General features: G+C 39.5%; 1 protein-coding gene across 1 annotated transcript; it reads left to right on the top strand.

Annotated features, from left to right (window-relative positions):
• The first annotated feature begins 26,676 nt into the window (after window positions 1–26,676).
• LOC134650608 (protein vestigial) lies at window positions 26,677–57,901 on the top strand. Its single transcript, XM_063505560.1, has 6 exons — window positions 26,677–26,834; window positions 29,580–29,742; window positions 30,361–30,522; window positions 41,438–41,552; window positions 47,287–47,522; window positions 57,813–57,901. Exons 1-6 carry the CDS (start codon window positions 26,730–26,732, stop codon window positions 57,860–57,862), a joined length of 831 nt encoding a protein of 276 aa, XP_063361630.1. The 5' UTR covers window positions 26,677–26,729; the 3' UTR covers window positions 57,863–57,901.
• The last annotated feature ends 14,188 nt before the right edge of the window (window positions 57,902–72,089 follow it).

Below are 72,089 nucleotides of genomic sequence, written 5' to 3'. Positions count from 1 at the left end.
TTTTCTAGTTGGTCAAGTTTGGTATCATTTTCGTGTAACTTAAGGATACATAATTCATTTCTGATATTTACTTTATACGAGGGGCGTTCAAAATATTCTCGGTATTGATATCTTACGACCTCTTCTAAAATTTCTTTCGTTACTGGCCGCTAAAGTTTATTCATTGACATTAAAAAAAAGTATAATTCGAACCGAGATGGTCTTTTGTTTTTCTGCAATTGCTGAACAAACATGAACATCATGTGCGAATTGACAATGTTAACTAAATTAGAACATCGATGCGTGATAAAATTCTTGACAAAACAGGGTAAAAATCAAAAAACCATAAAAGAGGAAATGGATTGTGTTTACCGTGAGTCTGCTCCTTCTTTATCTACCATTCAAAAGTGGTCAAGCGAGTTTAAACGCGGAAGGGAGAGTATTGAAGATGACCCTAGACCTGGCCGGCCTGTAGTAGCTACTTCACAAGAAAATATTGATAAAGTGGAAAAACTTATATTGGAAGATGGTCGAGTGAAGGTAAAATCTATAGCACAAGTAACCAATCTCTCTATTGGTACCGTACATGATATTATACATGACCATCTTAATATGTCAAAAGTAAGTGCAAGATGGGTTCCGCGAATGCTGACTCGGCTTCAAAAAGACATGCGTGTAGCTTGTTGTTCCGATTTTATTGACCTGTGCGGTGAAAATCCTGATGAGGTGCTGCAAATAATAGTTACTGGAGATGAAACCTGGGTTCATCATTATGACCCAGAGAGTAAACAAGAGTCCATGCAGTGGCACATTAAGGGTTCAGCTCATCCCAAGAAGTTCAAGGTCATTCCCTTCAGCTGGCAAGGTCATGGCCACGATATTTTGGGATTGTGAAGGAGTATTACTAATCGATTATAAAGAAAAAGGTGTAAATATCACAGGACAGTACTACGCTAACATTCTACGTCAATTAAAGGATGTAATTAAAGAAAAGAGGCGAGGAAAGTTAACCAAAGGTATTCTGCTTCTGCATGACAACGCCCCCGTCCATACTGCTCATATTGCCAAGGCAGCTATTGTTGAATGTGGGTTTAAAACTGTTACTCACCCACCGTATAGTCCGGACTTAGCCCTCAGCGACTTCTTTTTGCTCCCCAATCTTAAAAAGGATCTGCGTGGAAATAAATTTTCTGACGATGAAGCATTGAAGGCGGCAGTGGAGGAGCATTTTTACACGAAAGATAAAAAATATTTTTACGAGGGATTAAAAAAAATAATTGATCGATCTTTTAAGTGTATGAACATGAAAACAAACAAGTACGAAAAGTTTGATATTTTTATTTTTCAATATACTCCCCGTATATTGAAAAATAAAAATATCAAACTTTTCGTACTTGTTTGTTTTCATTCTCATACCGAGAATATTTTGAATACCCCTCGTACCTATGGTTTCATATAAAAATGAAAAATATATGTTAAATTTACAAAATAATTATACTTATTTCAAAGTAAGTGCTTGGTCGTAGAAAAAGTATTGTACTTATGCAACGTTGTTTAACTGAGTCAAAAAATACTCGTGGCGTCTTTATTAACAATTTTCGGCTTCGCCTCAAATTGTTACTCACGCCACTCGCCTTTTTAAGGTTCCGTAGCCAAATGGCAAAAAACGGAACCCTTATAGATTCGTCATATCTGTCCGTCTGTCTATCCGTGTATGTCACAGCCACTTTTTTCCGAAACTATAAGAACTATACTGTTGAAACTTGGTAAGTAGATGTATTCTGTGAACCGCATTAAGATTTTCATACAAAAATAGAAAAAAAAAGAATAAATTTTGGGTGTTCCCCATACTTAGAACTGAAACTCAAAATTTTTTTTTTCCTCAAACCCATACATGTGGCATATCTATGGATAGGTCTTCAAAAATGATATTGAGGTTTCTAATATCATTTTTTTCTAAACTGAATTGTTTGCGCGAGAGACACTTCCAAAGTGGTAAAATGTGTCCCCCCCCCCTGTAACTTCTAAAATAAGAGAATGATAAAACGAATAAAAATATTTGATGTACATTACCATGCAAACTTCCACCGAAAATTGGTTTTCATGAACGAGATCTAGTAGGTAGTTTTTTTAATAGGGTAATTCCGGGGTAGATGGCCATAAGGGGGAGATGACGCTAGTTCTTGTTTAGTACGCTTCACGTCATGCTTGGGAGCAAAGATATGGCCAACATTTTGGTTGTTGTGTTGTTCTAACCTAAATAAAAATGAAGCTCGAGTCTCAACTTGTTTTGATTTTAGGCGTGGTCTTCTCTCCCGGACGAAAAGGAGAGATGGCCAGTTCGAGTTGGGGTATTATGGCCATATGGCCGTGAAGGAAGGTATTCCAAAGGTTATCAGATATCAATGACAACGTCTCCCTATGCATGATAATGATTAAAAAAGGAAAATGGAGTTCATTTAGAAAGATAAAACTATTGCAGGTGTGGGAAAAAATATCACGTGCCCCTTCTCCTCCATAATTGCGTTGAGTGCGCTGTTTGCTGGTATTAGATGGCCTAAACGGGGTCTTGAGAAGAAAAGGTACTTGGGGAATAAAAATGAAAAATAAATTATACTCAAATGAAGAGTTATGTTATGGCCATCTCTCCTGTAATGGTATGATCATCACTCCCGGATACCTCCGGAGAAATGGCGAATTGTAATTTTTTTTTGAAACATTTTTTCAAGCTGTTCGCAATAGAAATATTTATTGTTTCTTTCATTTTCGAAAGTCAATTAATCAAAGTTTATGAAGAAGTAAATATTTCTTTAATCGAACGAGCGAGCGAAGCGAAGTGAAGTTCTTACATTCGACTTGGAACACACGGCTGGATAGGGGCACGTCCCGGCATTTCGATGTTTTTAAGCTAAACTATCAGAGGATAGTTTGATACACAATAACTTAAGTAAATTTGTTCTAATTTAAATGAAATTGGGTGAACGTAAAGTTGAGGGCATTATATTTTAGTCATTAAATTTTGAGCAGGCTCGATCAAGAGGTTATTGAGCTAGAAGAGCTTAAAATGCTAAAAAGCTTTTTGTGAGGAGTCTTGCTATTCTGGTCATTTTAATTGCAAGAAAGTTTGGTATCAAATGAAAGTGCTCGGTTTACACATTTATAATATTGTTTTTTAATTTAAGATTTTAAAATAATTAGCAAGATAAAAACGAAATAAAATAAATATTAGTATTTGACATTTGACAAGAAAGATTACGACTTACCACAGACAGATATAGTTTATTTTAATTTCTATGGTGACTTAAATTTATCAATTAAGGTCTCCACAGATCTTGCACGCGGTTTTCGATCTTTTGACGACTGCATTCAATTGATCTTTTTGGCGAACCGCGAGTTCTCAGTTCGGGGCGAACTACTAGTTACATGTAAACTTATTTTTTTATCTAGTCCTAAGAAAACTATGGCCAACTACCCCGGAATTACCCTTCGTCATAAATCCCCTAATACGGAACCCTTCATGGGCGAGTCCGACTCGCACTCGGCCGCTTTTTTGACCTCTCTTAAACAACGGTTGCATAAAACACTATAAGAAAATAGCAAAATAATGACGTTTCCCTTTCTTTATCTCCGAAACGAATGGGTCTTCTTTTATTAGGTAGGTCGGAGCCCAGTCAACTTTGTGGGAACCACTGCTGGGTTAGAAGCTTAAGTGTGGCTCTAGGTACATGTGAGATCTAATAAATACCTAAAATAATTGACAGTGCGACTCAAGTGCGAGCCATAGGTAGGTATGGTCTCGTCTTAGTCGTCTGAAAATGTTTTCGCTGGCATAAATCTTTCTTCTTGTAGGTAGAGGTTATAAAGATACCTACCTATAATGCGTACTTAGGTAGGGTTACCAGACATCAGGAATTTTCCTGACATGTCAGGAATTTTGACCATTTGTCAGGAATGCGGCCGGAATACGAAAATGTCAGGAATTTTAGTGAATTGACAGACTTTTTTATTATGTATCTAAAAAGGTAATACATTATACAAATTTATTTACATAAATCCAAAACAAATCAAATTTAAACGTATGCGCCCCCCTTCCCCACCCCGTCGCCGATATGAGCGGCAGGAAAAATATTCGCAAATCAGGAATTTTGTCAGGAAATTCCAAATTTGGATCTGGTAACCCTATACTTAGGTAGTAAAAAATATAATAGGTAAATTAAAGATGGGCCGAATATTCGGGTATACACCCACTTGCCAGAATTTCATTTGCCATAATTTCATCTGCCATAATAGTCAACAGCCATTATATATTGTTTACTATATTAGTCACGTGCCAGAAACTTTGTTTCCCATAAACCAATTTCAATAATATCATTTGTCATCATCATTGTAAGCCATAATTATCACTAGCCATAATAAAATTTGCCATTCAAATTGCTTCCCAGAAAGTAGGTTAGGTTAGGTTAGAACTGCGACCTCCTACAAAATAAAACGGCTACCAGAAAGTAGGTTAGATTAGGTTAGAACTGCGAACAAGCGAGCGAGCAAGACTTTCCGGGGCACTCCGACTCGGATAGGTTAGGTTCGCTTCGCTCCCGCCGTAGACTTCGATGTTAGGTCTTTTTTTTGCGCGCCTTGCTCCGGCTTGCTTGCTTAAAAAAAAAAAAAGCGCTGGTGGCCTAGCGGTAAGAGCGTGCGACTTGCAATCCGGAGGTCGCGGGTTCGAACCCCGGCTCGTACCAATGAGTTTTTCTGAACTTATGTACGAAGTATCATTTTGATATTTACCAGTCGCTTTTCGGTGAAGGAAAACATCGTGAGGAAACCGGACTAATCCCAATACGGGCCTTGTTTACCCTCTGGGTTGGAAGGTCAGATGGCAGTCGCTTTCGTAAAAACTAGTGCCCACGCCAATTACTGGGATTAGTTGCCAAGCGGACCCCAGGCTCCCATGAGCCGTGGCAAAATGCCGGGACAACGCGAGGAAGAAGAAGAGCCTTGCTCCGCGGCTCTTAGGACGAACTGCGTAATCGTAATCGTATGCCAGAATTATAGTGACTAGATAGATTCGGGGAAAAAACATTATTTAGTATGGCGTTTAAATATTCTATTAAATAGTATTATTACAGTTAATAATATGGACAACAACACGTATGGCACTCGTACGTTCTGGAATCTAATAATCGGGTAAACAAAGAGTATGTCACATCATTTTTATGGTAAGCAAACAAAACAAACATATGAGTATTATTTTATACAATTTTCGGACAAACAATAGACAACCGAATATTCGGTATTCAGCATTAATAGGTATTCGGCATATTTTTTAATAGGGAGTATTACTGCAATGTTTGGCCGCCAGAGTGCAGCACTAGTGACTTAAGTATACCATAGAGTAATTTATACATACTGTACCTTAAACTGTTTTTTGACAAGTTTTCACAGACAATCAAATATGACCAATGTCATTTCCATGTATCAATTGTCATGTATCAATATACATCAAGGCGGTTTGCTTACAAAGGGCCTACCGGGACACGCGAAATCGAAACTCAGCTATCTGCCTCTTTATCGCTCGAATATGCAAGAGTGATAGAGAGGTTAGATAACAAAATGTCGACTCTCTCGTTTGCGGTAGACCCTTAGATTGTTTACTTGTTGTTGATGTGGCGCCCCCTACGCAGACTTTCGCGTAATATTCCCTATTTTGTCATTTTACCCCCCAAAAGTGGCCTCCATATTTAAAATTCATTTGTTTACGTTACAATCGTTACATGTACGTCTTTGGGTCACAAACTTACATATGGCCCTTAATTGGTCCAGTCGTTTCGGAGAAAATAGCCTGTGACAGACGGACGGACAGACAGACAGACGCACGAGTGATCCTATTAGGGTTCCGTTTTTTCCATCTGAGGTACGGAACACTACAAATGCGCGTTTTTCCAGAGATAAGACCTAATCGCAAGATCGATTTTTCTGCCCCGAAAACCGCCATACCTAGGGTAATTCCGGGGTAGATGGCCATAAGGGCGAGATTGCCCACCGAGATATTTCATGGTTCTGATAGATAGATGTCGCTAGTTCTTGTTTAGTACGCTTCACGTCATGCTTGGGAGCAAGGATGTGGCCAAAATTTTGGAGTAAAGAATTGTAAAAGTACATAAAATCCTTGTTGATTGTTTTGACTAGTGCAAATATTTTTTTTTCTACTCGTCGACTGCAATGCTTGAATTAAGACTTCGTATACCAAAGTGAAATCGCATACTTTTTTCACTATGGGACCCCAACTCAGCAAGCTTCGTTGCCTAAACACGGTACTCGACTGAAAAGCTCTCCATTATATCACGATTGTATAAAATACTATAGAGGGTTCTTTGTAGAGTGTCTTTTTCTAATGGTGTTATTTGCTTTTGGTGCAAAGTATACGGTTGTAGTTTTGTTCTAACCTAAATAAGAATGAAGCTTTAGTCTCAGCTTGTTTTGATTTTAGGCGTGGTCTTCTCTCCCGGAAAAAAGGAGAGATGGCCAGTTCAAGTTATAAGCGCTGGTGGCCTAGCGGTAACTGCGACTTGCAATCCGGAGGTCGCGGGTTCACACCCCGGCTCGGGCGGCTCGTACCAATGAGTTTTTAGGAACTTATGTACGAAATATCATTTGATATTTAATACCAGCCGCTTTCCGGTAAAGGAAAACGGACTAATCCCAATACGGGCCTAGTTTACCCTCTGGGTTGGAAGGTCAGATGGCAGTCGCTTTCGTAAAAACTAGTGCCTACGCCAATTCCTGGGATTAGTTGCCAAGCGGACCCCAGGCTCCCATCAGCCGTGGCCAAAAATGACGGGACAACGCGAGGAAGAAGGGGGGCCAGTTCAAGTTAGGATATAACATATAGCCGTATGGCCGTGAAGGCACACAGTGATGGATAAGATGTATCTAAGATCACGAATTAGGTATTCCAAAGGTTATCATATATCAGTGACGATGTCCCCTTATGCATTATAACGAATAAAAAAGGAAAATGGAGTTCATTTAGAAAGATATAACAATTGCAGGTGTGGGAATAAATATCACGAGCCTCTTCTCCTCCATGATTGCATTGAGTGTACTGTTTGCTGGTATTCGGTGGCCTAAACGGGGTCTTGAGAAGAAAAGGGACTTGGGAGATAAAGTATAAACAATACTAATATTAAGAGTTATGTTATGGCCATCTCTCCTGTAATGTATGGTCATCACTATATACCTACCGGACACCTCGGGAGAGATGGCCAATTGTACATTTTTTTTAAACAATTTTTCAAGATTTCTTTAATTACATGTTAACTTATTTTTTTATCGCGTTCTAAAAAAACTATGGCCAACTACCCTGGAATTACCTATCCTACAGCAAATTTCATCAAAATCGTTAGAGGCGTTTCCGAGATCCCCAAAATATATATATAAATAAATAAACAAACAAGAATTGCTCGTTTAAAGGTATTAGATAGAGATATACATTACTCAGCTAACTATAGCTCTATATCTATACTCATAAAGTGATCGAAAAGGTATGTTTACTACCTGCAGCAACCTATTACAAAGTAACATTTTTCACAAGCAAAGCAACTAAAAAAGCGGCCAAGTGCGAGTCGGACTCGCCCATGAAGGGTTCCGTATTTAGGCGATTTATGACGTATAAAAAAAAACTAGTTACTAGATCTCGTTCAAACCAATTTGGGGTGGAAGTTTACATGGTAATGTACATCATATATTTTTTTTAGTTTTATCATTCTCTTATTTTAGAAGTTACAGGGGGGGACACACACATTTTACCACTTTGGAAGTGTCTCTCGCGCAAACTATTCAGTTTAGAAAAAAATGATATTAGAAACCTCAATATCATTTTTGAAGACCTATCCATAGATACCCCACACGTATGGGTTTGATGAAAAAAAAATTTTGAGTTTCAGTTCGAAGTATGGGGAACCCCAAAAATTTATTGTTTTTTTCTATTTTTGTGTAAAAATCTTAATACGGTTCACAGAATACATCTACTTACCAAGTTTCAACAGTATAGTTCTTATAGTTTCGGAGAAAAGTGGCTGTGACATACGGACGGACAGACAGACGGACGGACAGACAGACATGACGAATCTATAAGGGTTCCGTTTTTTGCCATTTGGCTACGGAACCCTAAAAAGCGAGTCGTTCCTTCGTGAACTGAAACTCACTATTGCCAGGTGTCCTGCCATATCTACGCAATATAAATACTGTTGCTGCAATATAATCTGGTAGGGTGACCAATCCGGCGAGGCTCCGCCCTTCGGGCCCCGCGCCACGTGTTCCCCTGGGGTGCTAGGGGCGGGGCGGCTGCGGCGCGGGGGGGTGTGCGCGCGCAGCCAATGGCGCGAGGGGGCGGGGCGAGCTGCGCGCGCGCGGCGCAGTGTTGCGCGCCGCGCCGCAGCGGCCGACGTGTGGACGTATGTGACGTCTCCGTCTCCGCGAGTGTTGTGTGTGACTTGTGTCTCCGATCGCGCTCAGTGTGGATTAAGTGTTGGAATACAGTGTTATTTTGAACGTAGTGTTTTCTGAATTGTTGGTGCCCAAGTTTATTTGAAAGGATAATAGTGCATTTGGAATAAATAATATAGGTATGTTATGTGACTATAGAATTACGTAGGGAAAACTAGTGTAGAGTGTACGCCGTAGACGCAAGAATTCACGTTTAAATGAGCGGTCACTGTCAGAGCTACGTGTCGACAGCTTGTTGGGTTGTAAGCATGTTGTAAGTAGGCTGCCGGCAAATACGTAGGTTCTGTTACGATACAACCACAGTGGTTCGGTTGCCAGGTGCCTAATTCTGCTTTACCTAGAAATTAACTTGATACCTAGCTCATTATCCACCGCGTTTGGTCCGAGAACACACATCCCGTTTCGAGTCACGGTCACAGGTCACAGGGTTTACGTGCCTAATAGATACTAGGTATGTAGGTACCTAGTACTTAATTAATCCACTCCATACTAATATTAGTATAAATGCGAAAGTGTAATATAGACAAAATTTGAAATGAAATGAAATGAAATAAAAATGCTTTATTGCCACAAAAAAAGTACAAAATATAAACTAACTAACTTAAACTAACTATTCTAATAATATTAAGTATAAGTTATAATTTATATCTAAACTAGCTGTGCCCGCGGCTCCGCCCGCGTGGAATTCGGTCTGTGTCAGTAAGCTAATTCATCCCTAATTTCTCTTTCTCTCCCCTGGAGGCGGAACTTGAAGTAAAGTTGACAGATGGATACGATTAGCGGACTGAAGTCCAGATAAAATATTTTACAATTAGGTAGGTACTTACCACTAAACAAAACTACACTCCAAAACCAATAGTTTTTTTCGCCCTTATTCCAATATTAGACGTGATTTAAACGACACAGAGTTATAGTAGGTGTATAACGGACCCCTGCGTGGGCAGGCGCGATGTGTAGCCAACGCGCCCAATGAGGTGAAGGGGTGATTTCCCCAAGAGTCGGGTCCGAGTCCGGACGGCCGCTGGCGAGGTTGCGGAAGAGTACTTCGGCGTTCCTGGGACCTCGCCTTATAGCAGCGAGGCGGCAACAGAGGGGTTTTAGTGGGTAAACCTGGGGTCTCATTAGCTCACAACAGGGAGTCCCACATAACCATCCCGGCCCGTCCCCGCGCCGGGTGGTATGCTTAAAGCATTTCCCCTCTTAAAAAAAAAAAAGGTGTATAACGGACAATACAGTACTACTTTTGTATTTTTACGTTCTTGAGTGTACCTATCCAAAACATGTCCATAGCAAATATCATCCAATTCTGTCCTCCAGTCAAATCATTCTGAGCATGAAAAATTAAGATTTATACACATAGAAATCCATACTTCCTAACAAACTTTCGAATTTAGGTCTAATATTATATTAGTTAGAAGTAAGATTACAGGAAAGGAGAATATTATAAATATCAAAAACTTGAGGCCGAGTATTTACACTTTATTTACAGTTATGTTTATGTATGCACAACTAAATATCTACATATATGTATGTACCGGGGATTACTTTTAACAGTGTAAAAAAATGTTTAATTATAAATTGGCCTAAGTCGTAGTCGCTTGGTAGGGTGCCCAGAATGCCATCTTTATTAAAGTAGGGCTTAACCCTTAAAATCGTATTAAAAACGCGAGCGCAGCGAGCGCGAATTTTTTTTGATAGAAAAAAAATTGAGAGATGGGAGTAATGTTGTCAGGGACACAGCCGCAATGGTTTACGTGAAACGTTGGTGTGGATATCTAATGCGAAAGCCGAAGGCCGAGCTCCATGTAGGGCCGAAGGCCCGAAGCGTCCAGGCTGTCAGTACTTAAGCACAGAACAATAGTATCAGTGTCTAAATGCGAAGGCCGAAGGCCGAGCTCCGCGTAGGGCCAAAGGCCCGAAGCGTCCAGGATGTAAGTGTTTAAGTCGTAGTAGTAGTCGCTCGATAGGGTGCCCAGAATGCCACCTTTATCAAATTAGGCTTAACCTTTAAAATCGTATTAAAAACGCGAGCGTAGCGAGCGCGAATTTTTTTTGATAGAAAAAAAATTAGAGAGGCTATGTCAGGGACATAGCCGCAGTGGTTTACGTGAAATTTTGGTGTGGATATCTAATGCGAAAGCCGAAGGCCGAGCCATGTAGGGCCGAAGGCCCGAAGCGTCCAGGATGCCAGTGCTTAATCACAGAACAATGGTATCAGTGTCTAAATGCGAAAGCCGAAGGCCGAGCTCCGCTTAGAGCCGAAGGCCCGAAGTGTCAGTCGTAGTAGTAGTCGCTCGGTAGAATGCCCAGAATGCCACCTTTATCAAAGTAGGCTTAATCTTAAAATTTAAAAACGCGAGCGTAGCGAGCGCGAATTTTTTTGATAGAAAACATTGAGAGAGGCTATGTCAGGGACACCGCCGCAATGGTTGAATTTTGGTGTGGATATCTAATGCGAAAGCCGAAGGCCGAGCTCCGCGTAGGGCCGAAGGCCCGAAGCGTCCTGGATGTCAGTGCTTAATCACAGAACAATAGTATAACTGTCTAAGTGCGAAGGCCCAAGGCCGAGCTCCGCGTAGGGAGGAAGGCCCGAAGCGTCCAGGCTGTCAGTGCTTAAACACAGAACAATAGTATTAATGTAGGTTAATGTGTGTGCTGGGCTCTCCAGTACCCGCTGATGCACCGCAGTACTTAACCGTCGAGCGCGTCTGTCGTGCGAATCCGCTGAGCGGTCAACCGTTCTTCGCACTGCGTGAACGTCTCCGATTCTTCCTCAGATTCCTGAGACCGTGCTACCTTGTAACCTCAATACGTTGCGAGAATTTCGCGAAAAATTAGTTTTTTTCGGATAGGTATGGTAACGCGTTTAAAATGCAAGTCCCAAATTGTTTGACATTTACAATTACTTAATACCTATTTAAAAACTTTCGCGTTTCGAACACATATTAACTCACATTTATAGACCTATCTCGAAATTTATTTTATTACCTTTATTTACCGACGTTTCGACACAGGTTTCACTGGTCATGGTCGCGGCTAACTGATGTCCCAACAAAATGTCAAAACAGAGATTTGTGCAACTACCCGACGAAAAGTGTATGAAAAAGTTTGGGGTAGACATCATATTTTCAAACCACCCACTTCACATAATGTTAATTATTGTCAATAAACCCGCGATAGACCCGTCTATAAATGTGATTTAATATGTATTTGCAAAGACGTTTGACATTGACTAAGAAAAATGTTGTTTTTTTTACAAAGTACATTCACAAAAAAAAAGTGTGCACCACTTTCTTAAGTTAGCGCCATAAGATTCAGGTGCAAACATAACTTAATTGAGTGTAGTGGCCACCCCCCCTTTTAGGGGTTGAATTTTTCTAGCCTAAAATAGGGCCTGGGAGTTTCTTGACAGATTAGTAAAGTTTGCATCAAAATCCGTTCAGCCGTTTTCACGTGATGCGCGGTCAAATAAACAGACAAACAGATAAACAGATAAACAGATAAACAGACAAACAGACAAAAATTCTAAAAACTGTTGGAACGTGTTCTGTTATCGATTCTAAGTATCCCCAACCAACTTTTTTTCGAATATCTTCCATGTACAGACTTTCGACCCTCTTCAGCTTTATTATATGTATAGATGATGTGGCAAACGGTTTTGGCGTCAGCATGATGCTGAAAATGCCCGCCCACATGGGTGACACTTCAGCGCTGTTTTTCAGCCAGAACCAGATTCCTTTCGCACCTCCACAAATCAATTATACGTAAACCGCGTTTTAACATCAACATAATGTCTTAAATTAAATTAAAGTGAACGAAAGAGTGGAAAATATAGTACTTTAACCGGGTGATTTAGTCAGATACTTATTTTATTTATCTTAGGTTCGCCGCTTCAGCCTGTTTGTTAAATAGTAATATTTTGCATTGTTTTTTAAAGGTGAGCAAGCAGCTAGCCTAATTGGAGGTGGTAGATTATTCCATATTTTTTAAACATTTGGTATGGAGCTAGGTAGTGTAGGTCCCGAGAATGGCCATAAGGTAGTTTTTATCAATCATCGTCATCATCCCTTGCAGACGAAGTCCCGGGCGGAAGCTTGTTATTTGATACCTACTCGGGGACGCATCTCTATCATTATTGATCTACTTATAGGTATACCTATCGTAATGAAGCGTGCAAAATCAATACCTACCTACCTTATTACTTACTGCCAGAATCGTAAGTACCTATTTGTTACACACAACACCAAATTATAAATAAGAGTGTGTCATGTATTTTGGCGTGTTTACTCGTGCAATAGCCTACGTATTATTTATTTATTTCAGGTGACTTAATAGGTATAATATCTATCGTATACGTTATAGTTTATACAAGGCTATCATACGATTTACCTAATCACTCAGACATTATAGGTACCTACCTATACATATATACGTAATTTGTGAAATGGAAATTATAAAAACATCTTTTTGAGATTTTGAGATTTTTATTTTTCATTACACACATTTACAAGACTTATCTTATCAACTATGATGGTTAGTAACATTGAACGTCACTTGTCTGCATTACCTACCTTTATTTGGATGATAAAATATTTTGATTGAGTCTTCTATGACTTCTCTATCCCCCACGGTGAGAATCTATTACATTTTTAAGAGGTCAACAAAAATACGATTTAGGTAGAATGCGAATTATATAAAAACAAGTACCGTTAAATAATAGGTTAAGGACCATAGTTAGCATACCTACTTATAGGACTCATTGCTATAAAATGATGATTGAGTTATAAAGCTATAAAAAAAGTGGGCCATCTATCCTGGAATTACCCTCGGTGCTGCCCACCTTGCTTCCATTTACCGGCCGATAGCTGGGAATAGAAAACGGCTTATCTAAGTATAAATACCTATTACCTATAACCATAAATATTCCAAATTCTAAACGTTAACTTATGAAATATTCGTGTACTTTATATATGCTAAGTAAAGTCGTAAATCGCACTGTCTGCTTATCACGGCTACATATCTTCTGCTTTAAGATACGGAATTATTTTCTGGGGGAACGCTAGCCAAGCCAATGATGTTTTCAAAGCACAAAAACGGTGCGTAAGATCGATCTGTAATAGTCTAAGATCCGGCATATATGGTCGACCTTCACCGATATGTCTGACGGATGAAACTTACATACCTATTATGAAAGAAAATATGTTCCTGAACATAAATAAAGGGTTGCCTAAAGAAATATGGACAAGGCTATTTTTAATTCATTTAAAAAAAAAAATTTTTTTCTTCAAATATCACCGATCTGTCTGACAAACAAATAAGTTCCAATGGAAAGTATACAACTTGTACAACATAAATCAACTAGGTTGCCTATCTTTTTCCGGTCACTATTATGTGGTTGCCGTATTTAAACAGGTGAGTTTTTATCGATAATTGCACTCATCTGTCTGACGCTTGAATTATACATCAAAATGATGGTAATTTGATTGCGAATACAGTGGTATAGGGTTGCTTGCGAAAATCCGGTCACAAATAAGGGTTGCCAGGCTTTTAAATAAAATAAGAAGGGAAGACTTTTAGCGATAACTCATAAGCTTAATTTATCAAGTTTGTTTTAATTTTGTTTGAATGAGTTTTTTAAGCATTATTTTTATGATTTTTTTTCATATTTTTTTAGATCGATTTTTCAAAAGTTAGAAGGCATAACCGTTTTTTGTTCTTTCTAAATTATTATTTCCGAAATGATTCACTTTATCAAAAAATGTTGTTTGCAGACCCGTATTTATTTTTAAAGACCTATCCAACGACACCCTACACATTTTTTGATAAAGTGAACATTTTCTAAAATAATTGCTTATAACGAAACAAAATGTACTTATGCGAGTTATTTTTTTTTTCGTTTCAATCATATTATGATGTGGGATATCGTTGGATAGGTCTTTTAAAATTAATAGGGGTTTTAGAAAAACATTGAGATAAATTGCGCATTTGCTATCTATTTTACTAGATTTTGTTATAAAATTCAACATGTGGCATCATCCCTAATGAGGGGGGATTTAAATCTTCTCGAGGCAGAGGCATAGAGAAATAAGTAAGACAAGAGTGCTCACTCCATACATCAGTTCAGACTATTAATTTCAGTGTCTACATCTAGTATCGAGTAGCGGAACTATCAGTACTGCTACTTGACAATAGATGTAGCACCGACCGGAAAGTCTTATCTCAACAGCATAAGACTTTCCGGTCGGTGCTACATCTATTGTCAAGTAGCAGTACTGATAGTTCCGCTACTCGATACTAGATGCTAATAGTCTTTTTGGTACTAAAACTGATGTATGGAGTGAGCACTCTATGTATTTTTTTCTCTATGGCAGAGGTGTAGGGTTGGAGCCGGTGTAGCTTTATTTTGACATTTTTGACGTTCATAAGCGTATTGTAATTTTTCATAAGTAGTAGGTAGATAGTAGGTAGATCTGACGGGTTTAAAGCATGCAAAGCTCTTTATGCAAGGAGTAGACTCCGGCTGAAGCAAAAAGCTTTGGAAACTTAGCAAAAGACAACTCCAAATCATAACGGGGGTGTTTATTGGCCATTACGGGGTCAGAGGAATTCTGGCCAAGATGGGACACTCTGACAACACCGATTGTCGTATGTGTGGCGAAGAGGAAGAGACAGTGAAACACTTAATGTGTGAACGTCACGCCCTCGCCAGACAAAGAATGAAGGACTTTGGAGCAGGATATCTGGAACCAAAGGACTGGAAGAGATCCCTTACAGGGATAAGTTCGCCTTTGTACCTTTATTTCTGTAAATTTATGTAAACCTGTGTTGTGTACAATAAAGTGATTACTACTACTACTACTACTACCAAAGGACTTTAAAACGCTACCCATGAGCTCCATCATCCGACACATGGATATGGTGGGAAAAGCTCTAGGGGGTAATTGCACAAAAGATCCCTATGGGTCGAAGTGTATCCGCAAGGGCCCCCGAAAACAATAAGATAAGATAAGATAAGTAGTAGGTAGATAATGGAGCGACATCCCTGCGGCGTGCTGTCATATCTTTTGTTCCCTTCTAAATCTTCTTGCTGGTTCCGCCGGGCTTTACCTACTCCCCCCTGTCAATCAATAGGTAAGTCGTAATTCTGAAGAAAACTTAACTGTACAATTTTCACCAGAAAACCCTCAGATGCGATGTGTGCGTATATAGGTAAGTACTACTTTTATTAAGTACGGCTATGAGCATTGAGGACTTCGACAAAATTTTCAATAATTACCAATGCGATGTGATGATACTGATGATCTTGCTAGATTGATTGATTCTTGGAGAAATTAATGACTTTTCTCGTAAATCATGACGCCATAAATCAATGGATTAATTAATTTCAAGTTTATTCCGTTCCAATGTGTCCCAATGGGGTTGGAGAAGTGCTCAGTAGTCAGATATCATGTTTATGAGGCTGGCAGCATACGCCTGTGCGCAGACGGGTCCGCGCAGGCGCAGAAAAAGCCGCGCGCGCGCATTCCGGGCTCCGCGCCGGCTCCGACCCGCGCCCGCACCAACACACACACACGTGACCAACATACAAATCAGATACAAACTGTTCACTGTTCAGGTTCACTGTCTTGTACCTACCTATACATACCAACGCATAATTTAAATGGATTTTTCTATAGAATCTGCATGAAATTCATAATAGGTACCTAATTATCACCTGCCCTAGTAGCACGGTCGCATTTTTATCATTTATCATCATGCCTGTCACGTTCTAACAAGTATGTAATTGCGAAAGTGACGAGCTTAGTGATAGTCGATAAAAATGGAACCGTGCTGAGCCCGCTGATACAATGCGATAAAAATCAGGTTATACTGTTATGTATGCTATAGTCTAATAGAGTCCGTCTAATAAGCTAACTTTGCACTGACTTAACAGAACAAAGTGAGGCGGTGTCATTATAAAAGTCTAATTCCATATAAATTTGTCATTAATGATGACATTGTCACACCTTGTCATTGCCACGCAGAGTTATCTTGGTCCGACTGTACTGTGATCTGGGGGCACGGCAGTGCCCCCGCCAAGTCGAGCAAAACAAAGAGGCACGGCCGTACCATCCTTTTCTCGAAGCGATTCAGGCGATTTTCGACGTGCTGTAATTTTGTGCTGGCTGAAGCTAGAACCCTGAATTTTCAGTGACATATAGGGCTTAACATGCTTTACATATATTCTAAAAACATTAAATCTGAACTTGTAGTTTAAGAATTATTGTACGTCAAAGTTCCTTAGTTTCGTCACTGACACACTCACTCACTCACTTATACACTCACCGATCATCATTCTCAATCTCATACTTCTAGCATACCCACAAGCTTAAAATTTTAAACATAAGTAGTTTTCAGCTTATCAAGCCATAGAAAACCTAAAAATATTGCAATATCAGTCACGTGTTAAAGATATAAGAACTGCATAAGTAAGTTTGTAATCCCATATAAATATATGCTATTACAAAGTTACTGTTGCAGTTCCTACAAATAGTAGGTAAAGTAAAGGTACACTACGATGTACGATGTGAGTATGAATGAAGATGTGTTTAGTTATGATATGTATATACATAGTATGGGTATGAGTACCCGAAAAGAACGACTGCCTACAAAAAGAGATGAGATCCCATCAATGCGATGGCCAAGTCATTATACGTATTACAAATTAAAGATATCTTATCGATACGGTTTTAACACCCCCTGGCACTGATTAAAATAACCGACTTGGTTTCACATTAGGTACATCTCAAAACTTTTTTGTAGTAAAAGCGTTGCGAGACTTGCACCTTTTTACATGTAATGTTTTTGATGGGATTTTAATGGACCAATTTAGGTATTATGGGTTTGAACTGGTTTTGATACGACCTTGGCGATAGCCTCGGTGATTGGTGCGTATCTCACGTATGACGTATGACTTTCACTTCATTTCGCATATATCAGCGTGAGCGATCTTCAAGGTCGTATCAAAATAAGATCAGCACCGTAACAAGTTATTACACCAGAATCGGGCTCCCGGTACTTACCTAAGGGCGCGGCATGTATTTTATGATGAGCACGGATATTTGTTCAGGAGATACGAGTTATGAATGTTTTCTACGTAAGTAGGTATATAATTTGGCATCATCTAGTCTAGCAGTATATCTAGATATCTACAAGGTACCCAGGAAGCGGTCTAAAATGTTGAAAAACTTCAAAATGTAGGTAAAAGAGCAGGAGTGTGTGAGCTTAGCCCTTTTATAGCTACTTACTTCTGCTGGCGAATTTACCCACAACACAAAACCTATTAAGTTTAGGGTCCGCTTCTAGATCAATTTGCGTAGGGGAGATTAGTCCTAAACCGGGACACGGGGTAAAACCAGGACAGATTGACCCTTTGGTCACTGCTCTCAACCAACCATCCAACCATCCATCCATCCAACCATCTTTGTTAGTTTGTCCACAAAAGTTGAATGACGTGCGTGCCGGCGTATAAAAATTTAATTAGAAAATCGTTTATGTTTTTACCGGTGCTGTAATAATTCCATGGAATTCATCGCACACCAATCTGTCGTACGTTGAGGTAAATACAATTTTATTTTCCTGCGTTCAACAAACATTAATACTCTGATTGTTATTGCATCAAGTTTTTAGCTCAGCAGATATTTTAGTTTTTCGTAGGTACGTTCGGGTCAAAACCGGTCGTAGTAAACCGGGTAGGTAGTTCCGGTTTTGTACAAGTGTCTTTTTTTTGTACAATATATACCTAATAGGTGCACGGGAAAACGATGCTTGGGTACAAATGTCTCAAGTATACTAAATGCTAGCTTTATTAAAATATACGAACTTTTATTAGTCTCCATTTAATTGACTTAAGCTCTTTTTCCTAGCATAGCGGTGACGTCATACAGCAGCCGTCTCCATACAAAGAAATACGGCTAATTATGGATGGAGTAGTATTTTGTATGGATTAAGTACGGTATACCTAGGTATGACGGCACTGCTATCTTAGGAAACCAGAGCTTAAGTCAATTAAATAGAAAAATAGAAACTAATAAAAGTTCGTATTTTAATAAAGCTATGGTTTTTATACCAAACGATAAATAATATTTAACTTTTCCCTTAAGGTCCCGGTTGTTCTACCCCACCATTTCCCCAATTAATTACTCAAACAAATCATGTAATTTTACTCAAATATCTTTTTTTTTAGCTTTCTTTGTTCAATACATAGAAATTTTGTTCAAATTAAACAAATTAAAACTAACAAAAATAAATAAAATCTCTTAATACATTCGAATACCAAACATACTACACTCTAAAAAAAATTTGGTTGGCCCTATCAATATCTTGATAGTCGTAATCAAGCATCTTGATTCCATACGAGCCTAACAAGAACTTAGACACATCAAATAAGGTAATTCTGATTGCTATTACTATATCTATGTAACTGAACCAATTAAGATCTTGTTCAATATTTACACGAAAAATAATTATGCTAACTAATTGATCCTAGCAAGATCAACTAAGGGCTTAATAATTATTATCATGATAAGTTACTGTACCAACTAATACAAACAAGGCAGTTTAACTAAGATGTAGGTCAATATTAACATGAAGAATTACTGTATTAACTATTTGACCCAAATAAGTTCAACTAAGAACATGATTACATCGACTAATGCACCTTATTAGCCTGAACTAAGATATTGTTAAATTTGAATCTCAATTGTTTAATCATTTCAACTAAGATGTAAATCAATGTTAACATGAAGAATTACTGTATCAACTATTTGATCCTAATAAGTTCAACTAAGAACATGATTGCATCGACTTATGCATCTTATTAGCCAGAACTAAGAAATTGTTAAATTTGAATCTCAATTGTTTAATCAGTTCAACTATGAAGCTTGTCTAGTACAATATACCATTCTTCATCAATTGTACTAGTACAATAAAACACAACAACAAACAACAAGCTTCATAGTTGAACTGATTAAACAATTGAGATTCAAATTTAACAAAGTAAAGTTGTATGAAAAGGGGGTAAATGAATAAAACAAAAAATATATATAATAAGATGTTATTTATTCTTCTAAACATTTTTTCTACTCCAGCACTTAAATGTGTCAATTAAATGACTGACAGTGATATCTAAAGCAATGTCATTTGAATGATTTGTCTATAGGCTCATAAGATGACTGCTAGCAGTCATCTTATGAGTATAATACAACTGCTTTATTTTTTTTAAAGATACAAGTTCCGATCATCTTGATTGAAAGAGGTATGTTTTCATTTACAATAATAACTCTTTTTTTTTTTAAATAATAACTCAATTTTTTTTAAATAATAACTCTTTTTTTTAATAATAACTCTTTTTTTTTAATAATAACTTTTTTTTTTTTTTTTGCTGCAGCTGTCATAGAAAAAGTAATGTATGCAACAGCTCATAATTGGTTCTTAAAATTCTCGGGTCTTTTTTTACAAAACTCGACTACGTCTCGTTTTGTAACTTCGACCCTTGAATTTTAAGAACCCTTATTATATCACTGTTGCATAAACTACTATAGAAAACTAAACGTTTTACATTTAAAAATCGAACTTTTTTTTACATACCTTACATATATATTATAATTAACATTTAAAACGGGCTACAAATATAATGATCGTTTGGCGTACAACCGTCGATTTCCCCCTTATGGGTACCCGTTGGCGGCAGGCTCGGGGACGTCTGTCGCCTACACGAGGGTCCCTGGGATGGCCAATGCGCAAAAAATGGCGCACTCTTAGAGAAGTAAAGGGAAACAGTTCCTCCGAAGTCGAGTCCGCAGTTCGGACAGCCGCTGGCGGGGTTTAGGAAGCATGGTCCCGATCGTTTCCCGTGCCTCGCCTTAAAGCCTTGAGGCGGCCAACAGGGGTTTTACTGGGTAGACCTGGGGTCTCATTAGTCCACAATAGGGATTCCCACATAACCATCCCGGCCCGTCCCCGCGCCTTTTATTCCCGTCGCCGCGATTAGCACTTGCTCCATGTTGCACATACACTATTATACATTAGGTACACAAAGCAAAGGTAACACGTTCACTGTTCCAGGCTTGCCGTGAAATAAAGGCACAAGTAAAGTTTATTTCGTTGACGCGCACTTGAATGACTAAGTAGTTGAATGTTGAACGTCGAGGCTGAGACTGACTCCCCACTCGCACGGTCACAGGCGCCGCAGGGGCGCGGGCGGGGAGGACCGCGGGTGCACCGGCGCCCCCCTACTTATCTCTTGATTGAACGGATTAACTGATTATTTAATTTAATTATGAAGAAAATCGATTTAACAAATAATTCTTAATAGAATGGAATATTAGTTTCGTAATTAATACAATAACTTGATCATAATGGGATTGAATGTTTTATCTTCGTTGTTCTAAATATTATATGTTTAGTTGATTAAAATACCAAATCTTATGTAAATCAACAAAGAGAAAATAATCACATAAACTATTAAAATGTTCATAACTATTACCATATTTATCTGTTTTAATTAATTTGTTAAGGATTGAATCAACCTACGTTACATAATTATGCCAACAAGTTAATGATAGATGCAAAGTATACAATTGTTAGGATTAATAACATACCTACTTTATTAGTTCAATCACAGATACACTTATTGTTTTAAGTAATCAGGTTTCTTTGATTTATATAAGATCGTTATTGTTATAATTAACTTAACGTCAACTAAGAGAAAACTGCTCTTAGTTGGTCTTCATTTTTTAGAGTGTACGCAAGCCACGACGGCATTGACGAGATTTTCATTTGATCCTTCAGTCGTCGGCACGTCACTAAAATTGTAGCTGTCGTTGAAACATGGCGGATGGAACACAGCCAAATGTATAATTAATTATTATTATTATTATTATAGATTAGGTTAATTAAATTGCACGTACCATTGTCGACATAGTTAACTGGTTATTCCTCACTATTTGAACTGTAATTTTTTAGGGTTCCGTACCCAAAGGGTAAAAACGCGCGGGAAAGACCCCACTGTCCGTCTGTCTGTCTGTCTGCTGTCTTTCCGTCTGTCAACTCATGAACCGTGATAGCTAGACAGTTAAAATTTTCACAGATGATGTATTTCTGTTGCCGCTACAACAACAACAAAATAACCTACTAAAACAAAATAAAATGAATATTTAAGTGGGGCTCCCATACAACAAACGTGTTTTTTTGCCGTTTTTTTCGTAATGGTACGAAACCCTTCGTGCGTGAATCCGACTCCCACTTGGCCGGTTAAGTGTTGCTGTCAGGATCCCAACTAGCAAAAAAGTCTCAGATTGCGCACTTTATAAGAGTAGTGAGCTTATAGCGCTCTTATTTTTGTTTTGAACATATCATCGCTCTTATATTAGTCTTAGACAAGCTAATACGCACTTTAGTAAGTTTAGTCTTATTACCTAGTCTTATATATGTATATAAGAGCATTTTATTATACCATTATAAGCCTGTCGCTCTTACAATAACATTTACTAAGTCTCATTGAACTTGAGAGTACCTGGTTTTATATCCACATTCTCTAAGTTCATTTGATCTTATATTAGACTTTCTAAATGCTGTTATAAGAATGTAAGACTAATATCAACATGGCATAATACTATTATGAGCCTCTCGCTCTTACAATAACATTTACTAAGTCTCAGTGAACTTGAGAATACCTGGTCTTATATCCACATTCTCTAAGTTCATATGATCTTATATTAGACTTTCTAAATGCTATTCTAAGAATGTAAGACTAATATCAACATGGCATAATACTATTATGAGCCTCTCGCTCTTACAATAACATTTACTAAGTCTCATTGAACTTAAGAGTAGGTCTGGTCTTATATCCACATTTTCAAAGTTCAATTTATCTTATATTAGACTTTCTAAATGCTATTATAAGAATGTAACACTAATATCAACATGGCATAATACTATTATGAGCCTCTCGCTCTTACAATAACATTTACTAAGTCTCATTGAACTTGATAGTATCTGGTCTAATATCCACATTCTCTAAGCTAGTTCATTTGATCTTATATTAGACTTTCTAAATGATATTATAAGAATGTAAGAGTAATATCAGCATGGCATAATACTATTATGAGCCTCTCGCTCTTACAATAACATTTACTAAGTCTCATTGAACTTGAGAGTACCTGGTCTTATATCCACATTCTCTAAGTTCATTTGATCTTATATTAGACTTTCTAAATGATATTATAAGAATGTAAGACTAATATCAGCATGGCATAATATTATTATGAGCCTCTTGCTCTTATAATAACATTTACGAAGTCTCATTGAACTTGAGAGTACCTGGTCTTATATCCCCATTCTCTAAGTTCATTTGATCCTATATTAGACTTTCTAAATGCTATTGTAGGAATGTAACACTAATATCAACATGGCATAATACTATTTTAAGCATCTTGCTCTTACAACACCATTTACGAAGTCTCATTGAACTTGAGAGTTCCTGGTCTTATATCCCCATTTTCTAAGTACATTTAATTTTATATTAGATTTCTAAATGCTATTGTAAGAATGTAAGACTAATATCGGCATAGCATAAGAACACTGTAAGTACGTACTTTTCTGATCTTATTCAAAGCTATAATAAGATCAACAGCAGCACTTTAGTAAGATATTGGAGTGATATAGGATCAAGACACTTATATCACAAAAGTGAAGATCAATATAAGATCGTTTGATCTTAAATCGTTTTTGGGAACACTAATGTAAGTATAAGTAAAGCAAGGAACCCTAATTTATTCAACATGGCCATATCATTTGTATTCAGAATGCTTATAAGACTCTAATAGTGCGCTTGAAAAATACAGCTACAGCAATGGCTGACTATCAATACAAAATAAAGAAATAAAATAATTATAAAAATATTCAAATACCATATTTGATTAGGCGCATGAAGTTTGAAGTGTAAAACAGGGTCTACTTTACAGTAAATAATATTTTCCCATGTGAATACTTACCATAACATAAACACACGATGATAAACAGCACGTTATTATAGTTAACATAATTCATAAACACTTACACTAATATATTTTTGTCACGTTGCAGTTAATTTCACCCGTATATTTTATACATCACAAATATAATGTTTCAAATCTCTGTGTGAGACTGTGTGACCTTACAAACAAATCAATATAAGCCTATGTAGACTTACAAGATACTTACGTTCGACCAACTTAAGCCTATGTAGGCTTACAAGATACTTACGTTCGACCAATATAAGCCTACATATGTAGGCTTACAAGATACTTACGTTCGACCAATATAAGCCTATGTAGTTGTAGGCTTACAAGATACTTACGTAAAAGCGATATTAGCCTAAGGCAGCTTAATTTAGTTTTGAAAAAGATTACTGTGAGTGCAAACAGCATTCAATTAGACTGATATTAGAACGATATTAAAATAAATACTCTTATAAGTTGTGCCCAAATCCGGGCTTAGACGATGATATAAAATCAATATAAGAGCGAAAAATTGTAGTCTAGAGACTGTTGTTAGAGCGCTTTTTGCTAGTTGGGATGTCACTAGTTGAAAAAAATGGTGTACCTAATCTAATCAAATAATGAGAAACATAACTAGCGCTCGTAAGATAAATATTACATTCGATCGAGTTGTTTAACTGAAACTAGTCGAGGTGGGATTCCACTTCATTGTCAAGCTATTTTAGTCGGAATCCAGCGCCGATGTTAACGAACCGTGTATAACAATACAATCAAGGTCAACAAAAGACTAATGAAAGTAATGAAATACAAGTATTTAGAGTCTGTGCGGAAAGAGAAGAGTCGTGAAATGTATGGGCTTCCTTAAGGGGCCCACTGATTACCAGTCCGCCGGACAATATCGGCCTGTCAGTTGTTCGGAACTGTCAACTTTTTGTTCTAACTGACAGGCCGATATCGTCCGGCAGACTGTTAATCGGTGGGCCCCTTTACATTCCACGACTCTTCTCTTTCCGCACAAGCTCTATATAATATAAACTCAATTATAAACTCAGGAATAGGTAAATAAATTCCATTCCAATCATTCTACAAAAAAACAAATTACAAATCATCATTTTTAAAAACACCGTATGATAAATAGATTTTACCTACCTACGCTCATTAGACAAATATTTTACATCACCTAGGCCCGTAAATATTTTACGTCACGCTACGCGAGGAGAAAATCTCACTTCCTGGCCAAGGCAAGACTTTAGACAAACCACGGGCGGTAATTCGTAAAGCCCCAGATCGCATATTTATGGCCCTTAACTTCGGTTCGGGCCACAAACGCCTGCGATCTGGAGCATTCACGAATTCACCTCCCTAGGTATGTAATGTACTATGAACTATTAAAATCTATAGTATGAGCACAATGAACCTTATAGGTACCTAAATACTTGTTTAAATATTGCGTGACAATAAATAACGTTTAATAAAATGAATGGTTTCATATCTAGTTCGGTTATAGGTAGGTACCTATGTCTAAATTCTTTTCATTTCTCATGCTCTGAAGAGGGTCATTGTTGTTCTAAAAGGTGTGCAGAAAGTGATGTTTCTGCACTAGAGCATTTACCTTTCCAAGTACGATATTTCATTTTTTTAAGATATACAATTGAAATTTGATTTTAAATGGATTTGTTATACCATGTCCATTGTGATTTTTAACTCTCCATTCCATAAATAACGATTATTTTACCTAAATTGTTAATTGAAAGTACCCTCGAGAAACAGTATAAGTAAAAGCCTTATACTCAGTCATGTTTTTTAAAATCACAATAAATACTTTCCTCGTATTCGAAATGAAAAGTAGAGTGTTTAACTCGGGTGAAAGGCATCATTTCAGCCACGGACTATATTGGCGCTCTCACTGTGTTCGAGCACCAAACTACCAGGAATGAATGCCTTTCACCCCTTGGTTAACAATCTAAATAAGGCTCGCACTGTCAATAAGTTATGATCTCTAATAGAGCCAAGCCAAAGCTTTACAAGCATTAATTATTTCAGCTTACGCTTACGCCCAAGATGTGACGGTAATAGCGAAACGGCTAAGCTACAACTACACCCTAGTTTTGTGGCTTTTTAGTACATTACCGTAAGTTGACCCCAAAGAAACTATTGATACTGGATAGGAATGGAATCGATTGGCATACAAAAATAGCATGTAAAAAATAAAAGTTTTCATTTTCATACAAATTGTATGGGAAAAGTTTTCCTCGATTTGTGGCTTTTCTAGCCGGAAATTTTTTGGTTCCATACAAGCTTCTGATCCTTAATAGGAATGGGATCGATTAGCATAAAAAAAAGTTTGTCATAAATGACCTTTTTCTCGCACCCTGTATGCTTTTTCCAAAATCTATAAAAGCCAATCTTCATTAATTTAAAATCGAGGGAAGGTCTTCTTAGACCGTTTTCTCGTAGCAGCACGGGATCTGGAAGCTGCCCTCACTGACCCAAAAAGAAAATCCACCCTGTATATCTACCGCGTAGGTAGATATAGGGCATAGGGGCCATAGGGCATTAAATATGTGTACAAAAGGCGAGAGTTTAAAGTGTTTAATGAAATTTTTGACAAAAACTTATAATAGGCTACATGACTAATTTTCATTTATGGTATCAATCGATCGGGTTTGTTTTTATTAGGATCAAATGTCTATATGGAACCCATTGCATTAAAGTAACACAAAAGTCAGAAATTGTAGTCAAAGGCCGACAGTCGCACTTCACTCGCGAAACGCCCTATACAAAACGGCCAGGGGCCGTGACGTCATCGCCCATCTTGTAGTATGGACAAAACAAGAAAATTGCGTTTTTGTCGGTGAAATATTGCGTTTATGTAGTTGCTATACAATATTTTTTTGGATGAAATGTAAGGAATCGAATGGTACCCTTACTTTTATCGTTTTTGGAAGTTAAAAAAAAACTTAAATTTTGAAACTTTCAGGTCCCGTATTTTTGTAATTTTTCAATATTTTATTTTAATATCCACATTATTGTGATATTTTTCTCGTTTGCTATCTATTTTACTAGATTTTGTTATAAAATTCAACATGTGTCATCATCCCTATTGTCATCTATCTTCACGGCGTGATCTTCTACGAGTTGTATATAGTAAGTACATGTTTGATTGTGTTGTTGCAGGCTCGGGCCGGCGGCGGCGCGGGGCGCGCGGCGCGGCATGGGGCGGGCATGGCGGTGACGTGCCCAGACCTCATGTACGGCGCCTACTACCCCTACCTGTACGGCCGCGGCGCCCGCTCCTTCCACCACGCGCCGCACTTCCAGTATGACCGGGTCAGTACCTCACCATATACTACTACTACCCCTGCCTGTACGGCCGCGGCGCCCGCTCCTTCCACCACGCGCCGCACTTCCAGTATGACCGGGTCAGTACCTCACCATATACTACTACTACCCCTGCCTGTACGGCCGCGGCGCCCGCTCCTTCCACCAAGCGCCGCACTTCCAGTATGACCGGGTCAGTACCTCACCATATACTACTACTACCCCTACCTGTACGGCCGCGGCGCCCGCTCCTTCCACCAAGCGCCGCACTTCCAGTATGACCGGGTCAGTACCTCACCATATACTACTACTACCCCTACCTGTACGGCCGCGGCGCCCGCTCCTTCCACCAAGCGCCGCACTTCCAGTATGACCGGGTCAGTACCTCACCATATACTACTACTACCCCTGCCTGTACGGCCGCGGCGCCCGCTCCTTCCACCAAGCGCCGCACTTCCAGTATGACCGGGTCAGTACCTCACCATATACTACTACTACCCCTGCCTGTACGGCCGCGGCGCCCGCTCCTTCCACCAAGCGCCGCACTTCCAGTATGACCGGGTCAGTACCTCACCATATACTACTACTACCCCTGCCTGTACGGCCGCGGCGCCCGCTCCTTCCAACATATAGGAACTTTATTTAGCTACCTATAGCATTTTGAAACGTAGGTATTAGTTTTGAACCGAAAACCCTGATAAGAAATGAGCCTGCTATGAGCTGATATGCGCCTGCCATGATGAGAAACGGCTGAATTCACTTAGCTTATCATGAAATTCAGACGGAAACTAGACTAATATTAGACTATTCCTTTTAGCAAGGGCAGGCTTCAACCGAAGGTTACAGTTCGCTCGATAGAATAAAACACTTAATGAAAATGTTTTTCAGTTGTAAATCGCTGCCCCATATACAATATCAGTCGAGATTTTTTTTAAACATAGGTATCATAAGTATATTTTCAGTAATTCAGATAAAATGTTAAAACCTGCACCGTATCTTTTGTTTTATTCTAATTTCCTGGCTTTACGCCCCCTCTTAACTTTTGGAAACAAAAGACTCGCTGTTTTCCTGCGTAAATATGGCCAAGGTATGAATTTATCTTGTGGATTGTGGCCCCCTCCGCTTCCGCCGCCCAGCGCTCGGTGTGTCGTCGGGCGAGTTTTTTGGGCGCGGAATGCGGTGACGGCTGTGACGCATGCGCGGTGCGCTATCCGCGCCCGCGTCCGCGCCGTAAGCTCATTCACTGCTGCGCTGTGGCCTGTGCGTTAAAATTTTCAGCATTTATACCTACCTCTACTACCTATAGGTAAGTGAATGCCGATTATGACTCGTTAGTACTTAGGTACCTACAGTTTGCATCCTCCTCAGGCCCATGGTGGCCATTGGTCTTACCCGTAGTAGGTAGGTACTTATTACTTCAATGTCATTTAAACCATTTTCGATTGGAACACAGTTGAATTTCTATTGTTTTGTTAAACAAAAGAAATTCAACCTTATGTATTTTCTTCACAATTGATTTCAAATTAACTGTCATCTTTTTTGGTAGGTTTGCTTGGTAGCTTATAGAAAAACGCGTAAAAAACCCTAAGTTGAATGTATATTGATTTATTCCCAAGGTGATAAACTAATTAACCTTGAACTGCACAATCTACCTACAAGTGCGTACCTGTACCATGTTAACGACGTTGTAAGATGCGTAGGTTGGTAGCGATCTAGCGATACTTACCAGTGATCCGGGTAGATAACTAGCTGGATGCGTGTTGGTGGGGCGCGCGCGGAATGCGTCCGCGCAGCGCCATCAGCGCGGGCGACAAAACCTTCCCACAAAGTAGTATCTATTGCCTATTTAATTTGGGATACATATACAGTATAATTATACTAATCTGTGTAATCTGAGGGCAACTACCTGCTACCTACCTGACCCAGTTCTGCAGCCTGCAACGTGGAAATAGTCTTTGGAGTCCTTCCGTAACTTTTTAATTAACCCTTCGTATGTCTAAGCACTGATCAGTGCGCATGAATTTAAAAATCCATTGAAAAGAAAAGAAAAAGAAAAGAAAATATTTATTAGTAACATCGTTACAAGTCGGTTTATAAATTTACATTTAAAGCATTATATAGTTATAACTAACATATCGTTATTAGTGTATAAATAACATCAACATTATTTAGATATTGTTTAATACAATAGGTTTAAATTCGTTCGCACTGATCAGCGCTTAGACATACGAAGGGGTAATGACGATCGCCATTTAAAGATTTTGGAAAAATGTACAGTCAGTCACAAAATCGCCAGTTTTGACAAAAAAATTAATGTAGGTATTATGCGAATCGAATCCACTTCTATTCAGGATAAAAACTTTTTGTCTATATACATCATCATACACACCATTAGACCAACACCTAGGAACACAACACTAGAAATGCCATCAATGATATATATATATATAGCTGGTCAAGCAAATCTTGTCAGTAAAAAAAGGCGCGAAATTATAAATGTTCTCTTCATTAGGGTAAGTACATTTAGCGGCTTTCATTTAGATGTCATTAAGTACACGAAGACGAAGATAATGTATAAACAGGCACACCAATAAATTCCTTGTCTGTATATAAGTACCCAAATAAAATATGATTCTTAAGCTTTAGATGCTTCCTCAATTGGGTTGCTTCAAATTCGAACGAGATGAAATTCCGCTTTGGTAATAGTTCGGTACATCCCTAGTTACAGCATAGTAATGTGTTGCATTGTTGCAGTTTAACGTGCAGACGGGCAACGGCGGCGAGGGCTACGGCGCGGCGGCCGGCGTCAGCAGCGGCTCGGCGTCGTCCGGCGCGCAGTCCCCGGGCTCCCCGCCGCACGCGGCACATCTCCGCGCCAAGGAGGAGCTGTCCGCGCCCGGCCGCGCCAGCGCTGACGGTGCGTAACTAACTACCTACTCCGTCAGCAGCGGCTCGGCGTCGTCCGGCGCGCAGTCCCCGGGCTCCCCGCCGCACGCGGCACATCTCCGCGCCAAGGAGGAGCTGTCCGCGCCCGGCCGCGCCAGCGCTGACGGTGCGTAACTAACTACCTACTCCGTCAGCAGCGGCTCGGCGTCGCTGACGGTGGGTACTCCTAAGCGGCATTTCGAGATCTCTATCATATATTTGACCAGCCTTGAACGCCCACTTGTTACCCCGCTGCCCTCTGGTGTCTAATCCGCAATAAACAGTTCAGTTCAGGAGCTATTCGTTCAAGTTCAGCACGTGTGAGCGAGCTACATTTAGTAACATATAGGTACGTTGATACGTTGTTACTTCTTTAGCGTCACCCAGTGGACACTTGCAGGTCACCGACGAGCTATGCTTCTTCAAACGCGTGGACGTGTTATTGCAGCTAAATACTGCTATTTGTTGGTAACCATCTATGAAGTTTAATAAATCCTTTTATTAAGTAGGTATAGGCAGAGAATCAGAGATTACATTTGATGTTCTTTGGTATTTAAGCCTCCGGAGTAGCAAAGCCTGCTCCCCAAATTAAAAAGAGTTATGTTTGTAGGTGGCGGGTCATCAGAGTCGGAGGGCGAGTGCGCGGCGCACGGACGAGCGCGCGCGCAGTACGTCAGCGCCAACTGCGTCGTGTTCACACACTACTCGGGCGACGTCGCCGCCGTCGTCGACGAGCACTTCGCCAGGGCCCTCGCCGCCGACAAGCCTAAAGGTGAGCCACAACGGCGCAGTACGTCAGCGCCAACTGCGTCGTGTTCACGCACTACTCGGGCGACGTCGCCGCCGTCGTCGACGAGCACCTCGCCAGGGCCCTCGCCGCCGACAAGCCTAAAGGTGAGCCACAACGGCGCATTACGTCAGCGCCAACTGCGTCGTGTCCACACACACTACTCGGGCGACGTCGCGCCGTCGTCGACGAGCACTTCGACAGGGCCCTCGCCGCCGACAAGCCTAAAGGTGAGCCACAACTGGGGTACCCCTTAATACGTCTACTCAGACTGTGTATGTACTTAATAGACCAAAAGATCGAGGAATAAACTCGAACTAATAGAAAATGTTCTTTATGAAACAGTTGTCTTAGAATTTCCTGGATAGAGTCTGTTCGGAAAGAGAAGAGTCGTGGAATTTATTGGGCCTCATACATTCCACGACTCTTCTCTTTCCGCACAAACTCTATTAATATACCTAAATCAAAATACCATTCAAGCTAGTTCTTCAATACATAGCGGAGGAGGTTTAGTATCGCTTCGGTTTTGTGGTGGAATGGAGTCCGGCCGCGATCGCCCCCCTCCTCTGTTAGAAGGGGGTGGGGTGAGTAAATCAGCCGGGCCTTAATTAAACCCCCTTCATTACAACTAGCCCGCGCCGCACTTCATTGCGCTTCGCAACGACGAAGCTTCATTGTGGTTCACTGTTGAGAGCCGAAGCTCGCGTACAGTACAGTCTTCAGTATGTATGTACCTACATCTACCGAGTGATATTGTTATGTGTGACTATACTCTAAGGAGTCTAAGGGGTGAATATGTACCTATACCTATCTAGGTCATACTGAAAAACTTTCACTAGGTATAGGGCCAACCACGAAAACGCGAAAACATCTGCATTTCGGCGAAGCATGTGTAAATGTTTTCTACGGAACAACAGATTTTTTTTTCGCGATTTTGATGTTGGTCCCGTAGTAAAAGTTGTTCAGTTAATAACCTACCTGCATATTCACCCCTCACAGTATGATCAGTGAGATATAACAAAATCAGCCTAAGTATATTACCAAATTGTCATGAAAACAAGGTGTCCTTCAATACTTGTGAGATTTATCAAAAGTACTTATTGCATCATATTAGCCTTTCAATGCTGAAATAAACGGGCTATACATATACAGAAAGAAGCAATTGGCACTTTACTGGAAATTTGTAAATTTTCGAAACTCCGACGGCACATCAGTATTAAATGCGACCATGACGTTCGAGGACAGATGTCGGCGCGACACAGCGCGGCCCCGAACGCCGGACACCGATTAGATCGCCAAATCACGTTAAAGATGGCCGACGCACAAAAACAAACGCGCTTTGACTCGCCGCCGTTTTTCGCGGCCCTTTGTTTAGCGTTATTAAACTAAAGTCGGTTTCATTTCGCCTTTGTCCCGCGCCCACGCCCGCGCCCGCGCAGACGGACCGGCTCCGTCTGCGTTTTAATTCGTAATGAGGAATGCCTCGTAATGGCTAAATTGAGAGTACGGCCCGACTCGATTTAGAGATCGGTATTTTCATTTAAATAATTGTAAGCTTCCTCGCCTGAGCGAGTCGGGAGCTGCGAGGGGGCGCGCTTTTCTATTTGTTTTGTTGTTTTCTGCTTGTGACGCTGTATTCAATCCCCAGCCACTTAAGAGTAATAATTAGGGTTATGATTTTGCAAAAGAGTCATTATACTGTAAAAATAACAACACCTTGTAGATATTTATCCATTTATTTTCTTGTCTTCTTCCAATTCACAATAATCTCTTCTCTTGACAACCGCCTGCTAGCACGACTCAACAACCAAAGAGAGCTGTCCGCCAAGTGTCTTTCTTTTTATACCCAACCAATAACAGTCTTCAATTTCAAACTACCCTTAACTTTAAAAACTTATTAAGTAGGTATGCTAGGTCTTATTTCAAACTACCCGTAACTTTAAAAACGAATTAAATAGGTATGCTAAATACCAAAAACCCTACACTCGTCCATCCTGACTCCGTGTATGTCCTCATACACGTGCCAGGTGGAAACCCTACACTTGGCCGACAGACTACGTATACTACTTAAAAGTGGATACACTAATCGCATAGGATACGAAACAGTTTCAATCAGGCATCAGCAAGTCAAAATCTCAAAAACATCATCTAAATAACCTTTCGTATGCCTGCCACACAATTTGGACTAGAATTTACAGTTTCAAGGTTATTAATTCAGTGGTAAATTTTGACTAAAGCATACGACGGGTTAAAATTGTTACTCTTCTGCCGGAGACATCCTGCTGGAGACGGCTCGCACCGGACTCTGGCGGCGCGAGGCGGGCTCCTGCTGGAGACGGCTCGCACCGGACTCTGGCGGCGCGAGGCGGGCTCCTGCTGGAGACGGCTCGCATCGGACTCTGGCGGCGCGAGGCGGGCTCCTGCTGGAGACGGCTCGCATCGGACTCAGGCGGCGCGAGGCGGGGGACGCCGGTAGAGGTGCGGCGCTCAACTTTCTAAAAATATCCAACATTGGGTTAATAATCACAACAGTGTACACCTTGACTAGTAATTCAGGGTAACAGATCATTAATTGCCATTTATTATTCGATTTTCATGAGTAATGATCATCTCTATCTGCAGGTAGATAGTACACGAACCAATTCAATTCTCGTGACTGAAAAAACAGAGTACACGAACCAATTCAATTCTCGTGACTGAAGCACTATCAATCTTCCTGCCATATATAATATGAACCAGTTCAAATCTTTTCTAAAATGGTAGTACTTAGCTGTGTCAGCACACGAATCAAATCAAATTCTCGTGGCTTCAACATCATTTTCCATTATCATGTCAAGAAATCTTCAATTATAAACCTCACTCTTGAGACAGGAATATTTCCCGAGAACCTTTCAGTAACTTTAACCCTGACTATAATTTATAAAATATTAAACCCTGACTATAATTTATAAAATATTACTATGATGAATAACAGCGATAATTAAGTAATTATTGTGTACAACTTGACCTATTATGTTCCCATTATCAATGCATTAATCATCTGGTACTAAAAACCTATACCTAATAGCTCCCCTCCCAATGTTTTCAGAGAAGGTCGTATATTCTAGCTTGTTAGGATTTATCCAAGCTGACAAAGTACTTAGTCCATCAATTGCAAGACGCGTTGGGATTTTCAGACTATTAGATTTTTTTATAATATGCATATTGTTTTATGAAAGACTTGAACAGTATATTAATTCACTAAACGTCTTTACAGCATACCAAATCCTGCAGTTCGGGAATAAACATAGCACCTAATTAGGCGTGTTTCCGCAGAAAAAGGACCAGTAATATTTTCTCTACACGTTGAATTAAATAAATTATACGTTTCAAATGTTACATGGCAGACATAAACGATAGAACTGCAAAAACCTGATGTTTTACCTATCCGTACCTTCCGACTTGTTCTAGAATACAATCAAAAATGTATACCATGGAATCGCATATTTTGTAACTGAAATATGGTATCATTTAACTACTGGGGTGATTACGACGACGTTGTAATTATGTTTAGGTTGTAAGAAAACTGCCCACGCAACATGTATCACCAATATCCACTCAGAGATTTCTTCAAGGAAATACTTGCGTTAATTGAGATCTACATACTGGAGCTTCGCCTTTTTGTAAACATAAAATATTAAGAATAAATCTTTTAATTACGATTTGCGCACTAGTATAAATATAATTATCAAATTTCAAGTTCGGCAATAAGTAAAAGTATAAAAGTGAATTCTTTACCGCAATACGTGTCTTTAATAACCTCCCAGTTGAAATTAATATCTCTTATTATTAAATTATCTCTTTAAAAACTGCCTCAATGGTAATCTACTATTATTTGACGAGTTTTTTATAGTTCATGCATTATTTAATATATCAGCTTATCTAGTAATCTTAATTTAAACATAATATTTAAACATAATAATATAACCAATAAGAGGCCATCAATCCTCCTCGATCTCGGTTTAATTGTGGCGAGTTCTACAGGTTCAACCATGCACTCTTCATTATCGCTTATATTAAAATCATTTCAATGTAATGCTGCAACATTAACTGCAGTAACCTATGAATTAAAAATATGATTCAATAATTCAACGATTCTACAATTCAATAATTCAACGATTCTACAATTCAACGATTCTACAATTCAATAATTCAACGATTCTACAATTCAATAATTCAACGATTCTACAATTCAATAATTCAACGATTCTACAATTCAATAATTCAACGATTCTACAATTCAATAATTCAACGATTCTACAATTCAATAATTCAACGATTCTACAATTCAATAATTGAACGATTCTACAATTCAATAATTCAACGATTCTACAATTCAATAATTCAACGATTCTACAATTCAATAATTCAACGATTCTACAATTCAATAATTCAACGATTCTACAATTCAATAATTCAACGATTCTACAATTCAATAATTCAACGATTCTACAATTCAATAATTCAACGATTCTACAATTCAATAATTCAACGATTCTATAATTCAATAATTCAACGATTCTACAATTCAATAATTGAACGATTCTACAATTCAATCAACCAACGATTCTACAATTCAATCAACCAACGATTCTACAATTCAATCAACCAACGATTCTACAATTCAATCAACCAATGACTATAATTCAAGCCCAATAACTATAATTCAAGCCCAATGACTATAATTCAAGCCCAATGACTATAAATTATGACTATAATTCAATCAACCAATGACTCGATCATTCAATAAACCAAACGACTCGATCATTCAATAAACCAAACGACTCGATCATTCAATAAACCAAACGACTCGATCATTCAATAAACCAAACGACTCGATCATTCAATAAACCAAACGACTCGATCATTCAATAAACCAAACGACTCGATCATTCAATAAACCAAACGACTCGATCATTCAATAAACCAAACGACTCGATCATTCAATAAACCAAACGACTCGATCATTCAATAAACCAAACGACTCGATCATTCAATAAACCAAACGACTCGATCATTCAATAAACCAAACGACTCGATCATTCAATAAACCAAACGACTCGATCATTCAATAAACCAAACGACTCGATCATTCAATAAACCAAACGACTCGATCATTCAATAAACCAAACGACTCGATCATTCAATAAACCAAACGACTCTATCATTCAATAAACCAAACGACTCGATTATTCAATAAACCAAACGACTCGATCATTCAATAAACCAAACGACTCTATAATTCAATAAACCAAACGACTCTATAATTCAATAAACCAAATGACTCTATAATTCAATAAACCAAATGACTCTATAATTCAATAAACCAAAAGACTCAATTCAATAAACCAAATGACTCTGTAATTCAATAAACCAAATGACTCTGTAATTCAATAAACCAAATGACTTTGTAATTCAATAAACCAAATGACTCTATAATTCAATAAACCAAATGACTATAATTCAATAAACCAAATGACTATAATTCAATAAACCAAATGACTCTATAATTCAATAAACCAAATGACTCTATAATTCAATAAACCAAATGACTCTATAATTCAATAAACCAAATGACTCTATAATTCAATAAACCAAATGACTCTATAATTCAATAAACCAAATGACTCTATAATTCAATAAACCAAATGACTCTATAATTCAATAAACCAAATGACTCTATAATTCAATAAACCAAATGACTATAATTCAATAAACCAAATGACTCTATAATTCAATAAACCAAATGACTCTATAATTCAATAAACCAAATGACTCTATAATTCAATAAACCAAATGACTCTATAATTCAATAAACCAAATGACTCTATAATTCAATAAACCAAAAGACTCTATAATTCAATAAACCAAAAGACTATAATTCAATAACCCAAATGACTCTATAATTCAATAACCCAAATGACTCTATAATTCAATAAACCAAATGACTCTATAATCCAATAAACCAAATGACTATAATCCAATAAACCAAATGACTCCATAATTCAATAAACCAAATGACTATCAATACTAGATACTAGATACTCGATACTCGATACTCGATACTCGATACTAGATACTAGATACTCGATACCAGATACTCGATACTAGCCTACTAGATACTAGATACTAGATACTAGATACTAGATACTAGATACTCGATACTAGATACTCGATACTAGATACTCGATACTAGATACTCGATACTAGATACTCGATACTAGATACTCGATACTCGATACTCGATACTCGATACTCGATACTCGATACTCGATACTCGATACTCGATACTCGATACTCGACAAAGCAACAAATCAATCAATTCACAGAAAATGTGCCGTTAATGAGCTAATTATTGTCCAATTTTGTTTATAATCAGATGCCATTATAAATGTGGAGCTTCCTTGCAGTTCAAATAGAAATCACAAAAGTTGGTCAAAGGCCTGACCGGCTGAGAACCACTCATAGATCGTATCTATTATTTCGTAAGATAAGATATATACGCGTTATTATATCGCATTGACATATTTAGGCAAAAATTTCTCATAATTGGTACACAAGTAATAGTTTCTATCGGTTCATCAAATTTATTTTTCTCAACTTATCCTCTGGCAATATATTCATCTTATACTTATGTTATATGTGCTAGATGTCGATGAACGAGATGAAGTCAAGCAATTCACGGTATCTAACACACATTACCATATCAAATCATTCATAATATAATAGTAAAAGTAGGTGTACATGACCTGATGTCCAGTGGCGCGTGCCTCTCGCTAAGGCTGTCGAAGCGGGGTTACTCCTGACTTTCACAACAGGACTCTGCTTCGGTCTGGATTCCTTTTTCACTGCCGCTGTTATTCCAGCTACATTCCCTTTCGCGAAGACCGAGGCTTCTGGTGTTCGCAAGCGCCGTTGATCATCATGAGTCATCGTCAGCCATATTCTCCAACAACTCGGCATGAAACGTAAAAGTATCCGTTGTTACATATACCTATATACTATATCATAATACCTTATAAACTATAAAGGAATTATATGACAAAATAATGTTTAATGGTAGTTCAAATTATAAACATTCATTTATCTCAAAAACTATGCGTCGTAGCAAAAAAAAATGACTGAAAATTCAATGCCCCGTTTGCATAGTAAGCCATCTACTTATATTCCACAAATTTTAACATTAAGGATCAAAATCAAAACTCAAAATCTTCAATTAAATTGCGAGACCTGGTTATAAATCATAAATATCTATTTATCTCTGAAACTATGCGCCGTAGTGAAGAAATAATGAAAATTAAGGCACCCTTGAATACTCCAACCAACACATATCAAGACCCACGTGTTGACATATTCTGCCTAATTCCCACATGTGTGTGGGTAAGTAAGTAGCAAAGAAGTTAATAACTACAGTCACGTATCTATTTATTAAGAAGAACACGTGTACTTGATTTTGTTAACTGAACATTATTATGCCTAGCTGTCGGTGGCATGGTGGTTAAATACTTTGAATTCTCGACCAACTGACGCATATATTCTTATGATTACACATTGATATTATGTCCATTTAATTACATTTATGGGTCAAACTAACCTAAGTTTAACTGATATTGCAGGTACTCATTTAAATTAAATAAAAATGTTACCAGTACCATATTTCTTACGTAATCCATTAGAATTTCGTATAGTTAATTAATTATCTCCAAGCTCAGAATAAGGGTCATGTTATCAGTTATCTCACTAAATCAATAAGTAATAGCAGTAGGCGTGTACTTACGTTCTGCACACTTCTGAAGTGTAAAAATAACAACACCTTGAAGATATTTATCCATTTATTTTCTTGTCTTCTTCCAATTCACAATAATCTCTTCTCTTGACAACCGCCTGCTAGCACGACTCAACAACCAAAGAGAGCTGTCCGCCAAGTGTCTTTCTTTTTATACCCAACCAATAACAGTCTTCAATTTCAAACTACCCTTAACTTTAAAAACTTATTAAGTAGGTATGCTAGGTCTTATTTCAAACTACCCGTAACTTTAAAAACGAATTAAATAGGTATGCTAAATACCAAAAACCCTACAATACTTACCTACTAGCATAATCACGTGGAAAAGGTAGCAGCTCCGTAAATGTTAACAGGTACCTACCTATTGTTTATCGTTCAGTTCTGGTTAGTGCGAAAAGTAATCAAATTCCACATTCAACTTACGATAACGATTTACGATTTAAAAATGTACTTAATTAACATTAGGAGCGGACTGGTTCAATGAGTTTACGATGTGATCTTTATCAAACAGTAAATAAAAGACGGTCTTGGGATATTTGACACTTGTATACTTGATTATTACAGCAGCAATATAACATTATATTATCTAATAAACCTACATTACCAACCTGATGCCTATATATATACTGCCTGGGTTCATTTAGAGACGGTGTGAGAACTCGCATACGAAATTCTTTAAATTGCGGTACATTTGATCGGTCGGCTGAATTGGATGTAACCTCTAAGCTCTATAGTCCAGTACTAATATAAGTACCTAGCTGAAGTCGCATGTTATGTAGTTCGCGCGCCGTCTAAATGAGCACTGACTTAAAACTGGTTAATGGTTAGGTTTAGCAATAATTAAGGACAAGTAGCTCCAGTCACCGGTCCCACGCCGCACACCTCTTCCGAGAACCTCTTTTACGAGTATTAGGAATCAGCGATGGCTCTAGCTATGTAGGTATAGGTATCCTATCGATCGTATCTTTTTAGGTAAAGTCTGAGCCTTATCTCGTTGCCATAAGGCGAAAAAAGTTCAAATAATGTTTGATGTCGGACGTAAATCGTGGTTTCCTCTATCTGGGCTGTAAAGATGGTATCTCGAACTGGAAGTGTGGAGCAAAAAGGGCAGAATGGACGATGACGACGGCAGCTGATTGCGTTTTCATTAACGGTACATTAACATTACCGGAATCGTGACTCGCAGACCGACACACCTCATCGAGGGCCTGATGCCATCGTTCGAGTTTATCCAATATCGTCCTCTTTTTACTATACACCGACCGAATACATCTTAGGTAGGTCGGTAATGTGGGTATACGACGTGAGTAATGAGTAAAAAAACAAACGCAAAACTTATATAACCACTACATACTGTACTGTACCTAATTAGCATAAAGGTCTTGTGACCAGTGGTATTTAATTTAAAAAACATTAAAATATTATCGTGTGGGTGTCGGTGCTGCCCATCGGCAGCGGGATGATTGTTCATTTGGATGTAAACTATCTAGACTACTTGTACCTAATACCTAGTACCTAGTACCTAATAACACATGTGTAGATGTGTAGGAACAATACCCACCTCCTCGATTAGGGAACATTGGTGTGAGCTGTGCGCATATTAGCAAACTATCTAAATGAAGTCTATTAGGTCCCTTAAATAGTTCTAACTAATATAATATAATGCAAGTTAACGTAGGTAGCTGAACTAAACTTGCACTCCCTGGTTATTGTCTGTCCCTTAAAGTCTATTTACATTCTCCGATCTGATATTGGATAACGGATACGACTACGAAGAAGCAAAAAGCTTTTTAAGTATATATATAAACTTTTTATATATAAAAAATACTTTTATTAAAACTAAAATAAACAAGATAAGTCTTATTTAGCTCTAAAAATACTTTTATTAAAACTAAAATAAACAAGATGAGTCTTTTTTAGCTCTAATTAGCACGTAACTATATAAGGAAGAAAAAGTGGACTTTTTAAAATATCTCCAAACTGGTAGCTTACTTCATTTCAGACATTAATGAAATGATTATCACAAGTTAACTTCACTAAACAACAGTAAAACGAAAAAGCAGAGGCACTAACATGCGTTATAACACTCAGTTGATATTATTAACAAGCAGTGAATCAATTACAAAATGTAGTGTATGCGAGTAAAATTCATATTAATAATTTATGGGTACCCTAAGTTCGTCCGATTATTCCGCACAGAGTGCGTCACAGTGCTATTATCGTCGGCTAAAGCTAGCTACACACAATAGCACTGCCTGAACAACATGAATCTAAGGTCAAAAAGATTACCTACTCAAAACAAAGTAATTCACAGAGATCAATCTTTCAATCTCGTTCGAGATCTCGAAAATTTTAATCGAGATCTCGACCAGGATTGCATAAATCGAGATTCCCTATCAACGAGATTGAATATCGCAAATTAGTGCGAGATCTCGCGAGATCTCGAAATTGCGAGATCAAGATTGCATTCCCTAGTTGTTTATGTTTATGTCCCTTATGTTTGCTGGAAGAATTGACTTTTAAATGATGATTTTGGATGATAAATATTTCATAACATTCGTTTGAATTTGATTTTGTTTGATATTTTACATTTAATATTTGATTCGGGTTGGTGTGGTGAAAAATTTTGTGTTTCACTCGGGGGCAAATTTTGTTTAACCCTCGTGCTTTCAAACCCTCGCAACGCTCAAGATTCCATTTTTCGAACCACTAGCTACGCTCGTGGTTCAATTTTGGAATTTTTCGCTTGCTCGGGTATCAATATTAGCACGAGCGGTTAAACAACAACTTTGCCCCCTTCTAAAACAAATAACTATATCTACCCTTTTTGTACATACTTTGCCACAGTGACAATAGTATGAGGTCTCAAGCGACTTTCATATTGATTGTCACTGTGACAAAGTACGAAATGGGCCATAAATTAAATTCCTTGACCTACTATCGTTTTCCTTTTGCTGATTCTGTACTTTTTAGACCGATTATGTAAAATTAATTTACATAAGGATCTCGGTCTAGTCGAATAACAAGTACTACCTGATAATAAATAATTTGTTAATAAAAATGTTTGTTGTACAGAGAGCGTCCCGATGGTGTCTCGAAACTTGCCGGCGTCGTTTTTCAACGCGGCGGCCGGCGCGGCCTGCGGCGTCGACCTCTACGACTACGACCCGTGGCACCAGCACTACTCCGGGTACCTACCTATACCCATAGACATAATATGTAAACTAGACACGCTATCTCGAACAAATTCTGTCCGCCATGTGTCCGCCATTTTCGGCGTTTGACGTCTGTCACTAAGGTGAAGAATAAGCGTATCTAGGCCAGAGGCGAAACTGTTATGACAACTGCTCATATTCTGCCTACGTACAGGGTTATTTTTTAATGACCTGCAATATTATTCAACGTGAATATATAGGTGATACCGAGCAACTTTTCTAATGGGACCAACCACTAAAACGCATACTTTAATATAATTTACCTTTGTTATAACTTTATAAATCGCACGGGTGAAAACGAGGATTCTTTCTTAAAATATTAATATTATATATAGCTACAAAACCACTGATTTCTCATGTATACGTTTTATTTGAAAACTGTAGCACTTGGGTGAAAAAAAAAAAAAGATTCGTATAGAGCTCGGAATTTGTAGGTCCAGAAAAATATGGATTTTTGGATTGTATGGAAGACCACGATTCTGCATAGGAGCACGCCGAAACGGTAAGACTTAGGCGGGGGGTGCTCGACCAAATGTCATAGAGAACCCTGGGCAGTTTCTGAAGCCGCCATTTTTTTTTCAAACGGGCCGACTTTTTTTTTTTAATTTTTTCAAGTTTGTCCCAGCGCGCTGAGATTTCGGTCACGGAATCTCGGGGTCCCCTAGATTCCTATGAAAAAAAAAATTTTCGAAAAATGTTTCAATTGCGGAAAAACTGGCGACTTTTATTTTGTATGGCAACTCTTAAACGGCGCGAGATGGGCGGGGGGTGCTCGACCAAATGTCATAGAGGGCCTCGAGAGAATTGCAACTGCATTCAAAAAAATTCAAAATGGCCGACTTTTTTTTTTTTTTTTTTTCAAGTCGGTCCGAGCGCGCTGAGATTTGGCACGCGGCGAGCCTGGGGGCCCAAGATTACCATGTAAAAAAAATTTTTTGGAAAAGTCCAAAACGGCGCGGGCGGGGGCAAAAGTCAAATTTCCAAGTAGGTTAAGCGAGCCCGAAGGGCGAGCTTCAGGCTGGGAGGCCGAAGGCCGACCCCGCGACGGGCCGTCAGGCCCGGAGCTTCACCCCGGGCGTCCGGGCGTGTCCAACCCCCAGTAATTTTGGGCGAGGCCGAAGGCCTCGCCGCGGGAACGACGGACAAAGCAAAATCCTATACAAAAAGTGTGTTAAGCGAGCCCGAAGGGCGAGCTTCAGGCCGGGAGGCCGAAGGCCGACCCCGGCGACGGGCCGAAGGCCCGGAGCCTTCACCCCGACCCCCAAGCGTGCGACCCCCAGTAATTTAAAGCGAGGCCGAAGGCCGAGCTGCGTGAATGAAGTGCTTCCAAGCGTTCTACCGAATCGACTGTGTTGATGAGCGAGCCGGCGGGCCGAAGGCCCGGCGGCGAAGCGTCGAGGCTCGCGAAGGCCGAAGGCCGAGCTCCGCGTAGGGCCGAAGGCCCGAAGCGTCACACGAGAGGGGGAAGTTGGAGCTCAAACACGACCCAATAGTAAAAGTGGCTTAGACAAGCGAAACGGCGGGCCGAAGGCCGAAGGCCGTAGGCCCGACGTGAGCTTGTCAAGACACTTTTACTATTGGGTCGTGTTTGAGCTCCAACTTCCCGCTTACGCTCCCAAGCGGAAACCAACCCTCCCCGAGTGTTTTAATAAGCGAAGCGGCGGGCCGAAGGCCCGACGCTGAGCTTCGAAACCCAGCGAAGGCCGAAGGCCGAGCTCCGCGTAGGGCCGAAGGCCCGGAGCGTCCCTTACCAGACCCCAGGCACGCGAGGCCGAAGGCCGAGCTGCGTGAATGAAGTGCTTCCAAGCGTTCTACCGAGTCAACTGTGTTGATGAGCGAGCCGGCGGGCCGAAGGCCCGGCGGCGAAGCGTCGAGGCTCGCGAAGGCCGAAGGCCGAGCTCCGCGTAGGGCCGAAGGCCCGAAGCGTCACACGAGAGGGGGAAGTTGGAGCTCAAACACGACCCAATAGTAAAAGTGGCTTAGACAAGCGAAACGGCGGGCCGAAGGCCGAAGGCCGTAGGCCCGACGTGAGCTTGTCAAGACACTTTTACTATTGGGTCGTGTTTGAGCTCCAACTTCCCGCTTACGCTCCCAAGCGGAAACCAACCATCCCCGAGTGTTTTAATAAGCGAAGCGGCGGGCCGAAGGCCCGACGCTGAGCTTCGAAACCCAGCGAAGGCCGAAGGCCGAGCTCCGCGTAGGGCCGAAGGCCCGGAGCGTCCCTTACCAGTCCCCAAGCACGCGAGGCCGAAGGCCGAGCTGCGGGAATGAAATGCTCGCATGCGGACCTTTTCTTTCGAGCAAAAGTACAATTTCATTTCTTTTTCCCTTTGGAAAACAAAACTACAGCAACAACAACAGAACCAATACAACAACAACAACAACAACAACAACAACAATACAACAAACAACAACAACACGCACACCGCGGGGCCCTCGGGCCCCGCGCACAAAGCAAAAAACTAGTTATTTCTATAGGTACAATATTCTAAGTACCTACTTACTTGTAACACGGACTATATTCAATAACTATTCATCACATTTTCTATTTGATTTTCGGTAACAATTTTTCACTTACCACCCTTAATACAACGTAAATAAAATATATTATAAAATACGTTATTATAACTAAAACATTCAATAAATAACGTGAAAAATATATATTTCGTAACTTTTGCGCAATTAACCAACAACGTATAGAACCATTTCGTAGGTAGGTACCAGGGATGTTGCGAACATCCGCATCCGCATCCGCAACCGCGGAACATCCGCATTATTTTCAACATCCGCATCCGCATCCGCATAAAATCGATGCGGAGCTTATGCGGATGCGGATGTTGAACAAGTCGGTACAGGAACGTCTTAGCGGCGGCGTAAGTGCTAGGTAATTTCGTCATTACCTATAACGAAATCGTCTAGATCCAGAAAAGTCGGCGAAGTTACTGTTTATTAAATATAACGCACCTATATTCTTGCTCAAATACTAAACGTTTGGTTTTTTTAATAAAAAAATACTAAAAATGTAATATTTGACGTTTTCTAAGTACCTAATCTTGACATCCGCATCCGCATCCGCATCCGCGGATGTGAGCCTTTAAAGATCCGCATCCGCATCCGCATCCGCGGATGTCAAAAAATCTGCATCCGCAACATCCCTGGTAGGTACCAATGTGTCACGTCTGGGAAACTTAATCTTTGCGCCGAAGAAAATGGCTTCCAGCCGCGAAGGTTCGAAAGTGACGTTTCGTGATAAACTAAATAATCGTAAATCAACAGTTATTCAATTGCTTACCGGTGAAATGATATTTCATCCCTTTTATTATATTTTTCTTGTGCTATTGTTGCAACTTAGGTAGATGCTTTGCAATCCTCAACTGTGCGTTTCTTCAGAAACATCCCTGCCTCGCACAGCTGAACTGTGGATTGAACTGTCGCCCGCGGTACCTATTTACCGACTGATACGTCTTTCAAACCTTAAAGAAAATAGCGTTACTCCCATCTTAAAGGCCGGCGACGCACTGGAAACCCCTCTGATGTTACAAGAGCCCATGGGCGCCGGTAGTTGCTTTACCATCAGGCGATTTGTTTGCTTGTTTGCCTACGTTATCATAAAAAAATCTTGCTCAACAATTTTCAGCTAATGTTATAGGTAACCGGATGCACCGGAAGTCTATTTTCAACTTCTTCTGCTTATAATAATATTAGTTGTAAATTGATTTAGTACTACATTTTTCGTCAGTACTTCTTCAGTAGCGACACTTGTGATATCTGATCGTGTCAAGTAGCGGTACTGATAGTTCCACTACTAAATAACTCGCGTTTTTGTAAGAAAACTGATGTATATGTATGATGTACTCTTTATTTACTTACCTACATTTCATCTAGATGTTGTGAAACTTACTTTATTTATTATTGTAGGGTCACGCGATGAAGTCCCGTTTTAGAATAAATAATGAGTGAAAACTAAAGCGTTTAAATCAATATGATATTGTGAAAGTGTACGTGAAAATGAATTTTATAACGATTAGAAGATTTATAATCGGCTAAAGAAATAAAGTAATTAAACAACAGATACCAAATAAATCGACGTATTTGCACGCTCTATTCTAAGTTCTTATTTTTACCGAGCAATGCATCAAAATACTTATAAAAAATTCATGACTGTGGCCTAATTGACATAGGTCGTCAAAATAAAACGCGACGGCGGCGGCGCTGCGGTTTCAAATGTTTGGTTCCACCGAGGTGCGTCTGATGACATTCCACGTTAACATTCCATTCGAGCTCGACATACTTCTTATATATCTTCTTCTTCTTCTTCTTACATCAAATCAAAGTCTAGGACAATTAAAATATATTTTTTTTATATCCTTTCTTTGGAATGGAATGCTTAAAATCGCGATAGGTTAAGTAGGTACGTGAATCCGTGTAAAAAGCACTTTATTTTTTTAAGAAAAGACAAAACACAGAGAAAAGGCTTTTTCACCACACCAACTGGTAAAGGCTCTCTGGATTGTTCAAAAACGGATAGCAAAGTTGCATTTTATTCACATGTGAGACAAAGTAATCAAATGCAAGTTTTTAGTTGTTTTCTTATATGCTTGCTGATAGAATTGACTTTTAAATGATGATTTTGAATGATTAATATTTAATAATATTCATTTGGATTTGATTTGGTTTGATTTTGTTTGATATGTTAGTTAATATTTTCTGCGGGTTGGTGTGGTGAAATTTTTTGTGTTAAACTCGTGGGCAAATTTTGTTTAACACTCGTGCTTTGAAACACTCGCAACACTCAAGGTATCAATATTAGCACGAGCAGTTTAAACGACAACTTTGCTCCCTTGAAAAAAAAATACTATTGTAGTAAGTAGCTGATGCCTGTTTCTATTAATGTCGAATCTGAAATAAACAAATAGTGGTTCCCGCGTCCGAGCCTGGCTGACGGGGCCCGCGCTATTGTTCGCTGTCTTCGTCTATTGCGGGCATTGCGGCACCGCAAATGGCGTCGGCACCTCGCCTCGGTGACCCCTATTAGTCTACTGAATAAGGGGCGACAATTGACCTATTCTCGGCCAGAAGCAGCCCGATTCAGATTTAATAATTTGTTTTTGTACTGGTTTTGATACCTTGAAGATCGCTCACGTTGATTGGTGCATGCGAAATTAAGTTGGAAGTCGTGAGATGCGCGTCAATCACCGACACAGTCGTATCAAAACCAGATCAAACCATAACAAATTGTTAAATTAGAATCGTCCTCTGCATGGACACGATTTTTGAAGATCAGGGGCTAACCAATCTTTGATAGAAAACGCCGATCGAAACTTAAAATAATCAGCTGCGTCTGATGTGCTTTGTACACCATTCCGATACATTTTTAACTTTTCCATTGGCGTTTGTCTATAAACGATTATCACTTTAAGCTACGCCCCCATGCAGTATATAAGTATTGATATGATGGTATGATGGTTGATGGAATAATACTATAAGGTCAGGGGAGTAAGAGAAACACTTGTGTTGCCCCGGGCAAAATAAACTGTTTCTATTAGGTACCCCTTACCGTGTGTGTCTCTTTCAATGGCGCGGTGTTAACAAGTGACGGTTATTTAACTCATGGGTAGCTTCGATTACGAGCTTCCATCGTACGCCTGCTGAACTGAACACTGAGATTGCTCCCACAGAATAATGGTCAACTTTGATCTATTTCCCCAGGTACGGTCACGCGGCGCACCGGCACGCGGCGGAGTACCACGCGGCGGCGGCGGCACAGGCCGCGCAGGCGCACAACATGGCGGCCGCCGGCTACCCCCCGCTGCTCCTCGGCCGCTCCCCCCTGCACGCGCAATACAAGCCCGTGGAGTGGCAGCACTCGCTGGAGCACCACGCGCCGCACGCGCCGCACGCCGCGCACGCCGCCTGCTCGCCCTACTCCTACCCCGCGGTGCCTGGTCAGTACGAGCACATCCTTTCATCCACTGCCGAGTATAATGCCTTGGCGACGGTCGCACGGTGTAGCACTAAAGCATAACGCTAAATCCTGTCGCGCATAGCAGAATTTTCAGCCTCACCGTAGTCAACCACAATAACTTGTAACGACCCGTCAAAATAAAATGATAAACCTAAAGTCGATTTGCCACTTCTTTGAACCGGTGGACAGGAACAACTGCTCGTCTTCGTAGGTATCAGGTGTTTTAGGTGGTGCACGTCGTATTTTAATATGTATCTACATACCTAATTAATAAAAAAACCGGCCAAGTGCGAGTCGGACTCGCGCACGGAGGGTTCCGCACCATCAACAAAAAATAGAGCAAAAAAACGGTCACCCATCCAAGTACTGACCCCGCCCGACGTTGCTTAACTTCGGTCAAAAATCACGTTGTATGGGAGCCCCACTTAAATCTTTATTTTATTCTGTTTTTAGTACTTATTTGTTGTTATAGCGGCAACAGAAATACATCATCTGTGAAAAATTTCAACTGTCTAGCTTAGTGATGGGTAGGACATCAATTTAAAATGAGTTTGTATGAGTACCTCATTTTCTAAAATGAGGTGTTACAATGTCTTACTTCAAATGAGGTGAGGTACTAGCATATTTTCAGCGTCGACTATTCCATTAATTCCAACGGCGACAAAAATATTTAATGTATATACATATTTATGTATTCATCACTTCCTTTATAAATAAATAAATAGTAACATTTAATTGGAGTGCAATTCTGGAGGTTAAGAATAGAACTTTTAGGAGAAAGATAATTTTAGAATCAAGTAAAATGAATAGAGGAGTGAAGTAAGACATTTTTGCGGTACGAAGTACTGCGACAAATTAACAAAATGAGTGGTACAAATGAGGTGCCTCACGAGTGAGCGACTCAACACTAGTCTAGCTATCACGGTTCGTGAGATACAGCCTGGTGACAGACGGACGGACGGACGGACGGACGGACGGACAGCGGAGTCTTAGTAATAGGGTCCCGTTTTTACCCTTTGGGTACGGAACCCTAAAAAACTGTAGACGTTTCATGTCTCAATATCTGGGAGGCCGAGCTTCGCTCGGAAAACATATATAATCTCAAAAATTTGCGTTTTTCCAGAGATAAGATCTAGCTAGATCGATTTATCGCCCCCGAAAACCCCCATATACCAAATTTCATCGAAATCGTTAGAGCCGTTTCCGAGATCATTGAAATATATATACATATAAATAAATAAATATATAAATAAATAAATACGCAAGAATTGCTCGTTTAAAGGTATTAGATATACCTACCTAATTTTAGTGTGGTATTGTATGTTGTTATGAGTTTATGAGGCTAACGGAAGTGAAAACTAAACTATTTTTAGGGTTCCGTACCTCAAAAGGAAAAAACGGAACGCTAATAAGATCACTCGTCTGTCTGTCCGTCCGTCTGTCACAGCCTATTTTCTCCGAAACTACTGGACCAATTAAGTTGAAATTTGGCACACATATATTATGTAAGTTTATGACCCAAAATATATATTTGAGATTCTTACAATGAGCTCCTTTATTTGATTTATTTTTTGACGTTACGCACGTGTAACGTAAATAAATGAATTATAAATATGGAGCCCATTTTTGGGGGGTAAATGAGAAAATTAAAAAATAAAGTTTTTCAAACTATATCGTGTTACATATCAAATAAAAGAGCTCATTGTAAGAATCTCAAATATATATTTTTTATAATTTAAGGATTAATCATTTAGCAGTTATTCAAGAAAATAGGCCAAAAATGACTATTCCCTCCCCCTTATCTCCGAAACTACTGGGTCTAAAATTTTGAAAAAAATACACAAAATAGTTCTGTACCTATAGATGACAGGAAAACCTATTAGAAATGTGCAGTCAAGCGTAAGTCGGACTTAATGTAAGGAACCCTTGGAACGCGAGTCCGTTTCGCACTTGGCCGGTTTTTTTTTATTCAACATGTTTTGTTTTAGTGGCAAGCTTTACGTTCTCGCCGGACTTCGGTCAATTTAAATAATAAACTGTTGGTGAGGAAGCTATCAATCTTTCGCAATTAGCCAGACTGGCATATAATACACATTTGACGTTTTATTAGCGTTTGCGATTTAATTAGAGTACGAATGAGCCGTCACTCGGCGTTCTTCGCGCGCGCCGCATTTATTTATTTAAATTCCCGACGCGTACGATAGAGTACAATTGTACTCAACAATGTGGATAGAATTTTCCGCCGTATTATACTAGTGAATAAGGTGTATCATGTTTGACGTTGGTTTTGCAGTTGGTGAGGCGTGTAGGTGTAAGTTGTTATTCATCAGGACTTATCGCAGTCATTCCCGCGGTCCCGCACATGTTTTCTAATTCACGTGAATGATATAAATAACTGCCAAGTTTGAAAAGTCCGAGGCAAATTCTTGACATTGTAAAACAAAAATCCTAACAAACTGTTACGATCAATTGGCTGGTAAGCGACGTGCTGAAACTGATAGGATCAATTGAGTATCTGGATTAGGATTACTGAATCCTGATCTAAGCTGAGGCTGAGGCTGAAAGTAGGCTGTCTTAGATATAGGTATTGTCACGGACTTATCAACAATCCTGACGTCTCGTTTTCTTGATATCATACCTATACATTATCAAAATTTCTAAATATCAGGAGAAATCCTTTCGTCAGAAAACCGCCCGGGCCGTATCCCACGTCGCATCTCACGCCAGACAACGCTCTTCTATTTTAATTATCAAAGAGATTCCGCGCGCGGCAGCTTTATTGTGATTATTGAAGGACGCGGAGGGCAAAAACCTCGCGTGCTGCGCCATTTTTAGACCCCGAGTAATTGCGGGGCAAAAACCGCCGGCGAGTTGAAAGGGCGGTCTAATGACGCCGATTAAAATAAATTTGCGCCCCCGCCCCGCCTGCTAAATTAAATTCCTCCCTCGCCCCTCCGAGGGTCTACGCGCCATCCGCTTGATTGATAACGTTCTTCCGCCACTACGTGCCTCCCTCTCCCTCGGAAGTATTTGTCTTGGCTATAACTTATGCTTTTTAATCGATATCTCGACCACTTCACTTGTCAGGTCAGGTTGCTCTCACAATTATTGTCGCAGCGTCCCTTCGCGTCAGACGTGACTTCAAAGGGGACTTCTCAAATCTCATCACGTCTTCATAGAGAAATGAAGCGTATCTAGACGGAATAGGGTGGTATTTGATGCAGGTTGCGAATGTATTAGCAGCCCGGTTAATGGAATGTTTCTCGCGCTGGACACGAGAAGGGTTGCGGGAGGGGGAGGGGCCATCAAAGGGCGGCCGCATTCCGGCGCGGGGTGGCGGCGTGTAGGGGAAGGGGGGGTGCTTTATTGACAAATACCGCGCGGCCCTATTGTGCGACGCCACATACCGACCCGTGGGGACGGAGACATGAGTCGGCTCGATGCAAACCGAAAAACATACGTAATAGCTATACATAACATACCTAACAACATAACGTTTACGTTTGTAGTAGTAGAGTGCGTCATTCTATCGTCAACTTAATATGCACTTAAATACTTTTAGAGCGTATATACCAGTAAAACGAGATCCCAAACAAAATATTTTCATCCGGGGCTGCAATCAATATACACAAATTTTACTGGGGTTATGAATGTAATTTTTAAAATGGCTAGAAACAAATGTACATATTATAAATGTGACAGTATGTAAGTACTGTCACATTATATACATAGGTATATCAAAAGGGACCTTATAGAGTCTGCGCTACGTTGTATAGTAGTAGTAGTATACCTACCGCATTTATAGTATTGGGACGCCGCTAAGAATGGCGAAAGCGCCGACCGCTATAAGGTCCCTTTTGATATGGACTGTTTCAAATAGCTATTTGAGTAGGTAGATGCTCATTAAAGTACGAATAAACATAATCATAAAAATCCTGCTGAAACAACCTTTATGATACCTATATGAGTATCAGAGATGTACAAAATGGTTTTAAAAAAGCATTTAAATACAAAATGCAAAATACTTTTCAGATTTACTATTTCAAATGCAAAATACCAAATAGTTTTGCGTTTTGTATTTCAAATGCTAAATGCAAAATAGGTATTTTCAAAATACTTTTTCAAAATAAAATACCTTTTGACCAAATCTCAGATATTTTTATTTATTGTAGGTATTTATCATGAGAATAGCCATAGAATAGATAATGTTCGTCGTTTTCGTTTGACATTGACACTAGTCAGATATAAATAGCCGGTTTAGACTCTCGTGGTTCGCAAGCTCGTCGATCTAATATAATTTAAACACTAACGGCACGGCAAAAGGTTTATAACCGAATGACAAACCGAATGCGAGTGTGTCGAGGCGAGCCACGAGACGCGCCGCGAGCCGAGCCGCGAGTCTAAACTCTAAACGGCTATTAAGACGCGCACTCTGACCAAAGAAGAAAAAAAGGGCGCGCATGGCTAGCAGGTGCCTCTATCGGTCAAATTCGGCAATACAAGCGTCATTCGTTCATTTATTCATTTTGTTTGACTGGTAATGTTGGCTAAACTTAATCACAAAGTATTTTGCATTTTGAAATGAATATTAAAAATGCAAAATACATCTCGAAAAGTATTTCAAATAAAATACAAAATGGTTTTTACTAAAAGGCATTTAAATGCAAAATACAAAATAGGTATTTTGCATTTTGTATTTGCATTTTAAATAGAAGTATTTCAAATAAATCGCATCTCTGATGAGTATCACCTACCTATGTGAGTCGCTTAACTTTTCAAACTCGAACAAAACCATATCTACTACATACTCTATGATTCAGGTAGGTAATTATAGAGTAACATCATATTAAATTCCTTAAATTTTAAGCTTGTGAACACAAGGATATTTTGTAGGATTCCTTAGGTATTTTCGAGTCATTATCATTATGTAGGTAATTAGGTACCTATCCAATACACAAGATAATTTAGCTATTATGAATTATTTCCATTCCACCACACTAACGGACCGTGAAATGACTGGAGTAATAGATATGCCAAGTTCCTATGTTGTAAAGGGTAATAATTACCTACTGCCAAACTTAATCACTTTTAGGTAATTCGATATTCTTAAGCCTACACAAAAAATATATAAATAGGTTTGAAATATTTAATGGGGGTTTTGAAATACATTTATATACTAACGTAGATTCGTTTTATCCGGTAGATGTCAGAATTAACTCGCTATGGACACAAATTAGCGGCAGTGCCACGTAGTCTAGCCAAAACGGCTAAATCTATACATGTTATGGGCCCCGCTGTATACAATAACCTACCAGCATCCATAACTGATGCGCCTAGTCTGATGAGTTTCAAGGCTAAACTCAAAAATTGGCTTATTGGGCGGCCGTTTTATAGTGTCGAGGAATATTTGACCTGTAAATATTTATAAGTGGTTAATTAATATGAAATAATGTTAATATGTAGTTAAATAATATAAATAATAATAGCAGTAAATAATTTTGCAATAATTGACTTGTAAAAATTTAATTATGTTTTTCTCAAATGTTTGAATATGAAAATTGTATATTTATCTACCTACTAGTAGTTCGCCCCGAACTAAGAACTCGCGTTTCTCCAAAAATCAACTGAAGGCAGTGCTAATACTTAGTCGTGAAAGGATCAAAAACCGCGTGCGATTTATTACAAGATCTGTGAAGCCCTTAATTGATAAATTTAAGTCACCATAGAGATAAATAAACTGTATCTGTGGCATGCCGTAATCTTTCTTGTCAAATGTCAAATACTAATATTATGTTTATTTTATTTCATTTTTATCTTGCTAATTATTTTAAAATCTTAAATTAAAAAACAATATTATAAATGTGTAAACCGAGCACTTTAATTTGATACCAAACTCGACCATACTTTCTTGCAATTAAAATGACCAGAATAGCTAGACCCCTCACAAATAGCTTTTTAGCATTTTAAGCTCTTCTAGCTCAATAATCTCTTGATCGAGCCTACTCAAAATTTAATGACTAAAATATAATGCCGTCAACTATACGTTCACCCAATTTCACTTAAATTAGAACAAATTTATTTATGTTATTGTGTATCAAACTATCCTCTGATAGTTCAGCTTAAAAACATCGAAATGCCGGGACGTGCCCCTAGCCAGCCGTGTGTTCCAAGTTGAATGTAAGAACTTCACTTTATTTAATAGTTTAGCCATAGTGACAGATCATTTTAATCACAAATTAAGCAAACACAATAGTATTTTTAAAAAATCGGCGAGTAGACGGACTTCCCTTGTAGTTTAAGGGAAGTCCGTCTAGTAATGATATCAGCCAATCTATGGGTGCGTATATGTTTGTAGTCGAATTCCTAAAAAGAATGAATCAAGACAATGAAAAGTGTATTTTCAACTTGTTAATATAGGGTACAGATTCGAAATAAACGCCATTTTTCTAATATAAAGGCAAGTCCGGCATACACTACGAAAATGGGGTGGTAAACCTTTTTTGGCTAATAATTACACGTAATTATTTTTTGGATTTCCGAAATAAAAGACCATTAGAAATTTTAAAATGTACTTTATTCGTTTCTTTTAATTTACTGAGATGAAAATTTAGGAAACTAACATCATGCGCAACGTCAGGAGGATTTATCGATACCTTATCAAATCGTTATAATATTAAAGTCGCAAAAACAGTTGGTAATCTCTGATTTAACGAAAGTCCGGACGGCGGCGGATGACGGACTTGCCTTGTACATAATAAACGGACTTTGGAACTTAGTCAAATTTTAATGTGATAAATGGTGGAACGTATAATTACAAAACTAAGCCAATTTCTGATATTTTAAACACGGAATAAAGATAACTGGTTCCTATGCTACTTACGTAGGTACTTTCTGATGCACAATCTTTTCAAAAACTATTTTTAACAATTTTTTTTTGAGCAGCTGTCGAACTATGACTTCGAGTTCAAAACACGAAATGACTTATTTAGGCGGATTGCTCTGAAATTGGTCGTCACAGCGCCATCTGTTTTAGACTGAGGGAACTAATGCGCTTCTCGCGGCGGCCGCGGCGCGTCAAACGCAGTAAATTGTTTAATTTGAATATCGCGCGATTTACGGCCGTCACCCGCCATCTTTGATCGCGACAGTGCTGATATAATGTTTACAGAAACAATAATTTTCGTTCTCTTTTATCTGAAACATGTAAACGACGTTCTGATGATAATTTGGTTTGGTTTTGATTTATCACATCCACTGCCAGCGCGAGCTACGCGCACGACACGACGGGATAACGTATAGGTACGGGACGGGACTACGGGTAGCGAAAAGACCCAACGTATGTGTACATTTGTAGGAGGAATGGTCAGTTTTTCCTAACAAATAAAACCATTCAGGTTTTTTTAAAGGACCATGGCATTCATCACTCGCGTTTGATACAAAGCATACAATAGTTATTTGTGTTACAAGGGGGCAAAGTTGTTGTTTAACCGATCGTGCTAATATTGATACCCGAGCAAGCGAAAGATTCCAAAATTGAACCACGAGCGTAGCGTGGGCTTCGAAAAATCGAATCTTGAACGTTGCGAGGGTTTCAAAGCACGAGGGTTAAACAAAATTTGCCCCCGAGTGAAACACAACATTTTTCACCAGACTAACCTGAAGAAAATATTAACTGTAAGATATCAAACAAAATCAAATCCAAGTGATTTTTTTAAATATTTGTTATTCAAAATCATCATTAAAAGTAAATTCTACCAGCAAACATAAGAAAACAACTCAAAATTTGCATTTGGTTACTTTGCCTTACATGTGAATAAAATGCAACTTTGCTATCAGTTTTTGAACAATCAAGAGAGCCTTTGCCAGATGATGAGTGAAAAACAATTTAAAAGATTGACAGTAGGTAAGGTACCTATACCTAATGATGGCGCTTTGTGGCTCCGCTGTCATGCACGGCGAATTCTTGGAGATGGATACCTTATTCACCTGTCATTAACTATTTATTCATTCCTTTGCTTGTGCAACAATAGCTACATTACTTACATTACATCATGTATGAGCAAGTCAAGTTACGCTAAAGAAGCACTATTTGTATCCCATGCGGTATTTGAAGTCCAGTATGATTATCCGGCCGGCATGCGGGCGACTCGCGGGTACCAGGCGCGCAGAGGCCGGCGGCGGTGGCGGTGCTGCGATGGCGCGCGGGCGGAGGCGGGGCCTCCGACCAATCGGCGCGCGCTGACCGCTCGGACATCGATCCGCCCCCTCCCTCCCCCGCCACTAAATCACGAGCTCCTGTCAATTATCGCCGCCGCGTGCCCGCGCGCCGCAATTAACTATCATCAAGCGGCTTCTCCCGCCGCCGCCGGCTCTACATGCTTCTTAGATAGATATTTTATATAGCATATCTAGGCTTTTTATTTATGTATTATTATAGCATTTATCTACTCCCTTACTTTTATTTGTCATTTAAATTTTAAAGGTATCTTATAGTTGTCAAGGCCAGTCTAGTTTAGTCTATTCCCCAAAAAAGTATTTCTGTGCATATGTCGACGGCCGATCGTAAGATCAGAGGGGCTACCGCGAAAACCGAAAATCGCAAATTGCGGGGATCTTTCTCTTTTACTCCAATGAGGGCGTAATTGGAGTGACAGAGAAAAATGCCCGCAATTTGCGAACTTCGATTTTCGCGGTTATAGGACAGGCAGATCGTAATGTTCCTGAGGTGTAATGGTTTGACGATAGTGACATTAAACCAATATAAAGGTAGGATAGGTTCGTTAGGTTGCTTTAGATGCCCGAAGGGGCAACTGCCCAGAAATAGGAGCCCCGCGGGGCTCCGTCGACTCAGGGAACGGGTCAAAGATTTTCACGTTTCACGATATGCCTAGGAATTTCACGATATGCCTGATCTTACGATCGCCCGCCGACACATACACGCAGCATCTTTTTGGCACTTTTACGATACTTCGTGTAATCACCACTTAAAAAATATTGTATGAAATACATTGTTGCCAACCTAATTTTAATTGTAATTTCTGACAGATGAGTGAACCATAGACATGCTTTTTTTATTTCATTCATTCTTTTCCCGCTCGTACCCTTCATTCTTTGCTACTTCTTGAATGAAAAATATTCGTTAAATTCACAATTTTCAAAGTACGCGCTTATTGGTCGTAGAAAAAGTATTGTATGCAACGTTGTTTAACTGAGTCAAAAAATACTCCCCACTCGCCATCTTTGACCTCTTTTAAACAACGGTTGCATAAAATACTATTTAATTATGGACATGATTTTATAAAGGGAATAAATTTTAAAATGCTTGGTCAAACTTGCGCAAATAAATTACCTACTTAAATTACTATGTACTTAAATTAGGATGATAGTTGTTTCGTGCTGCCGGCGCGGCGCGGCGCGGCCTGACACGACGGCGGAGATGCTATCGCCGTCGCCATCACCACGACATCATTTATAACAATCAGCCCCCCCCCCCTCACGCCGCCCCCCGCGCGCTCTAATAAATCTCGGCGAGCATCAGCTACAGTGATTGTTCTATGTCCGACATGGCGATATTAATCATGTGGAGATTACCATCAGACGTCAGACGTCACTCCCGTCGCTGCGAATTGCTGAGAATGATCGCTTCGCACTTCATAATATCCCAAGCATTAAAAACATGTAAATTATGAATTTTTATTACAATTCAATTCAATTTCAATTTCTTTATTCATAACGTAAGTTACATGTCAATTTTATTATACATATTTACATCTTAATTTTATATTAACAATAATAAGTATCTCATTTACCTTGCAAAGAAAGTTAGTTATACGTAGGTACCTAACTTACAACGAATAGGTACTACATATTATATTAGGTATAGTACAGTGTACAGTGTCCAACCGCAAAAATCCTTCGTTAAGTACCTAATATTTGGGAGACCGAGCTTTGCTCGGAAAACATATCAAAACTCGAAAATGCTCGTTTTCCCAGAGATAAAACCTAGCTAGATCGATTTTTCACCCCCAAAAACCCCCATATAGCAAATTTCATTGAAATCGTTAGAGCCGTTTCCGAGATCCCCGAAATATATATGCATATAAATAAATAAATATATAAATAAACCTAGTACCTACACTAGGTATCTACATTTTATTACCATACCTGCTAAGGTTGGGCTCTTTCATGGCTGCAATTTTTGTAACCCTATTACATGCTTTTTTCTAATGTTTCAACTTTAACATCGTCCTAACGATAGTTGTTGTTGCAGGTCTGGAAGCGCAGGTGCAGGACACGTCCAAGGACCTGTACTGGTTCTGAGAGTCCGCCGCGCACTAGCGCCCTCGCCTAGCGACCCCAGCCGGCAGTCTTCACGGGACCTGTGTAAGCGTGCTCCTCGCCTGACAGCGAGCCACCGTTCGACGCCCACCTGACCACCAAGGCACCAGTGGACGGCACACCTGAGCGCTGCAACGGCGGATAGTTTTGGGGAAAGCTCTCCTGAACCGGAATTGCTTCGAAGACACAACTCTGAACATTGACTATGTGTTTCTAGTGTAGTGTAATGGACAATAGGACGCTGGACGCAGTTGGCCAAGTACGTCGTGTATATCCAAAAATGTGTTACATTATCAAGTGACAAGATATTTTGTGTTTGTATCACGCCGCGCCGCTTCTGTTAGAGAATTAGACGCAAGTCTTATCAAGTGTCGCGTGAACTGCGTCCGCCTCGCTCGGGTTTGAGCAGATATTTGAAGAACAAGCTCTTGATGATGTTTTGGATAATAAACAGGGCTTACCTAATATAACCTGGCTTATTGATTGAATAGGCAAGATAGAGCATTTGTTCCATTTTTACATCAGTCAGTAGGACCGGATGATTAATCGTATCTTGATCCCGCAATAAGCCCGGCCATCATAGGCTCGCGGGTGACGAGTATGGATGTCACGGCGCAGGTGGCGGCGCGCACTGTGCCCGTAAATTGCCAGATAATGAGGGTTTTTGTGTTGCGACCCTCACTTATAAATATTAAACTTATCGGATCGCGCTACGATCTTATTATACGTTTCTGTCACCCGCGATGTGGAAAATATCTGTTTTTTTAAACTTCGCATGAATTCATGCAACTGCGAGGCGTCATTTACCTTTGAATTAGATGCACGAGATTTATGAGCGCATTATAAGAATTATAACAGCGCATGCAATGTTTATATCCCATCCGTCTTAACGGATGTTTCCTCGCGTGATGATTATCTTTTCTGAAGTGCTGCGCGCGGTGCAATAAATCGTGGCAAGTTTACCGAACGTGTCAGTTTCAGTGATGTGATGGTTTGCTGATTTCACCTTGAGACGGTCGTTCACTGGCGGCGTCACTCCGCAGATACCATTTAATTCAGACTGAATTTAAATTAAATGTCTCGGTAGGCAGGCGCAGTTCCACAACACTATGTAAATATATCGTTTAGTACCCATATAAATATTTAGATAGTACCTACTTATTTAGCGATAGCTAGAATTATGATGTACATACTATATAGAATAGATGTACTAAGATAAGTTAGAATAGATGATATGTGATAGGTGAAACGCGTACGGAAAACGCGAGGCGCGGGTCGCCAAAGCGCGCGATATACCTATAGGTAGATCGTACTCAACCCAGTTCTAAGGCCAGGAAACAATAAAGTAACAGTAAATTGAGCAGTTATTTGGAGTGATTGAAGCAAGATAGGCGTCGTCTCACGGCTCGCTCGGGTATCATTAGTTCGGGCGAGTCACGGCGGTATCAGATCGCGTGTAGATGCTATCAGTGGTCGGATAATGCGGAGGATGAGTGATGTCGGGCCGCGTGGGACCGCGGGGCGCCGCCCCGGGAGCCCCGCCCGTGGGACACGGACCAAACATGTCGGCAGCATTGTTACATGTCATTTAATTACTCTCAAGTATAAAACTTACTGGGTTAATAAGTAATAACGTTCGTTTTTCAAAATGATACTGATAGGTACCTAATTAATTATACCTAAATAAGGCGTTGTTCATATTCAGACACACACTACAAATATTTTGCGCGAAAATTGTTTGCAACCATAAAGCCTCGCTGTAAACTCTTAGCCTAGCCTAGCTCGCGTTTATCTCAGCATGGTACACAATAAGCGTTTGTTATTTTTTGACACAATAATTAGGTACCTAAAAGGTTGGGGATGCATGTCTTATCGTCTGATAAATGCAACTGTAATAGAGTCGAACCAAACTAATTCTGCCTGGCATTTGTAAAGTAAAGACAAAGGTGGAAATGTCAATAATGACATTAATGACAATTTTTATGAAAATATGACGTTTATAATGACACTCCTTGATTCTTGTTTTGTTAAATTCGGTGCAAAGTTAGTTTAGTCGCACTCTAAGTGTGCTGCGCTGGCGGCTCGCGCTGACCAAGTACAGGCTGTACATAGACGTGCAATAATATTACAATACCAGCCCTATGCCCATGTCAATGACATGTTCAACCACATTAGTTTGCTAGTAGAAAATGTATACTGTGCTTAATATAAATAAACATTGGAGATTGGACCCTATTTTGTCCAGAAAAATAAGTTTGTTAGAAATGTCTACTTTTGGGAAAAATAAAGTTATGAAAATATTTCAAAAAGGTTTCAAAGTTCAGTATTGCTCCGATCCTCAGTATTTTGTCAAAATATACTTATTTGTGAAAAATTGATATGCTGAGCTCATATAATACCTATAGTGGAATTATTCTTATTTGCGTTATTTGACACATTATGATTGACGTATATAGAGATGTAACTAACCCAAATCGATTGTCACAGCAAGCGATTACGATTGGATGGCACCTAAAATGTATATTTCATGAATAAAACATTGAATTGAATTGAATTGCATTGCGACCTAAAATGAAAAATTTATATCGATTTACTTAGACGACTTAGATAAATCCTAAATAAAATAAAAAACCGGCCAAGTGCGAGTCGCACTCGCGCACGGAGGGTTCCGTACCATCAACAAAAAATAGAGCAAAACAAGCAAAAAAACGGTCACCCATCCAAGTACTGACCCCGCCCGACGTTGCTTAACTTCGGTCAAAAATCACGTTTGTTGTATGGGAGCCCCACTTAAATCTTTATTTTATTCTGTTTTTAGTATTTGTTGTTATAGCGGCAACAGAAATACATCATCTGTGAAAATTTCAAAAAATTTCACCTATCACGGTTCGTGAGATACAGCCTGGTGACAGACGGACGGACGGACGGACGGACGGACGGACGGACGGACGGACGGACTGACGGATGGACGGACGGACAGCGGAGTCTTAGTAATAGGGTCCCGTTTTTACCCTTTGGGTACGGAACCCTAAAAAGACGTAGAACGTAAACGTTCGCAGTGCAATTGTCTTCCTTTGTAATTTCGACGTGCAAGATATTTTACGTTCTATTGTTGTTGTCAGTGTCATGTGTCAAATAACGCAAATACAAGTGCAAAAAGTATAATGTATAAGATTTACTGTATGAGAAATGCCAACTCACTTAATGGTTTGTTATGTCGTTGCGTCATTTTCATTGTTACACATGATGTGGCTATGCGCCTTCCTAAGGCGTGTAATCAAAAGGGAGGAATGGAAAAATTTGCACGGTTCTGGCCTGGTAAGCTTCGGTAGCTCAGTTGCAAGAGCGATTGGACCGATGTCCCAAAAGCTCGTAAGTTTAGGTAAGTCTAGCCCGAGAGGTGTTTTTTTCCATTTTTTCTTCTTCAAAATTTGCATCATTTTGATTTCACATTACAAAGAGACGCAAGCCGCGAAACCCGATAACAACCCATGAAATAAATAGATGGGGAATAATCTAGAAACTATTGTGTTCGTAGAATCCACTGTCACGGATCGTTCTGACGCGAGGCCTTCTTATTTGGACGTTCATCCTAAACTTAGGACGTGAAGTAACTCTGTGTCACTAATCAATTATAACTATGCCTAATTGCATATTACTTACCTACCATACACAAATGAGTAGTTTGTTTATTAATGTAAACCACACGTTTAGTATGGTCAGTATGGTTTAATTTTGTGATTAATCTATGTAAAAAAAAACGACAAATTTTCTGATGAACTTTCAGTAATTAGGCCATCTTGTTAAAATTATACCTTTACTTAAAAAATAAGTGCTTGGCACTTGTAACATTAGTGCGTTAGTGAGCTATAAAACTATACAAAAGTAATAATGAAATGACTTCAACAAAATCATATTACATTGTCGGCTCCGCCCAGGCTCCGCCAGTATCTTGTGCTTTAGTGTATCCAACACTTTAAGACAACTAAGAATGGGATCATTTAAGAACGGTAGGTGGCTACCATTGATCGCTATAAGAATATTTGGCAGCTGCCGTAAAGTGTTGTGCTAGACCAGGGGTCGCAAACCGCAGCTCGTGAGCCGCATGTGGCTTTTAAAGTCACTCAAAATGTTTACAGTGTATTAAGACCACACAAAACAACGTGGTTCTTTAAGGTTCCTTAAACTGTGCTACCATTTATTGCCAGCAACTTCATTTCGAAACGACACCAATCGCCATCAGTTTTAATAATGGCATTGTAATCGACCCTTAATATCATCGGAGTTGGCAACTATCAAAGGTTTTTATGGATGGCGCGCCAGCATAGGTTTTTAGGGTTCCGTACCCAAAGGGTAAAAACGGGACCCTATTACTAAGACTCCGCTGTCCGTCCGTCCGTCCGTCCGTCCGTCTGTCACCAGGCTGTATCTCACGAACTGTGATAGCTAGACAGTTGAAATTTTCACAGATGATGTATTTCTGTTGCCGCTATAACAACAAATACTAAAAACAGAATAAAATAAAGATTTAAGTGGGGCTCCCATACAACAAACGTGATTATTGACCGAAGTTAAGCAACGTCGGGCGGGGTCAGTACTTGGATGGGTGACCGTTTTTTTGCTTGTTTTGCTCTATTTTTTGTTGATGGTGCGGAACCCTCCGTGCGCGAGTCCGACTCGCACTTGGCCGGTTTTTTTTTACTGTCTCTAGATTTTGTCTATGAGATTTGGCCTAAAGGGCATTCAGGCTTTAAAATTCCCCAAACCAACAAGAAGTTGACACTATTCGTAGAATTGACAGGTAAAACCTAGCTGGCTCCATCTGTAAAATACTTGGAACCGGCCAACCCCATTGATGCACGCCGACGGCCGCGGCCGGTGTCAATTCGAAATTAGGCTGCTGGCTGACGAACTGTGGCGGAGCCGGACTTTCCCGGCTCTGTAAGTAGACGCATTATTTAAATATACATTTTGAAAACTCTTTTCTTGTTTCATTCTATGTTTTAAAGGTTTAACTACTATTAATAATTAAAATTGCGATGCAATGTTTCGCCGCGTCGGGGTGTCTCTAATCACAAAGGGAAAATGAGCGAAAAGAAATGTTTGACATTTTTAGAAAAGGGGAACGATTGCTTGGAACTTGAGCCAATTTTTACAAGCTTTTATTTTAACTTGCAATATAAGTACCTATGTAAGTATGTGTAGTTATGTTTGTACGGGTCAAATCTTGCAAGTTAAATTTGACCCACTTCCCGACTTCCAATGAAGCTGAAAATTTGCATACATATTTATGTAATAATAACAGTAAAACGCAACTAGGTCTTGAATAAAGGATATATGGCCCAATGACAGCTGCGCTGTCAGTTAGGGCTACGTTCGAAATGCCGCTAACAGTAAGTCTGATGAAAATGCAATATTATGGTACCATCGAGCTGATCTGATGATGGAGACGGCCATAGGAACTCTGTGATATAACAAGGCCACCTAATTGTGTTTGGGGTAGCGATAAAAGCTTGTACCAAAAATGATTTTTTTTTTCCAAAAACATTATACGTGTAATTTGGATAACATTTGTCTGGTTAGTGGTTACTCTGGTTTGAAGAGATCGTTCATAATTTTGGGCGGAAACATACAAAATCACAACTTGTCACCAAAAAAATTAGAACTGAACTCAAAGGCAGATTCTGTAGGTCCTAAAGTTTAGGTCATACCTACATACCTACGGTGAAATTGCGCTAGGTAATATTGTACAGAATAAGGGAACTATCTATTCACCATTTTTATATAGGTACCTACCTAACGAACGAACCTTTGGCTTTTCATACGTAATTAACCGAAAGCGAAACTTCTGTCGGTCGGACACTATAGTTCCTAAAGACCGGCTACTAGGTTTAACCGGCTAAGGGCAACAGGCCGTTCTGTGCTGGGTACCTAACGAGTCAATACTCGAGCGGAGGAGTTGGTAGGTATTTATTATCTACGTTTCATTATTTCTTATCCTCATTTAAACCTTATTTTTCAAGCATTTCATTAGTACACCTCAAATTAAATAGAGTAGCTACCTAATAGTGAAGAGTAGCGCTCCCCGCTCCGCTCCGCTGCGCCGAGAGCCCTGAGGACTCATTTGAACTCTTAATTACTTCTAATTGTATCTCTTAGTGAAGCTTGGGTTGCTGGTGTAATTACAAAGTTCATAAACATTAAACCAGGGAAAATCTGAATATCTACCGTACATACTCATATATAGGTATACTTAATACATCGCGAGTACCTAATACTGACGTAAATTCTGGAATTTTACTACAGACAGTTGGGTATCGTTTTGATAAACTCCTCGATTCATTAAAAAAAATTACATAGGTACCTATAGGAGGCAAACAAGCATGATAATGATGGTAAGATGTAGTGAAGCTGAAGGAGTTACAAGTGCGTTGCCAGCTTTTAAGATGTGAGTACGTTCTTTTCTTGAAGGTCGTATCGGTCCAGTCGTCGTCAGAAGTTTCTAGAGAAACGCACAGCAGATGAGGATTGCCAGCTATCTATGTGGTGAAGATGGAAATGTTGTCGCTTATGGCGATGGCGGAAAGAAGCGGCCAAAATTAATCAGAACAAACCCTCATAGCACTTCCCGCCGTTATACATGCAGTAGAAAATGCAGAGCGAGGCTACACCTGCCTGACTCTTATTTAAGTTACTCATCAATAACAATAAGCCTCTTGATTTACGATACACTAGCACGAACACAATACTGCAGTTAACGACAGCTGTCAGCGCTGCCGCTGCGCTGGCGCAGTCGCGGCGATAGCGATTTGTTTTATTGCGTTTTAACTGCGCGCGCAACATCGACATGCCATCGCGTTAACGACGTACTTGGTAGGCAAGAGTTTTTAACATGTGCTGTAAAGTGTTTAACTACGTAAAGGCATTGTAGAAGGTACCATATTAAGGAATATTCTTAAATATAAGGAAGAAATGTTTTGCAAGAAATAGCTAATTTTATTAAGCTGGGTATTAATTTTATTGGGCTGACTTATTATAATTGCTGATTAATTGAGATTAACTGCTTTCTCAAATGCCTATTTGCGAGAAAAAAACTATTTAATAATCATTTCATACACACTACAATTAGCCTTTATGGACGTCTGCGGTATGGATGTAGACCGTGCTCAATTAATAACCAGTTTAATAAAGTTAATAGCTATTTCTTGCAAAACGTTTCTTCATTATTATATCAAGTAAGTATAGTATAGATTGCACATTATACCAGTATGTATGTACCAACACAACCCAGAAGATCTACTGTCGTATAGGTACCTTTACCTACACGTTACCGTGACATGTACATTTATTATCAGTTTTGAAAATAAGTAGTTTTTTTAATTTCTTTGAACAAACGAGCTGACGAATCGCCTGATGGTAATAAGCTATTACCCTTGCCTATGGACACCTGCAACACCAGGATGGGTTGCAAGTGCGAACACTCTTTTCTTGAAGTTTTGTAGTTCGTACTTAGGTTCTGAAATACTAGGTAGGTTACCGATCAAGTGGCACAAAAATCAAGTTCATTAATTGAAAGTACAGTACCTAAACTATCGGACACGGTGATATAGCTTTGGGTCATATTAAACTTATTATTGCACTAAAATATGTAAGTGTCCGACCGAAACTGGGTTTTTCGCCGAAGACGGATGTTTTGTTTTGCCGAAACCGAATCTGATTTTTATGCCGAAACCGAAACCCCGGTCGATCACTAGGCAACTAAAATTTAGACATTACTGACATTCTTCCAACCACGAGCTCATCGCGCACGTGTCCGATCTATTATTGGCGGCACTTTCGACGTCTAAATCAGGCACATTGTCACCGGCACCGCTCCACAATGGCAGAGAATTAAAAGCTTTTAGCTTTACGGCGCGTTTATAGACTAATCAATAAAGTGAATAAAGCACAAGCATAATAAACCATTCTTACAAATGACAAAATGTAACATTTGCCTGGTGGCTTTGATGTCTGTTCCGGCATCTAAATCAGGCGCATTGACGAGGTAACGCAATGGTAACCATCCCAATCCCAGCTCCTCCACAAAACCGAGCAATTAAGGTTTTCAGGTTACTCATAACTACCTCTTTTGATACAGCCCTTTTATAAAACGCGAGTGCATGATGGGCGACGGCAACAGCCGCGGCCGCAGTCGCCGCGCCGCGCCGCGACAATGCCGCGCCGCGGGCTATTAGCGGCGGTATTCGTCAACACGTGCCCGACTCCAAACTGGTGCACTTTACGATGTTTACAGACTTGTTTATGGACGCCAAAATAAAGAAAATATTTCCTTTATCACATCAACTTCTCAAATCTGTGTTAAGAGCCCATCAACATCCAACGTGCACACTAGCGCCACTGCTAAATAATCGAGATTATTAAAGATATTTAAAAAATGGGGTCGCTACGTACTAAAGCACCTTTTGAAAACATCAAAATAGTTTCTATGTTGCTGGATTCGACAATCTATGAACTCAAAACAACGGCCATTTTAACTTTGGACGCATCTATAGATTGACGAATCCAGCAACATATAAACTAGTTTGATGTATTCAAAAGGTACTTTAATACAAGATACAGTAACGTAGCGGCCCCCTTTTTAAAATATATTTCGTTAAATTTAAATAATCACGATTATTTAGCAGTGGCGCTAGTGTGCACGTTGATGGACTCTTAATACGAATGTAGGTACCTATAAAATTATAAGAATGTGATACCTACCTAATATTTAAAGAAATAATAATTTTAATTTTTTTCCTTGGCTTAATGATATGGGAATAAGGTATCCAGTCCAGATAGGTACATATCTTTTTTCCTATTTATCACCTTCAAAAAGTTTTATGTAAATTTTGAATAAAAACAACAATTTTGACTAAAAGTTTGGCTCCATCCTCTCCGGTTTGAAATGAGAAGTTGTCAACGTAACGCATCGCGCCGCGACCGACGCTTGCGACGCTAAGTGAACGCGTGACACGCGTTAATGACCGCTGTGATGTGCTCTGCCTATACCGATCGTCCGCCACTTAGCACACGACAATTTGTCGACGGCGATAAACGAGCTATTAATATGTAGACGATCACACGACACGCGGGAATTCAAGCTGAAAATGAAACATATTTTGACTAAATCTTCACTTTAATTGGTTGTGGGCTATCAAAACTAAAATAGATATATGATGCAATATAAAACCCCAAATTCAGCTAGCACTGTTTTGTTAGAACAAACTCCTTATTTGTGAAAATGTTATAATTGCTAAATAATAACGTCGATATCCATTTAATAATAACATTCACATTTCGAAGATCTCTGAAAAGCAGAGGAAGTTGATTTGGCCTCATTTCATCAATCAAAAAAAGGTTTTATTTGAAATCAAATGTAGGTTATTGTAAAAATCAAATACCGCAACGGCGGTAGTAACATGCGGCTCCTGAAGACATCATAAAACTGACTACTTATTAGATATCATGTTAGGTAAGTATGTCATAGTTATAAAATCAGGATAAAATGAGAAACAAATTGCACTCTGGCTCTAAACGTGTCGCGTCCATTAATTAAGATCTCTGTTGCCAGTGTTGCCGCAGTTTACGAATCCAGAGGGAGTGATTTCGGTCGTTAATGCCGGTCCAACTGTCCCTGGTGTCTTCCGAGGACGTTTGGGGAATACTAAGCAGGCGATTGTTGTCCTCTGTGTTCCTGCTTTAATCTGACCTCGCCTATGTAGCTCCTGCTTAGTAATGTTGCGCGAATAAATTGAGCGATAAAACATTGCTGGGTTAGAGCCTATGGTGGTTGTTAATCGTGTTTATCACGTGACAATAAAGGGCGTTGACAAGGTGACGTTCATTATTCCGATAAAAGTAAACCACCAAAAACATTTTCATGTAAAATTAGTCCAACACGAGACCATGTGGCTCGCGCTTTCAGAAAGTAGTTATCATTATCAGATATCATGTAGAGCCAAGCTTCTAACTACCAGGTGTAGACTTTGTGAAGTTAAGGTAAATGATTGGAGGTATCTATTTATCTATGTCGTGCAGGTAGTATTACGCATAGAAGGTTAGGTACTGTACCTGACTTTTATTGCCTGACTCGCCACTTGGTGCTGCGGCAAGTATACTTAGGCCCCAACCAACCCTTCTCCGGTGCAGCAAGAATGCCCCGCGCGCGGCGGCGTGGAATGCGCGCGCCGTGGGAACCGCGCCTGCGCCCGCGCTGTTTATTTGGGATTTCTGCTGCATATATCACCGAGACAACTGTTCGGAGGTAAGTAAAGGTCGCCGCTTCCGCGAGGCGATGTTGATTTGCAAAAAATCTGCTACTTTTATTACTTATTCAAAATAGGTAAGTACCCTAAAGTTGAAATAATTCAGCCAAAATTTCGATCGGTTGATGCTGTGCTAAATCGTTGACGTAGGCTTACTGTTCGTTATCCATCAGTCTATCAGTTTGTTAGTCCAGCTGACTGTCTGTATGCGAGCTCTAAATAAGTATAATATATATCACCAGAACCGTAGGTAATAATAGATAGACACTTGAAATTTCCTCAGAATGTATTTATATATTTTTATACTTTAATTTGTAATGTTCCATGTCGTTAACGCTAGATGTACCATAATAGCATAGCAAGTTAACTCAAACTTTCGTTTAACAATATTTAAAGTTTCATTAAGTACAATTATTTACAATGATTGACGGTAGAGCCGCGTATATCTAGTGGCTCTCACAAGTACGTTTCCCTTCTTTAATGCGCTTGATTAATTCCGACAGGAGCACTAAAGTCCCGACGACTCTATCAATTACGAGTTGAAGCTTTTATGAATATCGTCATTATTCTCGGAGCGGGTATACCTATGTAGAGTCGAGCGATGTAGCGTCATGAATCAATCCGTGCTCGTGCTTCCTGAAATAACAGAAGGGATAGCTACTAGGTGTGTAACTTTGTAAGTATGATACAGAGAGTTTACTCTTTTTCACCCAGTGGTTGACTGACAGAGAATACCTTAAGGCATTAAGTCTGTCATTCTTATTTTATGTGTAATAAAGTTTAAAAATTACACAGCATTAGCCACACACATATTTTAAGATCTCTATGATGTGTTTAGGAACCACATGTTACGACCGGCATTGCATTTGATCACATACAAAGAGAATATAACCACTACACCGTATCTTTAGCAAATTTTAACATATCTTGGCTATCTTAAAGTTTGAATCAGGGGCCCATTTCTCGAATGATATTAGACTAATATTATTAGTCCACGAACTGTCAAATCGTGTGGGTTGCCATGACAACACACTAATAATATTAGACTAATGTTGTTTGAGAAATGGGCCCCTGGCCGTACCTAGCCTGTAGTGGGCCGTGGGGGCGGCACCGTGCACCGGCGCGGCTCACCGCTGTAACGGTTTGTTTGAACACATCCTGCGTTTTTGCGTTTGTGTCGCGTTTCAGTCGCACCGCGCCGCGCCGCGACCGTCGCTAATGAGTGCACGGCCATTAGCGGCGGCTGTCACACCGCCGACTAACGAGCGTAATGGCATTATGTGACGTGCGTGATTTAATGTCACAAACTAACATGTGTTGGCGCTGGCGGTCGGTAATAGGCTGTTCTCAAACCCATTTAATACTAAATACTAGGTATACACCTAGGTATGGCACTATCTGTCAAAGCTACGTTTACTACGTTATTTGGTTACGTCCGTATTCAAAATTTGTGTTTGGTGGAAAGAGACAAACATTTGCTTAAGTTTTATAAATAGGTAAATATTTTTTATTGCATCAATAATTATAAATTTGATATGTACTTAAAACTAAAAGGAATTTTAAAGGAAATTTTTCGTAGGTAATAGACTATAATAGTGTAGACCAGCGGGTAAGGTAATATAGCTACTATATTCATGTTGCTACCTGAATAAGGTATATTTGAACTTTGGTACTTTTGAGAGGAGAATTTTATCAAAGAAAAAAAAAAGAATATATGTAGGTATCTATGAAAACAGCGCTAGCGCTCCTAATAAAGCGAGTAAGTATAATCAGGTACGAACATTCGGTGTGACCCTCCTACGTATATCTTATATGTATTGTGAGCTTTCGTATTGGTACATATTTGAAGAAATGAAAAGCCTAGGTATTCCTATTGTCCTTCTGACCCTGATGACCGCGGCGCAGCTCTCGTCATCAAAACGTCCACTTTTTATGACCTCTTCAGACACCTGCCATCATAATCGGTGTCATTAATGACGTCTAACGAGGCTCGGCTCATTAGCGAATACCCCCACGTGTGCAGCATGCCGGTTGGGGACCTGGGGTTGGGGGTGTCACATCAAGAAAGCCGCCGCTTGATCTCCCGGGGCAAAAAATAAGGGCAAGAAACTGCTTATGATAAATGGTTACACAACTTGATTATTAGTACCATTATAGGTATGTAGGTACTTAATTTTTACATTTCAGAAGCTCATTTTGTATCTTTCCAAAACTGTGAGTTTATACTATCACTTCTTCGTACACTTCGTCAATCATCGAGGGCAACTTTTATTATGGAAATGGAAAATATCGAAACCCATATATAAAAAAAACTGAGAAGTTTCCAAAATTTTTTCCATAGGTATGGAAATTTCTCAATGTCGGAAACTCTCCGACGGCACATCAGTAACTGGTATATATGCATTCTCGTTGTGTCCTGCTCACTCCCACTTATTTTATGTGCTCTAAAAGCATTATCCGATGTCATAGATTCTGGTAAATTGAAAGCACGATGCATTATAGAGTAGGACAGCGAAATATGCGGTCGGGCACAAGTAACCGGTGGCGATAAGCGGTGCCGCGAGATCGTATATCAGTGTCACCGGTAGGCTCGCGGTAGGGCTGGCGAGCCCTGTCGGCAGGTCGGCTGGAACTACCCATACCTACCTACCTATTTACTTACCTTGCCTCCTTCTCCCTCGTAAAGACACTCTCCTGGTAAGTACTTATTTAAATCCTGGTCACTGACATTCGTACGAAGATTCGTAAATGTAAAATAAGAGTGGATTCGCGAATGCGTTTTGTCAGTTGATGTATAATTAGGTACCTAAAGCGTAGAATCCCGAAGGTAATTCCGCGGGCTGCGGGATCACATCGCATGTTTGCACAAATATCAGTAACGGGCATTAGCGTCTTCTGATTACATATGTACATACAAAGAGCACCCAACTGAGGTTTGGTCAATTTGTCGACTGCTATCTGGGCTTAAAGTCAAAAATCCTTGTTAGGACTAATATTCCTAAATGTTCTCTCTTCCTATTCCTTCTATAATCAATTGTAACTTATATAGTTTGAATTTCACACGGCTTCCTTGTAAAAGTCGTAGTTTACAACAACAGCTATCAAGAGTTCCTACCAGCAACGCATAAGGCATACTTACGAAATGCCTTAACGGCACCGTTGACATGACAACAACACTCGTCTCATAAATACACACGTATGAATAGTCTCTGCTTACTTATAGGTAAGTAATAGTAAGTATGTAGTACCTACCTACTGTATTCCGCAGTTTTGAGCAGTTTGCTGCAGCCCTGTGCTCTCGCGCAGATCGCGCGATGATAGCGCGATTAACTCGTCGACAAAGCTGCGCCCGCGCATCCCCTCTCCTCCCCGCCCCCTCCCCTACCCCCTCGCACCCCCCTGACCGGCCGGCCAGGGACAATCGCGCCCAAATCTCAAATTACAGCCTTTTATTTTGCTTCGCGGTTTATTTATTTGTGAGCAACTTTCCCAGCGTTTTTGTATTACTTTAGATTGCCGTCGGAATGTGAGATTTCCTCTGATAAATGTAATGCCTTCGTACAGTCGTCGACACTGTTAAATGATAATTCGTACCTAAAACTTGTTGCAAAGACAGAAATAAGGTACAGTTGACGTCAAAGGTATTTTTGAAGGCGCTAGCTGTAGTATACCATGCAGTGCACTGGAACGCAGGATATGACAATTTTCTGTTTTTCTACGCTTACTTTTTATGGTATTGACCAATAATCCTTAAATTTGGAAAGGAAAGGAGTACAAATTTCCAAGATCCTTACTAAATTTTACAGATTTTTGTTAGGAGAATAAAAAAGTATGGTTGAAAAACATACCTAAAGGTCAGTTAAGAGTGTCGCTATTTTATTTTAATTGGTGTGAACAAAAACTTT

This window comes from Cydia amplana, chromosome 8 (assembly GCF_948474715.1).
Source record: "Cydia amplana chromosome 8, ilCydAmpl1.1, whole genome shotgun sequence".
Lineage (NCBI taxonomy): Eukaryota > Metazoa > Arthropoda > Insecta > Lepidoptera > Tortricidae > Cydia > Cydia amplana.
This window is presented reverse-complemented; position numbering and strand designations above follow the sequence as displayed.

Coding starts and splice junctions, on each gene's coding strand:
- LOC134650608 (XM_063505560.1), top strand. CDS start 26,730: ATGGCGGTGACGTGCCCAGACCTCATGTACGGCGCCTACTACCCCTAC. Junction 29,743..30,360: donor CGGCCGCGCCAGCGCTGACG/GTGCGTAACTAA, acceptor TTATGTTTGTAG/GTGGCGGGTCATCAGAGTCG. Junction 41,553..47,286: donor TGGCACCAGCACTACTCCGG/GTACCTACCTAT, acceptor CTATTTCCCCAG/GTACGGTCACGCGGCGCACC.